The sequence below is a fragment of the Cornus florida genome, unplaced genomic scaffold, assembly GCF_030987335.1.
Source record: "Cornus florida cultivar Cherokee Brave unplaced genomic scaffold, ASM3098733v1 CherokeeBrave_3.0.0_Hap2_Chr04, whole genome shotgun sequence".
Taxonomy (NCBI): Eukaryota; Viridiplantae; Streptophyta; class Magnoliopsida; order Cornales; family Cornaceae; genus Cornus; species Cornus florida.
Window position 1 is genome coordinate 87925655 of NW_026775574.1, and position 72089 is coordinate 87997743.

Consider the following 72089-nt stretch of genomic DNA (forward strand, 5'->3'; position numbering starts at 1 on the left):
TAAATAGCATTTAATCTTACACATTGTCAAATAGAGCACAACAATCATGCTTCACAAACATCTATGCCTTAATAGCCATGAACAAAGCATACAATTTAACATGCTATGGTACAATTATTAAGAAGATAATTCACAAGAATCAAAGAAATCGAGCTTTAGAAACCCCTACATCAAGATTCAAGCAAAAGCCCCAAAATCCCCAAATTTTTGAAATTCCAAAGCTGTCCAATTGAAAATCGGCTCCGATCAAATCACAACTCTCGTCGTGATCGTCAACTTTGCCTTCAATGGCAAAGTTCAAATCCAACTAGAAATAGGAGATATCAAGCCTTGAATCTTGTAGATTTAAACAGAGACATAATTTTAGGGAGAGAGTGTATGGTTCAGCTATGGAGGAAGAAAGAATGGCCACAAATTGATTATATGATCCTTGTATATAATCCCATGGTCAAGTGGGATCCAAATTGACCACATAATGTCAATTTTGCCCTTTATATGTATAAATACGCCAAACATGTTACAATTAGTCTAATTTAAGCACATAACCACCTAGATATACACTAAATAATATATATGCAATGCAATGACCTCGAAAAATAATCCCGAGTGCGAAAAATCCAGGTGCGGACTCACACGGGACCTCCCGGATCAAAAATCCGAAAAATGCAAAACGACCCCAAATATATTTCTAAAAGTCCTAAACTGAAAGAAATGTCCCCAAACTACTCTCCAAACCTACGTGTCATGCTAATAGGTGTGTGGCACGCAAAACAAGACGAGAAAAATAAATAAATCCAAAAAATAAAAAAATACCTGAAAAAAATGGAAAATCGGAACACATTACAATCTCCCTAACTTAAAGAGATTTTGTCCCTGAAATCAAGCCAGGAAGAAAACAGCTCTGGGTACTTGGAATGAACTTCCTGCCCCCGTTCCCAAGTAGCCTCCTGAACTTCGGGATGTCTCTATAGAACCTCCACTAACGATATTGCCTTGTCTGTCAACACCTTCTACCGTATGTCAAGAATCTGAACTGGTCCCTCATTGTAAGAAACATCATTGTCAATATCCACATCAACCTAACTAAAAACATGAGATGGATCTGGCTCATACTTTCATATGATCGACACATAAAAAACATTATGGGCTCTGTCCATCTGTGGTGGCAACTCAAGTCTGTAGGTAACATCTCCTACACGCTCCAGAATCTCAAAAGGTCTAATAAATCATTGCGACAACTTACCATTCTTCCCAAACCTCATCAATCCCTTCCGTGTAGGGACCCTCAGAAAGATGTGGTCCCCCACCTCAAAGGATAAATGTCGTCTCCACTTATCCACATAACTTTTCTATCGACTTTGAGCTGTAATCAATCTCTATCTAATTAGCTTAATCTTCTCAGTAAAAAAATTCGATATATTCTCGACTCCTTCCCATTCTCACTTTACTTACATCCCCGGCCAAAATTGACAAAACTTGTTTGATTTTTTTACTTCAAAAAAAATATATTAGATGGTTATAGACCATTAACACTTGATGATAATTTTCCATCGATCAAAACAAGTAAATTCTCCCATATTTGTTGCAATAATTGAAATTTTCTATGAATAAAATTGTAGGGTCAATACTTTAACATCAACAATAATTCAATTTGGTCATTTTGTAGACTTAAATGTCACCACAAAATATATAAAAATACATACTAATTAAAAAAAATTAAAAATAATATTATAACCATAACAAAAGTCAATTCCTTGTGTGTGAGTATCAATTTAAAAATAATAATAATAATAATCATAACAAAAAATTTAATTTTCATTTAACTTTTTATTTATATATATATATATATATATATATGTTCATTCCAGAATCGTTTAGGATACATGTGAGAGCTTCGTCAAGTCAAGTCAAGTCAAAATTCAGATTAGTTTCGAAAATTCCATAAATATTAACTGAAAAGGAAGAAAATCGGAAGAACTGACGTTCTCATAAGCCAATCGTTCTACTTCCTCAAAGTTACTCAAAAAAAGAATATAATCTATTACTACCCTTTTCTATTATATTCTTAAATATTTTCATGCCATTTGATGACATGAGAAATTTTGAATAGCTTATGTTTTCAGGATATCGAAGACATTTGAAACTACATTAAGAAACTGCATTAAGTTGTTCCATTGTAACATGAATATCATGATTTTGGAATAAGGAACTATTATTTTTACATAGGAAGAAAAATTGCATACATCTTATACTTCCCAAATCCTGAAATAATGAGAATCTTGTACACTGAATTTGCTCTTTAAAAAAATTACTAGTGTATGAAATAATATAGCCTCTAACAAAACATGACTTGTCTCACAAAAGTTAAATTCAATCAAAACTCACTTGGAAAATGAAAAATACTAGAGCATGGATTAAAATAACATCCAATTCCATGCAACAAAATTGAGAGAATGCGATTTCTATGACATTTTTCACCAGTTATATTTTTTGTTATAATGTCCACATCATAAATTATAATATTAGTTGGAAATATCTTTTTTGTTTGATTAATTCATTTTGACATACTATTATATATTATAATTTAGCAAAATCCAAAACAACCAGCAGAGAGATTTTGTAGTCATTTGATGCATTCATATCCCACATGAACACAAAACTTCATTTTTAGCTGTTTGGTTCGGCCTAAAACTCAGTTTTCTAATTTAATTGGTTCGGCAGCTGCTAAAATCAACCAGTTGATGCCAATTTTTTTTAAAAATGAAATAAATAAATAATTGTGGAAACCATACCAATGAAAAGCTTATTTGGGTCTCATTGATGCCTTACTCATCTTGTTATTTACGTTGGGAGGTTATTTCCAGGTAGAAAAAAGACATGAATAACCTGACAAGAATTGCATCTCAACAATTAAAGCAATACCCTTTTAGGGTATGTTTGGAATGACTTGTTAACAAATCATGTGTGATATATATTCGCTATTAGTCATTGCACAACCCTGCCACTGTGATTTGCAGTCGCGATGTAACGAATTTAAGTGAATATTAATATAAATTAATTTATTCAACTGATTCATAAAGTGTGTAATAATTTTAGATATTTAAAAAAAATGTTACAAATTAAATAATACAGCCAACCATGCCTCCAACTCTGACTCATGTTCTGAAGTTGATTTTTACCAATTTGCTAACTCTTTTTGGCACAAGTTCCAATACATAATTTTATATTGATAATCAAATATAATCTAAGCAGCTACGGGTTCATTGAAGTGTTTTTTACTTTCCATAACAATGATGTTGAGCAGATAACAAAAAGATATACATTGAAATATATTATATATATATATATATATATATATATAATATTTAAATTAGGACATTTGTGGGTGGTGATGATATATATATGTATATATCTATCCTAATGTCCCTAACACAACTCTTTAAAAAAATACCTTTTGTCTAGTTCAATAATAAAGCTTATCATAGCAAAGTAGGATTAATCTCTGAATTTGAAACCAGAGCTTATATATATATGTGTGTGTGTGTGTGTTATTGGCCATAATTCATAAGAACATTTTCCATGGCTAACCACCACTACCATCGTAAAAACCATGACCAAAATGGTCTAAAACAAACCGAAGTTGTTGTAGTAATGGTCCCTCTTCAAGCACAGAGCCATCTCAACCAGCTCCTCCAACTCTCCCGACTTATCTCCTCCTATGACATACCGGTCCACTATGTCTGCACCACCACCCACATCCGCCAAGCCAAGCTTGGACCTCGGTGAAGAAGAAAGGAAAAATTGGCACGTTAGACAGCCACGTATAAGGAGTCGGTAAGTGTCGGGTGAACAGTGGCTGTGTAACGACCCAAACTCAGGGGTCCAGATCATTATTCGGGTTCTTAACCGAATCCGAGGTCATCTAAGAGCATTACGGTCATTTCTAATGTCAAGATAAAATTAATGCATCACACTAAGCTTTATTGTGCACCATGGTATCATCAAATGGGTCGGGATTAGACAAGAGGGGAGAAGAAATGAAAACTGGGAAGCAATAGGAACCGGTCGACATGTGTAGGGTACACGTCGACTGGTTCAGCTAAATCACGTTGACCGGATTGGCTCTGCGCTTTGTACCCCTTCTACCTAGATACCAATTGACGCTTAGACACCCACACATCGACTAATTTGTGCTCCATTGGCCTTTAAGGCCTGACTTTGATGGTTTAAGTTCCCAACATCCATTTTGGTCCATTTGCAACCTTAGAAATGGTCCAATTATGTCCCGAAACATAAATTTGATAGGTTACGACTACAAATAACATCCATGCATTTGATTAAACCAAAAACGATATTGATACATCACATGTGAGTAAAATGGTTCCGGTTACATTAAAATATGGCCATAAGGCCTTACAAGGATTCAAAAATACTAATAAGGCCGCAAAATAGATACATAACATAGCTTAGAACAAGCTCATAACAAAAGAATTACACAACCCTTTACAAATTCATCATTTACATCGAAATTATAGCTCAAAATAGACTAAAGGCCTAGTTTACAAAAGAAATTCATAGTCTATCATGAGAGATGCTGTGGGTCATACGTGTATTATCTCCTTTCCAATTCTTGAAAAATGGTAAGAAAGGGGTGATTATAATGGCTCAGTAAGAGTTGCCTAAAACGCACTCCTTAATGATCCCGTAAATCTAACATAAAGCATAAAATAAGAGAAAGAGGATCATGCTTAATTTAGGAAAACAAATAACCACCATATAATCCAAGTCCAGTAAATGCAATGTCAGTGCAATGCTAATGTTTCTCCCCATTTTTCAAAATCCTTTCCAACACCATAACCATCAAACCATTAATGTAACCCGGCCCAATGTGACTCCCTGGCATCACAAGAGGAGGATTGACTAACTATCTCTGACCTAAGGTAACTCCTTAGCGTCATTTGGGCCTTAGGTAACTCAACCACGTGTAGGGCAGTCACCCTACGTCCCCTCTAGGTGCCATTAACACTATGGACACAAGGAAATTCCTTGCCGTCTAGTTTTCGCAAACTTCTTTTCAAAAATCCTTCCCAAACCACTTGTTCATTAAAAAAAAAAAAAAAAAATCAATTTCCCATTTCAACCCCAATGTCAATGCTATGAATGTTACATATATTTCAATGTCATACTAATATGAAAATTCACACATTGAACCATAATCATACTTGCATGCTTTAAATATAAGTAACTCAATAATTTATCATTCAATAAACTTATCACTCATGGTATTTTAAACATGTAAAGCATGTAATAATATCATTCAAGTGTATATCTTCACCATATTATAAATACCATTTAATTTTACACAATCACTTATAGCACAACAATCTTGCTTTACACACATTTATGCCTTAATAGACATGAACAAAGCTTACAATTTAACATGCTATGGTAAAATTATTAAGAAAATAATTCACAAGAATCAAAGAAATCGAGCTTTAGAAACCCCTACATCAAGATCCAAGCCAAAGCCCCAAAATCCCCAAACTTTTTACATTCTAAAGTTGTCCAATTGAAAATCGTCTGCGATCAAATTGCAGCTTTCGTCGTGCTCATCAACTTTGCCTTCAATAGCAAAGTTCAAATCCAAGTAGAAATAGGTGAAATCAAGCCTTGAAGCTTGTAGATAAAAAGAGAGACATATTTTTAGGGAAAGAGTGTATGGTTCGGCTGTGGAAGAAGAAAGAATGGCCACAAATTTGATTATATGGTACTTATATATAATCCCATGGTCAAGTGGGGTCCACATTGACCCCATAATGTCAAATTTTCCCTTTATATATATAAACACACCAAACATGTTACAATTAGTCTAATTTAAGCACATAACCACCTAGATATACACCAAATAATATACATGCACTACAATGACCTCGAAAAATAATCCCGAGTGCGAAAAATTCGGGTGTAGACCCACACAGACCTCTTGGACAAAAAATTCAAAAATTGTCAAAATGACCCCAAATACATTTCTAAGAGTCACAAACTCAAAAAAAATGTCTCCAAACTATTCTCCAAAACTACATGTCACGCTAACAGGTACGTGGCACGCACAAACGAGGCAAGAAAAATAAATAAATCCAAAAAATCAAAAAATAACCAGAAAAATAGAAAATCGAAAAACATTGCAATCTCCCTAACTTAAAGAGATTTTGTCCCCAAAATCAAGCCAGGGGAAGAAAATAGCTCTGGGTACTTGGATGAACTTCTTGTTCCCGTTCCCAAGTAGCCTCCTCGACTCCGTGATGTCTCCATAGAACCTTCACTGGCGGTATCGTCTTATCCCTCAACACCTTCTGCCTTGTGTTAATGATCTAAACTAGTCCCTCCTCGTAAGAAATATCCTTATCAATATCCACATCAACCTAACTGAAAACGTGAGATGGATCCAGCTCATACTTACGTAAGATCGGCACATGAAAAACATTATAGATTCTATCCATCTATGGTGGCAACTCAAGTCTGTAGGCAACCTCTCTACACTATCTAGAATCTCAAAAGGCCTAATAAATTATGGCGATAACTTGCTAGTACTCTTCCCAAACCTCATCAATCCCTTCTTAGAACGACCCTCAGAAAGATATGGTCCCCCACCTCAAAGGATAAATGCCGTCTCAGCCTATTTGCATAACGCTTCTGTCAGCTCTGAGCTGTAATCAATTTCTGTCTAATCAGTTTAATCTTCTCAGCAAAAAAATTAGATATATTCTCAACTCCTTCCAATTCTCACTTTACTTACATCCCTGGCCAAAATTGACTAAAGTTGTTTGATATTTTTACTTCAAAAAAATATATATTATATGATTATAGACCATTAACACTTGATCATGATTTTCCATCAAAACAAGTAAATTCTCCTGTATTTGTTGCAATAGTTGAAAATTTCTATGAATAAAATTGTAGGGTCAACACTTTAACATCAACAATAATTCAATTTGGCCGTTTTGTAGTCTTAAATGTCACCACAAATTATATCCATAAATATTAATTCAAAAGCTAGGAAGAAAATCGACCTATTCACCAACAGGCCTGTGGCCTAGCGGTATAAGGCTCCTACTTCTCAAAGGGAGGTCAAGAGCTTGAACCTCAGTGGAGACAGTGTAGTTGAGTCCCAACTAAAGAGGAAAAGACAAAAAAAAAAAAAAAAAAAAAAAAAAAAAAAAAAATCGACCTACTCCCTCAAAGTTGCTCAGAAAAAGAAGTTATTCTATTACTACCCTTTTCTATTATATTTTGAAATATTTACATGCCATTTGATGGCATGAGAAAATTTGAATAGCTTATGTTTTTAGGATATAGAAGACATTTGAAACCAAGGGCGAAGCCAATGTATGCCCGGGGGCCACTTGCCCCACTATACATATAGAATTTTTTAAATATTTTATGTGTATATATGGAATTTTTTATATAATGCCCCCCCTAAAATTATTAGTTTTTAAAATTATCTCTTATTTTTCTAATTTTTTTCCTAATTTACTCTTCAAATTCCTTAAAAAAGTTAAAATTTTCCTTGTTAAATTAAATTTTAATGGTTTCCTTTTTAAGTTATCATTAGTCTTTTTCATTTTTTCCCCTTTTTCTTATTTTTTTTTTTCTTTTACTCCTTTAAATAATTTTATTTTTCTCTTAACATTGCACAACACTCCCCCCCCCCCCCAAAACTGCATTAAGTTGTTCCATTGTAACATGAATATCATGATTTTGGAATAAGGAAATATTATTTTTACATAGGAAGAAAAAATGCATACATCTTATACTTCCCAAATCCCGAAATAATGAGAATCTTGTACGCTGAATTTGCTCTTTACAAAAATTACTAGTGTGTGAAATAATATAGCCTCTAACAAAATATAACTTGCCTCACAAAAGTTAAATTCAATCAAAACTCATTTGGAAAATGAAAAATACTAGAGTATGGATTAAAATAACATCCAATTCCATGCAACAAAATTGAGAGAATGCGATTTCTATGACATTTTTCACCAGGTATACTTTTTGTTATAATGTCCACATCATAAATTATAATATTAGTTGGAAATATTTTTTTTGTTTGATTAATTCATTTTGACATAATATTATATATTATAACTTAGCAAAATCCAAAACAACCAGCAGAGAGATTTTGTGGTCATTTGATGCATTCATATTCCACATGAACTCAAAACTCCATTTTTAGCTGTTTGATTCGGCCTAAAACTCAATTTTCTAATTTAATTAAAACTCAATTTTCTAATTTAATTGGTTCGGCAGCTGCTGAAATCAACCAGTTGATGCCAATTTTTTTAAAAATAAATAAATAAACAATTGTAGAAACCATACCAATGAAAAGCTTATGTGGGTCTCATTGACGCCTTACTCTACTAGTTATTTACGTCAGGAGGTTATTTCTAGGCAGAAAAAGACGTGAATAAATTGATGAGAATTGAAGATACGTGGACAGCTAAGATTCCTTTTAGGCATCTCCACAATAAAAGCAATACCTTTAGGGGATGTTTGGAATGACTTGTTAATTAATCATGTGTGATATATATTCGCTATTCATTGCACAACCTTACAACCATGATTTATAATTCCGGTGTAATAAATTTAAGTAAATATCAATATAAATTAACCGATTTAAATAATTCATAAAAGTATGTAATAATATTAAACTCTTAAAGAAAAATTACAAATTAAACAATACAACCAACCATGCCTCCAACTCTGGCTCGTGCCCTGAAGTTGATTGCTACCAATTTACTAACTCTTTTTGGCACAAGTTCCAATACATAATTTTATATTTGACAATCAAATATAATCCAAATAACTGCACGTTCATTAAAGGTGTTCTTTTATTTTCCACAACAATGACGTTGAGTGGATAACAAAAAGATAGACATTGAAATTGAGATCATCACCACCAACAAAAGTCCTAAATTCAATATTATATATATATATATATATATATATATCCTAACGTCCCTAACACTACTCTTTAAAAAATTACCTTTTGTTTGGTTCAATAATAAAGCTTATCATAGCAAAGTTGGATTAATCTCTGAATTTGAAACCCGAGCTTATATATATATATATATATATATGTTATTGGCCATAATTCAGAATAACATTTTCTTGGTCTTAGAAAGAAAGAACTCTTCCATGGCTGACCACCACTACCATCATAAAAACCATGACCAAAATGGTCTAAAACAAACCGAAGTTGTTGTAGTAATGGTCCCTCTTCCAGCACAGAGCCATCTCAACCAGCTGCTCCAACTCTCCCGACTCATCTCCTCCTATGACATACCGGTCCACTATGTCTGCACCGCCACCCACATCCGCCAAGCCAAGCTTCGCGTCCATGGTTGGAACCCTCTCGACATCGCCAACATCCATTTCCATGAGTTGTCAACCCCTGCTTGTATCTCTCCTCCCAACCCCAATGCCTCCATTCAATTTCCCTCCCATCTCCAACCATTATTTGAAGCCTTAACACAGCTTCGCCAACCCACTGCGGCCATTTTTCGCGCGCTCTCATCCACTGCAAAACGAGTTATCATCATTCATGACTTCATGATGTCTTCTGTTGTTCAGGATGTCACTTGTATCCCAAACACTGAGTCCTACATGTTCCATAGTGTTTCGGCTTTCGCTACTTTCTCTACTTGTGGGAAATATTGGGAAAACCCTTCCCACTTGATGCCAAAATAGTCGAAGACCTTCCTTCCATGGAAGGATGTTTCACTCCAGAGTTCATAGAACTTGTTGACACGCAAACTAATTACTTAAACTTTAGTTCTGGTTATCTATTCAACACATGCAAGGCAATAGAAGGTGTATTTCTTGATTTTCTTGCAAGAGAAGAGATTACAGCCAAAAGCGTAAAGCAATGGGCAATTGGACCATTCAATCCAGTGGAAGTATCTGATGAAACTCAACGCCACAAATGCTTGGAATGGCTGGACAAACAGGCCCCAAACTCGGGGATATTTGTGTCTTTTGGGACGACAACTTCATTGAGAGACGAACAAATCAAAGAGCTCGCGCTTGGACTGGAACGAAGTGAGCAGAAGTTCATTTGGGTATTGAGAGATGCAGAAAAAGGAGATGTGTTTGTGGGAGAAACAAGAAGAGCTCAACTGCCAAAAGGGTTTGAAGAAAGAGTGGAAGGAAAGGGAATGGTGGTGAGAGATTGGGCACCTCAATTGCAAATTCTCGGACACGAATCAACAGGAGGGTTCATGAGTCACTGTGGTTGGAATTCATGCATGGAGAGCATTAGTATGGGAGTGCCAATTGAGGCATGGCCTGTGCATTCAGACCAGCCGAGGAACACTATGCTCATAACAAAGTTGCTCAAGGTTGGCCTAGTGGTCAAGGATTGGGCGCGTCGTGATGAGTTGGTAAGCTCATCACGGTTGAAACAGCTGTGAAAAAATTGATGGTGTCAAAGGAAGGAGATTACTTGAGGAAGAGAGTGGTGGAAATGAGTGGCGCTGTCAAGCAGTCGGTGGAGGAAGGCGGTGTGTCACGCATGGAGTTGGATTCTTTCGTTGCACATATCACCAGATCATAGATAGGTTGGTTAATTTGTCAAGAAATTTAGGAAAAAAAAAAAAAAAAAAAAAACTTAGTTGATGTTGGTGTAGTCCAAAGCTTTAAGCGTCAATAAAGTCATCATTTGTTCCTGTTTCATCATGTTAATTCATAAGACAAATACAATAAAAAAATAAATAAAAACTTAGTTGATGTTGGCGTAGTCCAAAGCTTTAAGTGTTAATAAAGTCATCATTTGTTCGGGTGTCATCATGTTAATTCATAAGACAAATACAATATTTTAAATATATTAAAACATAATATAGAAAGGAAAAAGGGAAAACAAAGGCTATTTTAGGTTGAACGAACTTCATTAAATTTGGTGACATAATTCAATCAATTTAAGACCAGTGTCTAAAAGCAAACTTAGATTTAAATTGAGTATTACTCAACTATTTGGCTTTGACCCATTCCTCATTCATTCTATTCATGGTCAAAAAAATTCGGCAACTCAAATCGACTACGACAACCAAAACCACATCAACAAACACAACTTCTGCAACATCAACAAACACAACTTCTGCAACATCAACAAACACAACTTCCGCATCCCTTTCGTCTGCAGCTGCCAGATCTGAGAGGGGATCCCATCATCCTCGCCCCCACCTGCTCCTACGACACCCTCCCCTTCCCTTTCTGTTACCTCTTTCTACTTTCTCTCATCTCTCTCTCTCCAACGTAACTCCAAGTACAGAAACGAAGGGAGATCCAGCAAGTAGCGTGCGAAAGGAGGGGACATCCGGCACTCCTTTCCTGCCAGCTTTGACTTAGCACTGGTCTAGTCTAGCCGTTTCTGGCCCGTATATATTGGCTACAGCTACCCAACAGTCGCTTCTTCTGCAAACACCGACGACTGCCCAATACCTCTCTGGGCTCACCGGTTGCACCCATCGGCCGTAGCTACCATTACCAAGCGACCACCCGTCGAGGCACTCACCATCGTCACCACCCCCTACCTCACCGGCGAACCCCACCACCATCAATGTTTTCTCTATATCATAAATGTGACCTTGAAAACCAAATCAGAACCCAGAAGACCCATCAACAATGTACCAAAAACCCCCCTCTCTCTCTACTCACTCTTTATCTACATAATAATATACACACACAACAAATCTCTATATTGATATACATATATATGTATATATATGCTTGTCTCATTGGGTTTGTTTTTGGTTGGTTTGTTGAGGAGGGTAACGAGCGTCTGAATCTGAGGTGAGATTGAAGTGGTGGCCATAGAAGGTGATGGATTGAACTCTTTGGATTTGTAGATGGAGATGGATCAACCCCAATTTCATTAAGAGTTTGAGAAACTAAATGGATCACCATATATATATATTTTTTGACAACGAAAATGGGTCCCTGTTTTAGGTAATGGTTTTTAGAGAGAGAGATTACTAAAGAGATAAAGATAATTTTAACGGAGAAGATGGATTCACCGGTGGTCGCGGAATGTTCGCCGGAAAAATGGATTCGTCGTCGATCTATTAGAGTGAAAAGGAGATGAGGGAGAGGGAAAGGGGATCCGATTCAACCAAGAAAAAAGGGGGGAAGATGAGGAAGCTGAGGATGATTTGGAGAGGGTCGGCAGCATAGACATCTGCATTGATTTGGAGAGGGTCGGCAACTTAGACATCTGCGTTGATTAGGAGAGGCTGGGCAGCTTGGACCTCGGTGAAGAAGAAAGCAAAAATTAGCACGTTAGACGGCCACGTATAAGGAGTTGGCAAGTGGCGGGTGAACAGTGGTTGGGCATTGTAGGCTTGTAGCACCACTCAAAAGTAAAATGTTAAAGTAACGAGTCAAACTCGAATAGTTAGATAATATCCAATTTAATTTTAACTATACTTTTGAACACTTTGTTTACATCCTATTTTTCCACTTTCCAGAATAAGATTGCTCTGGTCAATTCCAATGGAAAGGTACTACGATGTTCCAATGAAAAGTCTTGGGACACATGGTAGCCAAGGAAGTAAGCTATTACATGCAAAGTCATGGGACACATGGCAGCCTAGGAAGCTGGTCGATTCTAATGGAAAGGTACAATGATGTTCTAGTAGAAAGTCTTAGGACACTTAGCAGCCAAGGAAGTGAGCGATTATAAATAGTTATATGCAAAGTCATGGGACACATGGCAACCTAGGAAGCGAGCGGTTACAAGTGGTTACATGTAAAGTCATAAGACACATGGCATCCTAGGAAGCAAGCGGTTACATACAAAGTCATGGGACACATGGCAGCCTAGGAAGCAAGTCGATTTCAATGAAAAGTAGTACGACGTTCCAGTGGAAAGTTTTTGGACACATGGCAGCCAAGGAAATAAGCGGTTATATGCAAAATCATAGGACACATAGCAACCTAGGAAACAAGTGGTTACATGTAAAATTATGTGACACATGGTAACCTAGGAAACAAGCGGTTACATACAAGCTACCATTACTAAATTCTATAAATAAGGAATAATATTGTAACTTAGAAGGCCTGTTTAACGCCAAACACAACATTTCAATACAATATTACTTTTCACTGTAATGCACTTACAATATGATTAGTTTTAGTCATGCACTTTACTTTTCACTAGATAATTTTACAGTCAATTCCTTTACTTTCATAAGTAATGTAATTCTTCCTAGCCAATTAACTATCTCGAAGTCTTTTATCAAAGGAAAAAAGAACCCTGAGGTGTTCATTCCAGACCTCATCACAGTCACTTGGTCTCGCAATCTTCCTTCTGGAATATTGTTTAAATCTCTCTTCAGAACTACTGCAGTTCCTGGCACGCCCATCCAGTTCCAATCGGAACCGACCACTTTTACAGGCCAAACATAGTGGCACGCCTGGTGGGACAATTGGGAAAATATATTTCTTATGGCATATCTAAGCTTTGAACGTGAAGAGTACTATCGAATGAGGGACGAAGAATGTGACATGTACTACCTACGTAAAGCGTGCTACCAAAGATACCTAAGGGTAGCCGAAGAACGTGAACAATATTTTCGAGTTATGTCACAGGTGCAGACAGTGCAGGTGCCACTTGCACAATTGATGCCCATTCCAGTGATGCAGTATGTGCAGAATCCAGCCTTAGTGGTTATACCCCAACAGGTTTCCATGATGTTTTTACTAATAATGTGCATCATTTTAGGTCTTGTCAGGGTACGGCTCAGGCTGGTCAATCGGAAGTTAGCTGTACTTTTCACCTAATACTACTCAATAATCAGTCGTTCCGGTGAATAGGCCAAGTACGTTTATTAAGGGTAGTCATTTCCATCAATATGTGCATACCATACCACAGGTGCAGATAGTGCAGGTGCCACCTGCACAATTGATGCTTATTCCAGTGACACAGCATGTACAAAATCCAGCCTTGATGGTTATACCCTAATAGGTTTGCCATGATGTTTTTACTAATAATGTGCATTATTTTGGGTCTTATCAGGGTACGGCTCAGAATGGCCAATTAGGAAATCAGCCGTCCTTTCCACCTAATTTTACTCAACAGAATATGCAGCCACCTGTTGCCATTCCTCAAAGGCCACCTTAGGTTTTTCCTATGGCAGGCAGGGGACAACCTCTTCCAAAAAAATCTCCTGATCAAGGAGTAAATCCAATTCGCCAGAGGAGTATTCCTTTGATAGACCCAAACCCAATTCTAGTGGTGTTTGGAGGGCATCCAATGACCAACTTACCCAAAGGTTGGCCAGAAAATACAAACTCATTACCCCAACCTATGGTGTCAATTCCAACAGCAGTGAAGTCGATTCCACCAGCAGTTTAAGTTCCACTTCAAGTGGACTCTCAGGTGCAGAACCTTCCACCAGCAATAGCTCAACCATTTCCATTACAGGTGCAGGTTCCAACTGAGATACAGAACCCTCCATCAGCAGCAGTCCAGCAACTTCAATCTCAGGTCCAACAGAATGTTCCACTTTCGAACATTCAATAACCTACAAACATACCACCAAGGCCACTTATGGCCTTTCCAATGGCATTCGAAACGCAACGCCCTCTAAGGAAACCTCCTGATCAAGGAGTAAATCCAATCCGCCGGAGGAGTATTCCTTTGGCAAACCCAACCCCAATTCCAGTGATGTTTGGGGGGCATCCAATGGCCAACCTACCCAAAGGTTGGCCAAAAAATACAAGCCAACTTACTAACTTCTCCTAGCAAGACTATGGCTTGGCCATGAGGAAGGTCGACAAACCTTTCCATAGGAAGCCGTTACCACTTCTTCCATTTGAAGAAGATTTTTCACAGTCAGTTTTTCCTTCGGAAACGGCATAAGCTTCTCAATCGTTGTATATTCTTCCACATGAAGAATATAAAGGTCATAGTATTTTTCTTCCAATTTCGAAAAAAAAATGCTAGTACTTTATTTGTCTTAAATTCACATCTTGTGATTTTTTGGGGGCAAAACTTAACCAATTAACTATGTATTTGGCCTAAGGATGTACAAATTCGTCATCCTCGTAAACCTCCAGACCCTAGGGGGCAACAAAATTAGATGTGAGGCTTCAAATCTTCGTCTTAGTTAAATAAGCCGTTTAAAGTTTTCGGCCCAATGGTATATTCCGGCTAAAAAGTTTTAGTTATTCAATTCCTTAACAATAGGAATATCACATAGCAAATTCTCACTCACATCTAAAATTTGATATGCCTTACAATTCTTCAAAGAATATCAGGCACATCAAATTTGGGAGGCAATGTTTACACCCTATTTTTCCACTTTCTAGAGGAAGATTGCTCTGATCAATTCCAATGGAAAGGTACTGCGATATTCCAGTGGAAAGTCTTGGGACACATGGTAGCCAAGGAAGTAAGCGGTTATATGTAAAGTCATAAGACATATGGCAGCCTAAGAAGGTGGTTGATTCTAATGGAAAGGTACTATGATGTTCCAGTAGAAAGTCTTGGGACACTTGGCAGTCAAGGAAGTGAGCGGTTATATGCAAAGTCATGGGACACATGGCAGCCTAGGAAGCGAGCGGTTACAAGCGGTTACATGCAAAGTTATGGGACACATGGCAGCCTAGGAAGCGAGTCGATTCCAATGGAAAGGTACTATAATGTTCCAGTGAAAAATCTTGGGACACATGACAGCCAAGGAAGTAAGCGGTTACAAGTGGTTACATTCAAAATCATGGGACACATGGTATCCTAGGAAACAAGCGGTTACATGTAAAATTATGGGACACATGGTAGCCTAGAAAACAAGCAGTTACATGCAAGCTACCATTACTAAATTCTATAAATAGGGCATGATATTATAACTTAGAAGGCCTGCTGAATGCCAAAACAGCATTTCAATACAATATTACTTTTTATTGCAATGCACTTTCAATATGATTAGTTTTAATCCTGCACTTTACTTTTCATTAGATAATTTTACAATCAATTGCTTTACTTTCATAAGTAACGTAGTTCTTCCTAGCCAGTTAACTATCACGAAGTCCTTTATCAAAGGCAAAAAGAACCATGAGGTGTTCATTTCAGACCTCATCACAGTCGCCTGGTCTCGCAATCTTCCTTCTGGAATATTGTTTGGATCTCTCTTCGGAACTATTGCAGTTCTTGGCACGCCCATCCAGTTCCATCGGAACCGACCACTTTTATAGGCCAAACACACTTATCTTAAATTGATTGGGCAACACCACCGGGTTGGATGAAGTTCATCCAACCTGAATTGAACAGAAAGATTCTCTATTCAAAAAAGCTAAAGTTATATGTAAGCAAGAACATGCACTTGATCTCCCAAAGTTACGACAAATTTACTGACATATCATATATATATATATATATATATCGTTTAAAGATAAAGTTTACATGACAACGAAATATAGGGATAAAGTTTCCATAACCAAAAAAAAAACGTGGATATTTATATGGAGACTAGATTCTTCAAGAATTAGGATTAGAGCAGCAATGGCATCATCATTTGGAAATATTAACGTGTCTAGGGTATAGAAGATGGAATAGCTCCAAATTGGCGGTCTTAAAGTAAAGTTGCAATTGATTTGATTCAACCTAGCCGAGTACTGACAATTCAAGTTCAAGCTCAACTTGAATCCAAATACTATTATTATTCAATAACTTGCCAAATTTGAGCTCATATTTTTTTTGGACCAAACTTTAAGCCTAGATCACGTGTTGAAAAGGATTTGATAGTGATGATTTCTGAAAAATAATGTTGCATTTGGCGCCATGAAATAGACACTTTGAAATTGAAGAATAATTTAGTTTAAACTTAAACCTAAAGAGTAAGATATCCTCATTGCGAGTAAGCGTCATTAGTTGTGTTGATAAATAGAACTTATCCATGAGACCTCACCTAACTTCTAAAATGGATTAGGTAGGGGTCCTAGCGAAAGGGAATAAATGACTCACAGCTTTCAGTACCATGATTTGTATCACCCTCCTCATATACAACTCACGTTTTAGTCATGTATTTGATTCTTTTTACTTCATATATTCTACAATATCCAACAGGATGAAGAAAAGCAATACCTGGTAGTCCCTGCTTATATACCTGTTATTGGCCTTAATTCACAATACTACTCTCTAGTCTTAGCAAGAACTCTTCCTTGGATGACCAAAATGGCCTAAAAGAAGCCCAAGTTGTTATAGTAATAGTCCCCCTTCCAGCACAAGGCCATCTCAACCAGTTCCTCCAACTCTCCCGACTCATCTCCTCCTATAACATACCGGTCCACTATGTCTCCACCACCACCCACATCTGCCAAGTCAAGCTTCGCGTCCATGGTTGGAACCCTCTCGACATCCCAACATCCATTTCCATGAGTTGTCAAACCTTTCTTTTATCTCTCTTCCTCCCAACCCCAATGCCTCCATTCAATTTCCCTCCCATCTTCAACCATTATTTGAAGCCTTAACACAGTTTCGCCAACCCACAGCCGCCATTTTTTGCGTGCTCTCCTCCACTACAAAACGAGTTATCATCATTCATGACTCCATGATGTCTTCTGTTGTTCAGAATGTCACTTGTATCCCAAACACTGAGTCCTACATGTTCCATAGTGTCTCAGCTTTCGCTACTTTCTTCTACTTCCGGGAAATAATGGGAAAACCTTTCCCACTTGATGTCAAAATACTCCAAGACCTCCTTCCCAGGAAGGTTGTTTAACTCATGGTTATCAAAATCACGATTCTGAGTTATAAAATAACACGATTCTACGATTCAAAATACAAAATCGATCCAAATTGTAACAAAATCGTTCAATTAGTAGAATCAGGGTAGAATCGGTCCACATACTATACGATTTAATCGATTCTACAAATTTCATAATACACTTTCAAAGACTAACCCCAATTTCATAATACACGTACGCCAAAGATTGTTATTCAATCATGAATCGTAAAGGTTTCATCACTCCGACTATACAATAGGTGAAGAGAAGAGGGAAATTCACTGGACAGTCACAGAAGTCATATTAAAATCACATAAATAGGTAAAACATGATACCTTCGTCCTTACTCGCTCGCTGGTAGAATTGGTTGCTGGTCTTCATCGTTAATCGCCGGTCGCTGGTCTTCGTCGGTCGTTGCTTCATCGGTCGCTGCTCGCAGGTCGCTAGTCTTCGTCGGTCACTGATCGCTCCCCTCTAGTCGCTCTTCGTGTCACTGATCCCCTCTTCTTTGTCACTGCTCCCCTCTTCTTTATCGCTCCTCTTCGTTTGTGGAGGCAGATTAAGCATAAGACTCTATTCAAAATAAAAGACAGCCCAAAGGCCATAATTGGAAGTGACAACTGATGCCCTAAAGGGAAAGCTCTAGTGTAGTAGTTCGTGATCTCAGTTAGAAAAGGGGATTCCGCCTCTCGGGCTTGCCGTCCATATTTTTCCAAATAAAAAAGAAATTATTGGGCCTTTAGCTGATAGGGTGTAAGAAGTAAATGTCTGTGTAACTGTGTTTGAGGTTTTTTATTTTTTATTTATCTATATATTTTTTGCTCCCCTAATAATGAAATGCTTCATAATAGAAATGTGAATGAGGTTTTCTATTTTTTATTTATCTATAGAATTTTTTTTAAGTATAATATTAATTGTGCACAATTTGGGGGAGGGTAAAAAAATTTGGGGGAAGTCATTTTACTTATTTACGAGGCAAAAAATATCTCTTAAATGTCAAATTTTATTCCTTGATGGGCTATGTTGAGGTTAGATATATTTGGTGGTGTGTTTTGGCCTTATTTTTATTATATTTTACAGATCTTATTGTTTTAGAAGTTAGTTTCAATTGTTTTTTCACAATTTGGTAGAATCTTACGATTCACGATCCGATTCTACGATTCCGATTCTACGGAGACCAAAACAATTCTGTGTAGAATCCTGATTTTAACAACCTTGGTTTAGTTCCAGAGTTTGTGGAATTTCTTCACATCCAAATTAATTGCTGGAACTTCAGCTCTGGTTATCTATACAACTCATGCAAGGCAATAGAAGGAGAAGGGGTATTTATTGATTTACTTGCAAGAGAAGAGAATACCCAAAACATGAAGCAATGGGCTATTGGACCATTCAATCCGGTGGAAGTATCTGATGAAAAGAAGCCAAATGATCAACGCCACAAATGCTTGGAATGGCTGGACAAACAGGTCCCAAACTCGGTGATATTTGTGTCTTTTGGGACGACAACTTCATTGAGTGATGAACAAATCAAAGAGCTCGCGATTGAACTGGAACGAAGCGAGCAGAAGTTTTTTTGGATATTGAGGGATGCGGACAAAGGCGATGTGTTTGCGGGAGAAACAAGAAGAGCTCAGCTGCCAAAAGGATTTGAAGAAAGAGTGGAAGGAAAGGGATTGGTGGTGAGAGATTGGGCACCTCAATTGCAAATTCTCGGACACGAATCCACAGGAGGCATGAGTCACTGTGGTTGGAATTCATGCATGGAGAGCATCAGTATGGGGGTGCCAATAGCGGCATGGCCTATGCATTCAGACCAGCCGATGAACACTATGCTCGTAACAAAGTTACTCGAGGTTGGCCTAGTGGTCAAGGTTAGGGCACGTCGCGAGGAGTTGGTAAGCTCATCAACGGTTGAAACAGCTGTGACAAGATTGATGGCATCGAAGGAAGGAGATGATATGAGGAAGAGAGTGGTGGAAATGAGTGGCGCTGTCAAGCGGTCGGTGGGGGAAGGCGGTGTGTCACGCATGGAGTTGGATTTTTTCATTGTTCATATCACCAGATCATAGCTAAGTTTGATAATTTGTCAAGAAAATCATGATTGCAGAACTTAGTTGACGAATGAAACAATTGTTGTAGTAGTTGTAGTTTATAGTGGAGACACTAGCAAATTGTAGTGGTCTACAGCTTAAGCGTTCATCAAAGTTACTAAGTTCTGTTTTTTTTTTTTTTATTCGGCAAGTCTCTTTTTTCTTCGTGTTCCATCATGTTAATGAACACATTATTTTATATATATTACAGCATAACAAGGAATGGAAAAAAAACAAAACACAAAACAGCTTTTCAATATGCACATGCACTTGATTTCCCAAAGTTGGGACAAATTTATTGACATATCATGTCTATCATTTGTAAAAGATAAAGTTCCCATGACAACCAAAAAAATGAATAAATAAATAAAATATATATATATAAACTTGAAAGGAAAGAAATATGGAATAAACATTTTTTCTATATTAGCTCACAATTCATAAGTTTACACAAAATTTATTTATAAGAGAGAATACACACATAAAATCAAAAAACTGGTTACAATAACTAGCTGGCCTAATTTATAATTTCTTAATTTACAGCATTTGACCAATATTCTATTTACAGCTAATAATATTTGGTAGTATTACTACCGAATCTTTCCTTTTGAACACTGCTCCTCAAGCTGGTTTAAAGATATTTTCTATAACCAGCTTACCAATTAGTTTGTTGAACTGTCTTATAGGAAGTCCCTTTGTAAGCACATCTGTAACTTGCTCTATAGTCGGAATGTACGACATACAGATCAATCCATTTTTGAGTTATTCCTTGATGAAGTGTTTATCTACCTCCACGTGCGTTATTCTGTCATGAAGCACTGGATTGTGAGTGATTGAGATAGCAACTTTATTGTCACAGTACAATTTCATAGGTAACGGATTCGAGACCTTTAATTCTTCCAATAGTCTCTTAATTCATAACACCTCACAATTCCATGAGCAACTGATCTAAACTCGGCCTCTGCGCTACTTCTTTCTACCACATTATGTTTTTTACTCTGTCAAGTGACAAGGTTACCTCCAACAAAGGTGCAGTAGTCAGAAGTTGACCGTCAGTCTTTCCAACAAGTCTTTGATACTGCTTTCTATTCAGAACTTCTTCATCTTTAGAAGGTTTGACTCAATCGGTGTCTCGGCTGGTTTACATGTTAACAGACCTGTCTCACTAAGTAAATCAAGGACATATTTATGTTAATTCACAAATATACTTTCTTTGGATCTAGAAAACTCCATTTAAAGAAAGTATTTTAATGTATCCAAATCTTGGATCTCAAAGTCAGTTGCAAGTCTCTTTTGTAGTCTTTCCAATTCTTCATTGTCATTACCTGTCAAGACTATATCATCCACATAGACAAGTAAGATTGCAACCTTGCCTTTTCTACTATCTTTGTAGAACATGGTATGGTCAGCTTGGCTCTGACAGTAGCCACAATTCTTCACAACTCTCCTAAATCTCTCAAACTAAGCTTTAGGGGACTGTTTGAGACCATATAAAGATTTTTTCAGTCTACAGACTTTATTAGGTCTCAATTTTCCTTCAAACCCAGGTGGTAGATTCATAAAGACTTCCTTCCCAAGATCTCCATTTAAAAAGACATTTTTTACATCTAACTAGTGTAATGGCGAGCTGAAATTCACAGCCAAAGATAACAAAATTCTAATTGAGTTTATCTTGGCTATAGCAGCAAAAGTTTCCTGATAATCAATTCCATAGGTCTGGGTGAACCCTTTTGCTACTAGTCTTGCCTTGTACCTCTCTGTGCTACCATCAGTTTTACATTTCATAGTAAAGACCTACTTGCAGCCTACTATTCTTTTCTCCTTAGGTAAATCAACTATCTCCCAAGTATCACCTTTTCTAAGAGCATTCATCTCTTCCATTACTGCTAACTTCCAATTCGGATCATCAAGAGCTTCCTGAATGTTTCTCGGGATAAACAAGTGAGATTTTTGAGGTAAAAGCCCTATGAGTGTGAGAGAGTTTTTCATAAGAAAGGTATTTAACAATGTGATATTTTGGATTTAGATATTTGATTCGAATACCTTTCCTAATAGCTTTATGAATATCGAGGTCTGATGGTTCTTGGTTAGGAGAAGTAACAGGAACTGAAGATGAGTTAGGAACATAATTACCTGTGATATCTGGAGGTCCAGTTCCTGGAGGTCGAGATTGATCATTTCCAAGAGGAATAGGATGACTTTGACTCTTTTGATGAGGTATTCTCCGAGTATAAACCAAAGGCTCAATAATGGGAACTTTTGTGCCCGGTTGTAGTGATTCTTCCCTTATTTCAGATACAGTAATGTTTGGCACTATATAACTAGGATTCCCTTCATTGTTTTAATTGGTTTTATCACATTGTTGTTGACTTTGACTTTCGGAAATAATAGTAGAATGAGGTAAAGTAGTCAAAATCACATTTGGTAAAGAAGTAAAAGATAAATCCCAAAAATTTTCTTCCATTACCTCATTCTCCCCCTGAAGAGAATTTTTGTAAAAGTAGGATTTATATATTTTCAAAGAAAGAGACATCCATACTCACATAAAATTTTCTTGTTTGGGGATTATAACACTTATATCCCTTTTGATTAGAAGCATACCCTATGAAAACACATTTTTTAGCTCGAGGATCAAGTTTGGACTAAGTATTATTGGGTATATAAACAAAAGCGATGTAGCCAAAAACCTTTAGAGGTAAATCCGAGTATATCCTTGATAATGGAAAAATTCTTTTGAAACATTCTAATGGCGTGCTATATTTTAAAACACATGTAGGCATTCTGCTAATCAAATATGAAGCTATTAAAACAGCTTTCCCCCAAAGATATTTTGGAACATTGATTGAAAACATTATGGCACGAGCCAGTTCAAGTAAATGTTTATTTTTTCTTTCAGCAATTCCGTTTTTTTGAGGGGTATCCACACAAGTAGACTGATGATGGATATCATTTTCTTTTAAAAAAACTCCCCAAAATTTCATTAAAATACTCGGGTCCAGTATCGGTGTGAAAAATGCTAATTTTTGCTTGAAACTGAGTTTCAACCATTGTGTAAAAATTCTTTAAAAAAAAAATTCAACCTCAGACTTTTCATTCATCAAATAAACCCAACATAAACGGGTATGATCATTTATAAAAGTAACAAACCATTTTTTCCTATAGATAGTAGTGACTCTTCAAGGTCGTTAAATATCACTATGTATTAAATAAAATGATTCTGAAGAAGTATAAGGTTTTGGCAAAAAAGTAATACTATGACTCTTAGATAAGAAAAAACTTTCATAATATAATGATGAATAATCCAAACCTTTAAATAAATTAGGAAACAAATGTTTAAGATATGAAAAGTTAAGATGTCCAAATCTTAAATGCCAAAACATTATTTGTTCTTAAACAAAGTAAGAACTAACACTATTAAGACCCTGAGCCTTTTTACTACTAGAGAAGTCCCCATCAAAGTAGTAAAGTCCATCTATTATCTTAGCACTGCCAATCTTCTTCCCTGAGCTCTAGTCCAGAAATTCACAGTACGAATTACAGATTATTACACGACAATTAGATTCTTTGGTTAGTTTACTCATAGACAAAAGGTTACAGGTTAGTTTAGGGACATGGAGAATAGATAAAAGATCTATATTCTCAGATAATTTTACTAAACCTTTTCCTAAAATAGATGAGAAATGATAAGTGCTCAAATGTGATACATTTTAACACTTAAGCTAGGGTATTTTAGTCCATTCATATATCTTACTTTCATGTTTTACTAATTATTTGTGTTTTCACCTATTTCAGGTTAATAAAGTTCAAACAGGCTAAAAAGAGCCATTTAGCTCAATTTTGAATCTAAGAAGCAAATCCGGAAAGAAGTCAGAAAATTGCACCAGAGGAACTTCAATCGATCGAAGGAAATCCCGATCAATTGAAGCTGGCTATAATCGATCGAAATGAGGCGGTGCCAGCTCAGCATTGTGGATAAGGCCGAAAAGATATTTTTGTGGACACATCAACTTCGATCGATTGAAGCTAAGTGTTCGATCAATCGAACATCATTCGATCGATCGAACTGACTGCTGATAAAATGTTGTCTAATTCCTGAGCGCACCGGACTTTACCTAACTTGAGTAGTTGTGAATTTCCTCCATTCATAGGCTGTATTTCTAACTTGGTGCTTACTTAAAGAGGCTTGTAATAGATATATTAAACAATTATTGTAAAAATATCATAGAGAGTTGTTCTTACCAAATATAGAAATAGTTTCTCTTTCTAGAACTAGGGTTTTGGGAAGAAAACAAGGATGAAGATGATGATGTCAACCTCTAAGGTAGCCCTTGAGGGTTCCATGACCACTATAATAAGTGGCTAAATCCTTCTCTTGGGGCTAGAGATAGCCCCTAGGCTTGCTTCCAAAACCTAGCTTTTGTGTATTTTTGGGAATTTTAGTTGTAATTGATGTTTTGACCATGAATAAATGTAGATATTGCGATTTTTACATGATTTGTATGGATTAATGCTTTCAATTGATCATTTAGTTCTATGCATATGTTTATGTATGCTAGAATGAATGTTCATATATTTTCCTTTAGATTTAATAAAATTGATGCATGTCTACATGCGTTGATGTTGTTAATCTAGTGATGGTCAAGGCATGGTGCTTAATTGATTACTCTTGTGGTTTATTTGATGGTTCATACTTATTTCTTGATGGATTATACCACACCCTTAGTTTAATTATCTTAATTTTCATGTCACTAGTTTAGATGTAGTGTAATTGCTCTAATTTCTTAGATAGGTGGACAATCTATTCTTACTGTTTGATGTTCCATACTTATGAGTGCAAGAAGTACATTTCTCTAGATTATTGTGTGTGCACTAATTGTGGTTTAATTGAATGGTTTTTGGTCTTATTTGATAGGTTGTGTTATTCACTAGATTGATTAAACAATATATACTTATTTGCCATCCATTATGCTTTGTTTTCAATTGGTGTCACACACACACATTTTACAACTTGAATTTCCCCATTAATTTACAATTGCTAGTGTTTGTTGAAGTAAAGCTTAGTGGTGAACTCTAAGCCCAAGACCTTTCTCTCATATTACTTTTTCTAAATTCTAGATTTTCATTTAATTGCTTGCTTTTATTGAACTATTAGCTTAATCAAATCAAACCTTCTTTTGATCGTTCAACCTACTAATCCAACATTGATTCCAAAGTACCGTTCATTTCTCTTGGGATGATTCCTATTCACTCTTGTTTCTTTAATAGTTAGTAGTGCTAGTGACATTCTATAAATTCAAACTTGGCCACATTTCACATCACATTGCAATTTGGTTGTCATCATAGACGACAAGAGAAGTGGCACGCCAAGTTTTGGCGCCGTTGCCGGGGATTTGGTAATGCCGTATTTTTTTATTTAATTAGGAATTAGTACTCCTTTGATCTTGTTTTTATTTCATTTTATTTTGTTTATTTATTGTGTTTGTTCTTGATTGGCTAGGTACATTGAGCCAAGGGAAGTGAAGCAAAATGATTCTAAAGTAAGGAAGCAAGCAAAGCTAAGCAAAAGCAAAAGCCTAAAAAGCTAAAAAAATAAAAAATAAAAAATAAAAAAAATTACAAAGCAAAACAAGGCAAAATTTGAACATAAATTGAAGTTGCTTAATGACCCTTTGTGAGCTTTTTTAACTCTTTTACTTTGATAAACCGTTGGCCTGTGAGGAGGCAATTTTTTTTCTTGCATATTGTTGAAAGCATGGGAGTATGGAATCAATGTATGTGGAGGTTTGTTGATTGATTTATTGCGGAGGAGAAATGTTTGTTACTTGCTTGTTGTTGTTGTTTTGATTGTGCATGCATGGTTGTAGGTCGTTGAATCCAACCTTGTCCCATGAAATTTGAATCTTGAATCAATTGTTTGTAATTCAAGAGGAAGGGGTAATTCTAATGACTCCATTTCATCAATGGAGGAACATAATAAGGACTATGTTGAAGACCCTGGTCACATCGACCAACAAGCAGGCATTCTTCATCCTAATGTGCATCAACATCATGATAACATTCAAGTACCATTAGGCATGCCTAGACCCTTTATTCCACAACAACAAGGCCAAGTTCAAATAGGAATGCCTCGGCCATTTTTTGTTCTACCTCCACCTCTAATTGTTCAAGCAAATCATAGTGCTCGTGTAGAGCCACCAGTTGTGAATCCTCCCTTTGCTTTAAGAGATCATTATGTGTCAAATGAGTATAATGCACCAACATGCATTCAATTACCTCCATTTAGAGTACATCATTATGAGATTAAACTATAAACAATTCAAATGCTTCCCAATTACCATGGGCTACCAAGTGAAGAACCTTACAAGCATTTGGATAAGTTTCTTGAAGTGTGATCCACCGTGAAATACACGGACATGCCAGAAGAAGTTTTGAGGTTAAAACTTTTCCCTTTCACCCTTAAAGATAAAGCAAAATACTGGTTTAACAATTTGAGGCCTTTTTCTATAACTTCTTGGGCAGAGATGTAATAAGAGTTCTTAAAAAAGTATTATCCGATGTCAAAGACCAATTTAATGAGAACTTCAATTCGTTAATTCTCACAAGGGAATGGGGAATTGTTTCATGAGGCATGGGAACGATTGAACGATTTGCTTAGGAAATGTCCACACCATGACATCCCTAACTGGCAATTAGTTCAATTCTTCTTTGAAAGTTTGTTGGACAACTATAAAGGTATGGTTGATGCTTCTATTGGTGGTTCTTATCTTGATAGGCATGAAGATAATATATGGCGCTTATATGAAAGTATGAGTGAAAATTCAATGCATAGATCTTTATCATCTAAAAATGGTACAAATGTAGGTCGAAGAAAGAATGTCGGCCTATATTAAGTTGACCATTCTAATGATATAGTCGCCGAAGTGAAGTTCTTATCCCAAAAGTTTGATCAATTTTTGATCAACCAAAATTCGGCCAACCAAGTATCTTCCTCCCCTAATCATACTCATCATCCTTCCAATGAATCATGCATGACTTGTTCTAGTGTTTTACATTCTACTTCCAATTGTCCTCATGAACATGTGCAAAGTGAAGATCATGAACAAGTGAATGCCACTTTTGTTAATCAAGGGAATAATCCCTACGGCACTCATTATAATGCCGGTTGGAGGAATCATCCAAACTTTTCTTGAAAAAGCCAAGGGGAAGGCTCAAAGCCTCCCCAAAGTGGTTTCCAAAGCAAGTATGTTTCTTCCCAAATGCAATGCCAAGGTTCCCAAGGTTATTATTCATCTTACCAAGCATCCCATTGAAACCAATTTTCAAACTCACATTTTCTAAACCAATTATCATATTCTCAAGGAAATTCAAGGAGTCTCCACTACAAGAAAAAGAGTTTTTTACCACGATGGAAAACACTTACTACCACGGTTTTGAACCGTGGTAGTAAGGCATAACTTTCTACCACGGTTTTGTACTGTGGTAGAAAGTGCCCTTTCTACCACGGTGCATAACCGTGGTAGAAAGTCTTCTTTCAACCGTGAAGTCGTTCTTTCAACCATGGTTCTACACTGTGGTAGAAAGTGGTATATAGTTTTTTTTTTTTTTTAAATTAGTGCAACCCCCATGAGGCCTTTTTTTCCCCTGCTACTAGCCTTTCAAGGACTCCAGAAGCAAACACTAAATAAATAAAAAATAACATCATAACCAAAATAACTTACAACTAACCAACAACATCATATATATATATAACAAATTTCAAATCATTGTTTTATACAAAAATTAACCATATACAAATTTCTTGCTTCTTATACCATATACCAAAATAAAACAAAAATTCTTACATCTTCTTGCTCTGTTTCAGTCTCTCTCTTCCATTACATATATGCAACTTCCTTATGAGCCATACAAAAAATATAACGGCAACAAAAAAAGTAACGGCAACCGCAATCCTAGCTTTGACCTACAAAGATGAAATAGTTGAAGTCAGATAATGTAAAGCAAGTTGTAAAGTTGTCAAAATTAAACCAAACAAAACAAGTATTACAATAGACTCTTCGTATTAACTATATCTTGAGTTATTGACATCCCGTCACCAAAAGAAATCATTTTAGTAATGCATGACTATAATAGTCCTCCTTCAAATCTTCAATGTAATATATATCATAATCAAATAGAGATGAACCAAAGAAACATTGAGACTAATTAGAATTCTAGTTACATGCACTTAGCTTTGTAATTATATAAGCTAGCTGAAATATCATTAGCTTTTACTATATAATAGTACTTCAAGTTTTCAAATAATATCCCACAATAACAAGATTTGTTATAATTCAAATTAATTTACCTTTAGCCCCATTCCCTACCCCACCCCCACCACACACACATACACCCCCACCACACACACATACACACAAAAGAACATTCATGATAGATAGAGACAATGAAAATAACAACACAATTAATATGCTTGGGGACAAAAACTGAAGTTCACTTTCTTTCTTTTTATTTTACTTTATTTCAAAGGAACTTGCTAGAGATAGGCTTTTGATGGAATTGGCGCGAGAACATGCAGTAACTACAGTAGATGCAAATCAAGATTCTCAAGCCAAGGTAACCTCTTTGTCTGCTGTAGCTGTGGGTGCTGGTCTTGGCTGTTGTCATGGGTGTGGCATTTGCCTTAAGGAAACCATAAGCACCTTACAGTTTTGGTCACATCTTGTCGGCTGCATATGTTCCAGATGTATATGAGTTAGGTAAAAAAGTATATATCCTTGTTCTGTTATTTTATATAGATATTTATGTTATTAAATTAAATTATTTTAATCAGTACCAAATGACCTTCTGTTTTTTCATTTTATTAATGGGAAATTTTTCTGGGTAAATGAACATTGGTCTTCTTTTAGAACTTTCTAAATTTTGTTTGAAGATGCAGTTTTCTGAAGATAGGAATTTCAGAGGGAAATAAAATGAATGTGATGCATATAGTCTCTTATGGATGGTTTGGTGAAGTCCCTAAAGGAAGTTCCTTCGTGTTTACCTAAGTTTGGATTTGTCCGAGTGTGGAAGATAATTTCATATTGCAAATGGTTTTATTCAGCAACTGGAAAATAGAAAAGTTACATCTATGCTATGTTTGGTGTGGGAATTTGTTTTTCTTTTTTGGAAAAAGGAAGAGGAAGAGGAGTGGGGAGAAGCAAGTGGATGAAAAGGAGGGAAAGGAAAAGAATAGGTAGGAGGTCTCCCTTTGAGACCATCATATACTTCCGCCTTAAAGTGGGCAGAAGCCGAGAGGGAAGCATCTCTACTCCTCCTTTTGCATTTTTGCCCTTGTAGATAAACATCTTCTTTAACCATTCAATGGTATAACAGTTAAATTATGCATTACCCATTTCCTTCACACCCAACTAAACAAAATGAATAAAAGTCCTTCATTTTCCTTGAATACCTCATCCATCCTTCCTTCTTCACTTTCCTTCCTTTCAATTTTCATCACACCAATTGTTGTGAGCACGATACCTATTTATTTTATTTTCTATTCATTTACGAATTTTGAAGGAAAATCACATGCAATGAAGTAGCAAAACTCTGTCCATATCTGAGAAGAAAGCATGAAGGAAACAGCCCAAGCCCAAGACGAATCCGAATCCAGAATTACCTTTAAAAAGTAAATGGGTGTTTTAAGATGGATTGTTTCTCGCGTGACTAAAAGTTGATAATTTCTGCGTAAGTGCATGTATGGTTGAAATGATTCTATGCAACAAAAAGATAGAAATCATAGAAGAAAGATATAATTTCCATGCACATATATGCACGTGTATAGTTGATAAAAAAAGTCTCTAATTAAATACTAATAAATTTTAATCATAGGTACAATCAGGCCATTGTCAATAATTAAATATATGTTTCATGTCATGAGAAGAAAATGTTTGATTATTTATAACTTCTTTTCATTATAGGGTTACTCTTCATCAAAATTAGAACACTTTAAATGGCCAACAAAGAATCATAATGATTGGTAGTGCGAATATATGCTTTATTTTTCAAAGTGGTAGTTTCACACCCCACTAGAATTGGTTGAAGGGAAACAAAGTTCCCTAGGTAGCGTATATCCTATGTACCATTAGTTATTTCTTTTAAGTTCAAATGCACATAAAATAAGCACCTTTTTTTCTAAAAGTATAGAAGAATAGTTGATGTTTCACCTTAATTTAACCAAATAAAGTTCAAAAAAAATGAAAGGGATTCATCAGCATTAGCCAATCATAAAAGTGTTGTCGGCTAGAATGACTGAGAAAATTTCCCTTAAAACTCTATTCCTAGGAAAAATATTTCACTGCTCTTGAACTAGATATGATAGTTGACAATAAATGGGCATCCTAGTTAGTAAAGTTATGGAAAAAGCAGCTATATTATTTTGCATGATTAGTAGCCAATTCCCTGGAGTTTACCTGGTTGTGTTTCTATCATCATCCTTTAAAGTGCACAAATTAGGTACTTTAGGATTGAATTTTTATATTTATGAGTTTTATCTATTTTTGTTGGCACTTTTATCTATTTTTTTTTTTAAATTTTATTTAAATAGCTCCAATTGTTGATCTTTGTGGCATAAATCCAAATTGATTGTTGAAACTATAATTTCACACCTTAGTTTTTTTGGTTACCAAAAGAAGGGGTGAATGTTAGGTGTTGCAAGGTCATACAAGCATTGAAAATCTAGGGGCAAACCTATCTCTACTTTCAGATGCAACTAATTGGTTATATCAAACCTGTCTTTTTTTCTTTCTTTTTCCCCTTGGACATCCATGGAATTTCTAGATTTGTGATTTAGGTACTTTTGTAAACCTAATTTGATTCTTATTAGGTCTTCTAGTTCATGGCTTTTTCAGTTTTTTGTTGTTTGGAATCCATATTGTTCACAAGTATTGGCAAGGGACTTGAGGACTTGGGACTGGTTTGGACCTTGCAATTCAGCAAAATCAATGATGGGCAACTTGAGATTAAGCTGAGACTGGTACGGTTTTCCTTTGAATGAAAACCTCCACCTCCAGCTCCATATAAGAGGACACAACCTACCTTGGAAGCTAAAGCAGAAAACTACAAAAGAAGTGAAGAGGAAGGTGTATCTGTGAGAAGTGGACACAATCAAGAAGCACTACTCCAAAAAGCATGGTGAGAAGAAGTACAAGTGTGAGAAGTGTTCAAAGAGATATGCGGTTCAATTTGACTGGAAAGCCCATTCTAAAACATATGGTACTAGAGAATACAGATGTGACTATAGCACTCTTTTTTAAAGGTAATTAATCCACCCCATTTTTTCTTACATCAATCATATGCATATAATATGAATAACAACTAATACATAAAAAAAATTTAAGTTGTCAACTTGCATTAACTCCTTAAACAACATATCAACAACTTCTCCTCCACAACAATCAATCAAAACCTCCACATACGTTGATCCCATACTTCCATGCTTTCAACATTTTAAAACAAGAAATAAAAATGGCCTCCACAAGGGCCGATGTACGAGTAAGGTAATAAAGTTCAAGATACACCACAAAATTGGTCACTTAAAGGCAAGTGACCCCCCTGAGTATAAGTATAAGAAGCATTAAAAATGTGCAATCATAAAAGAATTTTATCAAACATAAAGACCATATAACTTACAAATTTTGATGTACTTGATTGGCCATGTAATCCACGCTCCCGTTGTTGTCTTTTCCCAGCCCCTTTGGAAGACTACATTTCAAGTACATGAAAATCAATTAAAGAAAATATAACACTAAAATACACCCTAAGTGGAGATAGTTAAATGAAAAAACTCAAAAATAAGGGGCATTATAAACAAATACACACAAATTCAAGATCACAAAACATCATTAAAACTTCTTTGCATGATCATATGAGAAGTCCACAGAGAATCCATGGAATGGGAAGCCATTTCAACACCACTGGTTTGGATTGAATTGTAATTGGGAAAGCTTTGAGCTGAAAGGGTTTCAACACCACTAGGGCGGATCATATATTAATGAATAATTATGCTTTAATGCTTAGTGTTTTACACTTTTTAGTTTTTATATTACCTATCATCTAATTTTTATTTTTATATCCATGAAATAAGGGAAAGGGGTGGGCCTCCATCAGAAAAGATATATATATATATATATATATATATATATATATATATATATATTTGCTTATAAATATATGAACAAACCACTTTTTTATTGGGCACTGGAATTAAATCGATCTATCTTGTTATTAGCTGAAATGGGATAACACAAGTGGAAAAAAAAACAAAAAAATGGGATAACGCTAGTAAACCAAGATTATTGCTCCTTTTACTATTGTTTTTTTTTTTTTTTTTTTTTTAATTGATTGGAGTATCTGAAGCACCAAAAATTAGAAGGAAACCCAAAAATCTGTTTGAAATAGGTTTTCCAAAAAAAACGTACTTCCCTTTGAAAATTCATAAAAGAATAAATTCTCAAACAATTTGCATGAATCCAAAGTCCATTGGAAGCTTAAACATTATATTTTTCTTCTATCAATTTAAATCAATAAATTTTCTTACCGATTAAATCAGGTTTGAAGGAAAAGATAGGAAAAATTCTGCTCACAAAACAGTTTTGACAGCATGTTAACATCAACTTCGAAAATCCATAGTAATTTCAAAATGCAATCAATTTGAGCCAAAAAAAAAAAAAGCCTGTAAACTCATTAATAATTGTACTATCATATCCAAATTTAATTTAAAATATAACAATTCTAAGTATAGATATTTCAGTTCTAAAATTAGTATGTGTGGTTCCATTTTCCAACACAACTCTTCACTTAAATTCTAACAATTCTTCAGCTAATTGAATTAAGATAATGTAAAGCAAGTTGTAAAGTTGCTAGAATTAAACCAAGCAAAGCAAGCATCATTATAATAAAGGTGCATTGAAAAATGAATCAGAATAGAAGTGGTTGTGGATTAAATATTTTACCTTCGAGTGTCATGGCGTTGTTCTGCTCCTAAGTTCCTAACAAATTGTTGGTCATGGATCCTGTCAGAAAAATATTTCAAAAATGTAATGCTAACAAATATAAAATATTCACATTGTATGTTAATATTGACTGCTTTGCCAAAAAAAAAAATTAAAACAAAACCCATACAACAAGTTAGCAGTTGCAGAGAAAGGGGCTTGAGAGTTGAGAGACAGAGGGCCAGCAGCTAAAGCTTATGAATGGCAAACCCGAAGTGGAACGGCGAACTCGAACTGGAACAGCCGGCAACGGAAACTGAAGGATATGTTTTAATTTTTTAAACAATCTGAAATGATATGCCGATATGGCTTTTGATATAGGTAATAGGTTTTGAAATTTTGATTCTTGCAAATAGATAGATAAACGGAATTATATGGGTTTTCAACGTCTAATTCTTGTAAATTTTGTGGTTTGCAGTTGCGCAGAGAGAGAAAGAGGGCAAGTTCAGAATCGAGAACGAGAATAGAGATGGAGGCGATTGGGGAGGCTGAAATGATTTGCCCTAAAAATATTTATATTGAATAATTGAAGAAATAACTTACCTAAATAAGGGCCTTCAGCTTGTTTCAACCCAAATTTACCAGTTAATCTTTCAAATCCTGCAAAAAATTTCACTAAATAGGATTTAGTTTGCAAAACAAGAATTACAGACACATGATTAATTGATTTAGAAAAGAAAAAAATTAAAACAAAACCCATACATACAAGTTAGCAGTTGCAGAGAGAGGGGTTTGAGAGTTGAGAGAAAGAGGGCCAGCGGTTGAAGCTTGCGAACGGTGAACCTGAACTGGAATAGCGGGCGATGGAAATTGAAGGATATGGGTTTTGATTTTTTGAACAATCTGAAATGATATGCCGATATAGGTTCTGATTCTTATAGATTTTGTAGTTTGCAGTTGCAGAGACAGAGAGAGGGCAAGTTCAGAGTTGGGAACGAGAATAGATATAGAGGTGATTTGGGAGGCTGATCTGATTCTTATAGATTTTGTAGTTTGCAGTTATAGAGGCAGAGAGAGGGCAAGTCCAGAGTTGAGAACGAGAATAAAGATAGAGGCAATTTGGGAGGCTGATCTGATTCTTGTAAATTTTGTAATTTGCAGTCGCAGAGACAGAGAGAGGGCAAGTTTAGAGTTGAGAACGAGAATAGAGATGGAGGCGATTTAGGAGGCTGAAATGATTTGCCCGTATGTGGTCTGTCCGTGTGTGTGTGGGGTCTGAAATGATTTGCCCTAAAATTTTAAGGTAAGTAGCGGGAATAAGACCCGCGTAAAGCCTTGCACTAAATTCACTTTCTACCATGGTGCCTGAACCGTGGTAGAATAACTTACTACCTCGGTTTTCCATTAATCGTGGTATAAATAGCAGGTCTAAATTTGTGTTAAATTAATTCACTTTTTTTACCAATAAATTCACTTTCTACCGCGGTTCTTTTATAACCGTGCTAGAAAATACAATTACTACCACGGTTTTCCCTTAACCATGGTAGAAGGTGTCTTTTACCACGGTTATTTTAAAACTGCGGTAAAAGGGCGTTCTAAAAAACTATTTTTCTTTTAGTGCCCGCATTTGAAGAGAAAGTTTTATCCGCTTTGGGTACTTTGTAGGCAAATACCCAATTGCTTTATTCTCATTCCCAATCGATTGCAAAGCTAGAAACCCAAGTTGGGCAAATAGCTAGTACATTGAATGCTAGAGAAAAAGGGAAAATGCCTTTGAATCCACCACCAAAACAACAATTTGTTGTAGAGACTAATTCCTCTTCGGAAGGTCATACACTTGAACATGTGAATGTGGTGACCTCTTTGAGAAGTAGAAGAGTTTTTGACAATCAAGGTGGTGTTCCCAATAAAGAGAGTGAACCGGTGCAACCCAAAGTTGACACCCATCCCATCTCACATCATATTCCTCCTTCATTGCATGTGAATGAATCTAATGTTGAAAATGTTGCAAATAATGATTTTGAAAAAGTTTTCGAGCCTAAAGCTCCGTTTCTGGAAGCTTCAAAAGCATCCATCTCTCTTGAAAAGCAACAAAACAAGGCTAATGAAATCATTGATGTGTTTAGGCAAGTTAAAATCAATCTTCCTCTCTTATATTCAATTCGACAAATTCCGATTTATGCCAAAATTTTGAAAGATCTTTGTACTCTTAAGAGGAAAAACAAGAGCCAAGCACCTAGAAAAGTTGTTTTAACCAAGCAAGTAAGCTCAATCTTACAACACAACACCCTCTTAAAATTCAAAGACCCCGGTTCATCGACTACTTCATGCACTATTGGTGATCATCTTATTAATTGGGCTCTTTTTGATTTAGGAGCGAGTGTGAATCTTCTCTCTTACTCGGTTTATGTTCAATTAGGCTTAGGTGATTTAAAACCGATATCAATAGTTTTGTAACTAGCCGACCGATCCATTAAGAAGCCCCAGGGTATCATTGAAGATGTATTGATTAAAATTGACAAGTTCTTCTTACCGATTGATTTCGTTGTCATTGACACAGAATCGATCCCAAATTCTAAAAGCCAAATTCCTGTTATCCTTGGCCGTCCCTTATTGGCTACCGGTAATGCCAACATCAACTGTAAGATGGGGATAATGAAGATTTCATTTAGTCACATGAAAGTGAAGTTGAATATTTTTAATCCAACCCTTAATTCTATGGACAAACATGAAGAGATATGTGTTGTTGAAAAATGTTTTGAGAATGAACTTGACAAAAATGAGTCTTTGCTTGGTGTTAAAACTTCAAATGATTTCTTTTCCAAAAAAGTTTCAAATGAAAGAGTTTTTAAGTCTAATTTTGCACGAGCATGGAAGCCAAAATGTTTTATTGATCAAGGGCCATCAATTTCACTTAAACCAAATCCAACAAGTTCCTTAGGGAATAGTTTGTTGGGTGGGATTCAAAGTTCCATTCACCCCGTTAAGGAGGGGATGCATACTAAGATTTTTGATCCGGGCTAAAAGAGCCCAACGTCTTGCTAGAGACGTTAAAGACTAGTGCTTTGTAGGGTTTGCTAACGTATTCCTCCCTCATTTCTTGTTTTGATATTTTCTGCGTCGTCTAGATATGAGTCGAATTGAAAAATCTAGTTGCTGAGCAGTTCCTTGTATTTTCTACACTTCCAGTGAAGCTTCGATTGATCGAAGTCAAGTTCAATTGATCGAAATTCCACTTCGATCGATCAAAGTCCTTGAATCTGTGACTTTTCACCTTCCATCTCAATCGATCGAAATACATTTGGATCGATCAAAGCTCATCTAAATCGATCAAAATACATTTGGATCGATCGAAGAAAGTGTTCAATCGATCGAAAATCCTTCGATCGATCGAAATTGCGTCTTTTGAATTTTCGAAAAATGCTTTGGCCGTTCAATTTCCACCCTAAGCCCTAATTTTTATTTTATTTTCCTTTTCCCTTTTCTTTTTCTTTTTCTTTTTCTTTTCTTTCTTTCTTTCTCTCTCTTCCTCCATCTCTCTCTCTCTTTATTTTCTCCCTCTCTCGGCAAACTCTCTCTCTTTCCCCGATTTCTCTATCTCTCCCTTCCTCTCAAACTCAATCTCTCTATCTCCCACCGGTGAAACCACCACCACTCCAACCTCCTTCTTATTTCTTCCATCCGACAAACCCAAGGAAGCACAAACCTCGCCGCCATTTTTTTCATCATTTTTGGCGAGATTCTTGGCCAAGGGGCTGAGTTCTCCCATCTTTTTCACTCAATCTCTCTCGGGTAACCTTATTTTCATCATCTTCGGCCGATTTAGGCCAAGGAGAGTTTGTCTTTAGCTCCGGCAAGCTTCTGAAATTTCCGGCGAGACTTCTGCGAGTCTCTGGTCATGTTCTCTGGAACACCTCCGTTTTGATCTGAATCCTTCGTTTCAATCTCCTCTTCTCTCTCTTGGATCGGGTAACTTCAATTTCATTATCTTTTATTTTAATTTTTTTGTTTTCTTTTTTTTTTTTTTTTGTTTTGTATTTTCCATTGTTATTGTCATTTGTATATATGCTTGTAATTAAAAAAAAAAAAATTGAAAAACAAATAAAAATTGAAAAATCAAAAAAAAATATATATATATATAAATAATGAAGAAGTGTTAAAAAAAAAAAAAAAAATGGAACAAGGACATATGGATTGTGACTATTGAATATAGTGAATTTGGTTGAATGGAGGATGGGCAAAATCTGAAGTATGGTTATGAATTGTAGTTTAGAAGGAGAATAGGCATTTTTATCATGGATATATGTGCTTGTGGGTAGTGTCCCTTATTGAATTATTTGAATGAAGTTGTTTTGAATTCCATATGCTTATTGATTTTGATTGAATGATGAAATACATATGTGTTTCTTGTGTTTGAAAATTGTGGAAATGACCATTTTTAAAGGAAAATCATGCTGAACTTTTTAAAAATTGGATTTGAGTTTTGATATTTCATTCCAAAAGGCATGTGGGTTATTTTTGAAATTTGAAATGCAATTTGGAAAGAGTTTAGAGGTTAAGATATTGATTTGAGTTGAAAGAAGGAAAATTTTCAAATCTTTGGAAAATTATTTTGAAATTTTAAGTTGAGATAAAATGCGAAGTTCTTGGTTCTTGGATTGTCATGACTTTATCAAAGTGGTATGTTGATTTTAATTTGAATTGAAAATGGACACTTTTTGAACTTGAAATTTTTTTGAAAATTTTAAAGTTGCAATGGCTTTATAGTTTGAATACTTGTGAGCATGATTCCTGACTTGTTTCATTTTGTTTGTATTGAGTATGCAATGCATGGATATGGTTTGATTCTAAATTGTTCTAAATGCATGACTTGATTTGAAATTTGTGCTTTTGAACTTGAAAATGCGAAGTCATGTTTAAATTGCATAAATGAGTTTCAAATGGAACTTTCTTGAAAGTTTTGATCTTAAATTGACTTATACTCATGATTCAAGTGCATTGTTTTGGTAAAATGACTCTTGAATGTTTCAAATGCTTTGTGATCACACTTGTTAGGTTTTAAATGATTAAAAAGGAAATTTTTGAACTTTGTTTTAAAAATGAGAAATTGAGTTGCATGATTCTTGTCATAAGCTTTTATATAATGCAATTGAATGTTTTGATTCCAAAGTCTTCAAAAATTCTAATTTTGCCCCAAAAGTGTCGAGGAATTCCAAAGTTGACCAAAATGCCCTTGTTTGAGTTGAACCTTGTTCCATTTGATTTCTTTCCATCCAATTGCATGTGCTAAGTGCCTTTAAACTTGTTTGTGATAAAAATCTTAATTCTTGCCATGCTAGGGCATAAGTTTGATATTTTCTGACCTTCTTTATCATGATTTTGATCTTCTCTTGCAAAATGAGATACTTTGTCATTCCAACCCAACTTTTTGAAGTTAAATGATTTCACTGTTACTTATTGACCTTGAAACTTGTCAAATGTGTTCCTATTTGAATAATTGTGTGCACTTTGGAATAAATGCACATTGTTGCTTGTATATACACCATTTTGCACATAATTTTGTCACATTGATGGTTTTGAGAGTTTATGTACATATTTTGAACATGTCTTTTTGGAATTAATCTTTGAATAAGTTTGGGGGTAGGAAATGGGTGTTTGTAGTTCAAAATACATGTTTGGGATGTCATTTATGTTCTTTGGCCTTAGTATCACTTTTTGAGCTTAAATTGAATTCTGAAATGCAATTTGACATGAGTTTGAGGATATGTTTGCTCTGTCATGGAAATTATCTGTTAAAATGCCATTTGCTTGATATCATCCACTTGTGATCCATTTCTTGAAAGCCAAGTAAGGGCTTATGATCGAGGTTCTTTCCGGCTCTGATTTTGATCCCACAATGGTAAGCTTCTTGTATTTTCAGTTTTTGACCATTCTATGCTTCATTTAAGCTTTAAAGGGGGTCGCGAGCCATAAACGATCATTTTTTTGTTTATCTATTGCTTAGAGGGGGTCACATGTTATGAGTGATCATAGGATGTTGATTTTGTTGCATTGGAATACGGGATATTTCTCTATCTAGAGTTTGTTGATATATGTGCATCATTTAAATATGTGCCATCTAGTTGTATGCCATGTCTAGGATTCATTCTTTAACTTGTCTGTCATAACATACTTTAGATTGAAGTGTTTTGCAACTATGCATTCCACTTAGTCTTTATTACATGATATGCATGCTTCTTAAGTCCTAGGTTGACATTTGCTATGATTATATGCTCTATGTTATCTTGTTTGCTCCATTTGATCTTCACTATTGCACTTGTAGACATTCTTGCTTAGGAACTGATACGATGTCATCATATGGTCTACTTGTCTTATCATTGCAGCATCTATTTATGTTTAGGTTTGTGAATGCACGTTGCATCATTTATGCATAGTACAGCCTATGCTTACCCTATTGATCACATTGTTACTCAGAATGTTCCAAATGTGACTGTTCTACCCTCTATATCCTTATTGCATATCTGAGATTGCTTATTGTGCTTTGATCTATTCTGTCTAGCTGAGGCATGTTGAATGATAATTTTGAAGCCTTCTTAATCATTTCTTACACAAGCATGATCCTATTTATTTATTCTCTGTTATTAGTTGATTTAGGCATGCTTTGTGTTTTCTTATCAATTGTTTACCTGATCCTATACTTGTGCATTGATTTATTCTTGTTGCTTTTGCAAATGCAGCGTAGATAAAAGACTCTTGCTACACAGAGCTCCATAACCTCCACCACCTCCTCCTTTAGAGGCAAAGTCTTCTTCTTCGTCTTCCTCTTCTGCATCTACAGCATCCCATTCCGAGCCATCTTCTATGGAGGCCGAGCATCCTATTGTCAGAGAGGTACCAACTATTTCCTACTCTAGTTGAAAACTAGAGCCAGAGTATAGATTCGACCGTGATTTATTTTCACACTTGGATCAGACCATGTGGTCCTATGATGAGCTTGTTCAGAGGGGCATTGACGCCATCATAACACCGGTAGACACAGTCGTCTATCCCCGGTTGGTTGCACTGTTCTACCAGTACCTCCGGATGGATACGGATGACAGACTTCTGTTGCATACCACCATTAACGGTCAAGAGATCGATATTTCACTCCTGACCATAGTTGTCACCTGTCGATGCCCCCATTCATCTCCACTACCTACTGATTCTCAGGATCCATTATATCATAGTGCACCACCTTTTCCCTCTGAGCTGACTATGGTAGCTACTCTATCTCCACATGTTCCCTTTGAGGGCAACACCTTTGCAGACCGGGTTGACATTGATCCCCAGTATTGGTTCATGGATTCGGTGTTGTACCTCAATGCCTTTCCATCAGGCCATGGTACTCAGAGGAGAGAGGGGATTTTTCAGGCTCTATACTGTTTAAGCCATGGTTATTGGATTTCTGTTCCTACACTTATTTGGGAGCTCTTTCACAAGTTCTAGAAGAATCTGCATCATACATGCAATTCTAGAGCTGCAGCTTAGCCTTTACCTTATGGCCACTTGATTACTCAGTTACTCAATGACCAGGATTATCAATTTGACCCGAATAAGATCCCAGAGACTGATGCAGAGAGAGATAAGAGAGTCTATGACTAGGCCAGATGGACAAAGACCTATAATTCTTGTGTTAAAAATAGAAAGAACAGGGGTATAAAAGGACAGAATACGCAGCAGAGAGTGGCAGATGAGGCAGCTATAGAGGATACAGCTGATAGATCTCCTCCTAGACAAAGGCGTCGCACTACCACTGTAGCCACTACCTCATAGCCAGATGTACCTACTACATCTCAGCTGGATGACCCCTCTCTTGTCCCTCCCACCGAGCCGATAGCATAGACCAACATTCGATCCCGATATGTCAGCACTGATTCTAGCTACAAATCCGACGTCCTTCAGCTGCACACAAACTTCATTTCATTCAGAGCTGATATGATCGAGCATCATAAGGATATCATGAGCCAGCATGATGACCTGGTGAGGAGACATAATGATTTATTGAGGCGGCACAATGACTTGAGGGCAGATGTAGCTGAGGTGAGGCATGAGCTTGAAGCATTGCGGGCTAACCTTACCACTTCTCTCACTCGACACAGTCATGAGATGTTTGATATGCTACAGCACATTGCTGATATGATGGCATTGGATGCTGCTCCCTGATTCCACCATTTTCTCTCTCTATTATTCATTATCTGCTCTGATTCACTAACTTTTTGATACTCTGATATTATTGGGATATTTTTGCACTCTCTTGACACTTACACTGGTTTTGGATATTATTTTTGCGTTTCATTGATATACATTGATATTTGGATTTACTTGCTATATATGGATTTTTGAGACCTTGATTTCAGTTTTGGATATTCTGAGCTTTACATTGCTAGATGCCATGATTTTTGCCCAGTTTTCAGTTTCACCTCTCATTTATATCATTGATACATGTGCTTTGATAGTTGTTAGTGTGATCATTTCAAACAGGTTTTCAAAATTTAAGTTTAGAGGTATGCCTTCCAAAGCTAAACTTCTTTGTCGGCTCCCTTTTGTTTCACCCTATTAATATATTCTTTCTATTATCTATTGCTGCTTTGCACATTGAGGATAATGCACAGATTAAGTTTAGGGGTGTGTTAGCATATTTTACATGTCGCAATTAGTTTCTATGCATATGATATGATTTGAGAGTCTTGAGCCATGATTTTGATCTTTTGAGGACCATGATACTTAGAATTTAAAAATTGCTTGACTTGAGAGTCCAATACTTCTTGTATACTTTGTGAATGCCATTTAGGAGTAAATTTTTTGAAAGATTGATATCTTACTTGTATTTGTGGTCCACATCATCCTGATATTATGATTATTTTGAGATTCACTCTAGGATTCTACACTAGCACAGGCGCACATTAGTATTCATTTGTGGGGTACATGCTTTATTGACTATTGATTTAGTTATATCCCAATTGAACTAGTAGTGCATTGAAAGCTTTCATTCCTGATAAAGATAGATAACAAACCCTTTTTACTAAGTAGCCGGGATTCTAGCCTTATCAAGCACTGAATATCTCACGCCGAAAGGTGGTAGGCCCAAACTGTAGGTTAAAAAAAAAAAAAAAATTACAAAAGCAAATAAAAAAAAGTGAGGACTTCTTCCAAAAGGTGAGAAGTGGGAAATGATTAGATGGAGGTCATTTTGATTTGTAGCCTAGTTGATTTGAGTTTCTAAGTCTTTAGGGGTGTTTAAACACCTAATGCCCTAAAGCCGTCTAGTTTGGGAGTCATTGACCTAACGTTCGACTTCATAGATTGCTAAAAAGCTTAATAGATTAACACATTACACCATGCTTCCATCTTTGATCCTCTAAGATAGTTAAAAAAAATTCTAGTGAAAAGAATAAGTGCACCTAGATGAATAAAGCTTTAATAAAAGGTCAATTCTTTGTCTTGATGATCGGTACTAGATTTGTATGCTAGTTTGAGGCCAGATGTGATTATTTCTTTGGTTGGCTTAGATTGCAACATATTTGATGCCAATTCACTTAAAAAGGATTCTAGAGTTGTTTTTATTTGCATGATTATTGTCTTGACGTGTGGAGGACCATATTTGCTTGCTTGATGTTGAGATTTTGGGAGATTACTTGGAAAGGGTTGAAAAATTGCATATTTGAGGTAGTTTTCTCCTAATGCTTGTTTTGTATATTGGTGCCTCTTTAGTGAGAAATAGCTCAATATTTGTGGGTATCATTTCTGGAAACCTTCACGGGACTTCACTCGTCCACTAGGGGTAACCTAGGGGTTTAAAAGGCTTATTGCATACGTTAAATGCATCGTGTTCCTTACGAAAGTGGCGCTATCATTTTATTGATTTCTAGTTCATAGTTGTATAGATGTTTATTTCTTTCTTTTCTTTGTAGTTCATTGCTAAGGACTAGCAATATCTAAGTTTGGGGGTGCGATAAGTGCTCAAATGTGATGCATTTTAACACCTAAGCTAGGGTATTTTAGTTCATTCATCTATCTTACTTTCATGTTTTAGTATTTATTTGTGTTTTTGCCTATTTCAGGTTTATAAAGTTCAAACAGGCTAAAAAGAGCCATTTAGCTCAATTTTGGAGCTAAGGAGCAAATCCAGAAAGAAGTCAGAAAATTACACCAGAGGAACTTCGATCAATCGAAGGAAATCCCGATCGATCGAAGCTGGCTATAATCAATCAAAATGAGGCGGTGCCAGCTCAGCATTGTAGATAAAGCCCGGAAGATATTTTTGAGGACACGTCAGCTTCGATCGATCGAAGATAAGTGTTTGATCGATCGAACTGACTGCTGGCAGTGTGCTGTCTAATTCCCGAGCATGCAGGACTCTATCTAACTTGAGTAGCTGCGAATTTCCTCCAATCATAGGCTATATTTCTGACTTGGTGCCTACTCAAAGAGGCTTGTAATAGATATATTGAATAATTATTGTAAAAATATCATAGAGAGTTGTTCTTACCAAATATAGAAATAGTTTAGCTCTCTAGAACTAGGGTTTTGGGAAGAAAGTAAGGATGAAGATGATGATCCCAACCTCCAAGCTATCCCTTAAAGGTTCCACGACCAGTATAATGAGTGGCTAAATCCTTCCCTTGGGGCTAGAGATAGCCCTTAGGCTTGCTTCTTAAACCTAGCTTTTGTGTATTTTGGCGGATTTTAGTTGTAATTGATGTTTTGACCATGAATAAATATAGATCTTGTGATTTTTACATAATTTGCATGGATTAATGCTTTCAATTGATCATTTACTTCTATCTATATGTCTATGCATGCGAGAATGAATGTTCATATATTTTCCTCTAGATTAATGAAATTGATGCATGTCTATGTGTGTTGATGTTGTTAATCTAGTGATGGTCAAGGCATGGTGATTAATTGATTACTCTTGTGGTTTATTTGATAGTTCATACTTATTTCTTGATGGATTGTACCACTCCCTTGGTTTAATTAGCTTAATTTTCATGTCACTAGTTTAGATGTAGTGTAATTGCTCTAATTTCTTAGATAGGTGGGCAATCTATTCTTGTTGTTTAATGTTCCATACTTATGAGTGCAAGAAGTACATTTCTTTAGATTATTGTGTGTGCACTAATTGTGGTTTAATTGAATGGTTTTTAGTCTCATTTGATAGGTTGTGTTATTCACTAGATTGACTAGACAATTTATACTTATTTGCCATCCATTATGCTTTGTTTTCAATTAGTGTCACACACACACATTTTACAACTTGAATTTTTCCATTAATTTAGAATTGCTAGTGTTTGGTGAAGCAAAGCTTAATGGTGAACTCTAAGCCCCAAGACCTTTCTCCCATATTACTTTCTCAAAATTCTAGATTGTCATTTAATTGTTTGCTTTAATTGAACCATTAACTTAATCAAATCAAACCCTCTTTTGATCATTCGACCTACTAATCCAACATTGATTCCAAAGTACCGTTCATTTTCCTTGGGACGATCTCTACTCACTCTTGCTTATTTAATAGTTAGTAGTGGTAGTAACATTCTATAAATTCAAATTTGACCATATTTCACATCACATTGTAATTTGGTTATCATCATAGACGACAAGAGAGGTGGCACACCAAGAAACTACCATCTGCAATTTTAATTTTTTCAAGGCTAGAACATGGTAAGTAAATGCTAAAAAGATTAGAAAGGCTGGTCATATTTTTAGAGGCTCCAGAATTGACGATCCATTGAGTAAAATTTTAAAAAAAGAAAGGGCATTAAGTGCACTACCTGTTTGTGCAAGAAAAACATTAGGAATACCGGATGAGGAATTAAATTTAAGCAGCTTCAGAAGGTGATCCATCTGCTCCTTGCGTAAGTGACTTGTCTCAGCTTCATTAGCAGCTGGAACTGGCGTGCGCGTCGCGATGCAACCAAATTTGTGCAAAATAGTGTTGCCAAGTTTTAAATTTATAAAGGCCACTACTACCTCTAACTAAAAATATAGCTAGTGTGAGTAGGGATCGTCCCAAGGGATTAGAGGCAATGTGGTAAGGAAACAAAGTTAGGTTAGTAGGTCGAGTGATCAAAAGTGGATTATTTGGTTGATTAAACTAGAATGCAATTGAAATTAAAGCAAGTGAAATACAATAACTTTAGAAGATAAGGAAAAAGATATAGAGGAGAGGACTTAGGGTACTAGATCTCATCACTAAGCTTGACTTCACTAGACATTAGCAATTGTATATCAATGGGGAAATTGAATTGTAATTTGTGTGTGTGTGTAACATTAATTGAAACTAGGCATCAATGGTAAATAAGTATAGATTATCTAGCCAATTCAAATGGAAAGCACAACCTATTAAATGAGACCAAAATTCATTCAATGAAACCACAATTTATGCACATACAACTATCTAGAAACATACACCCTTTACATTCAAAGTATGGAATACCAAGGAACAAGAATAGATTATCCACCTATCTATGAATTTAAAGCAACTACACTACATCCACACTAAAGACATGGAAATTAAACTAAGTAAGCTAAAGGTGTGGCACAATCCATCAATAAACAAGTGTGAACAGTCAAATAAATTACAAGAGTGTTCAATTAGGCACTATGTTTTGATCGTCTCTAGATTAACTTCATCCATACATATAGACATGCATAAATTCCACTAAATCTAGATAAAAGCACATGAATCATCCATTCTAGCATACATAGACATATGATTAGAAATAGATAATCAATTGAAAGCATTAATCCATACACATCACGTAGAAACCACAAGATATATATATAAATCTAAGATCAAAACAATTATTACAAGTAAATCCCCAAAAATATACAAAGCACTAGGTCTAGGAAGCAAACTAAGGGGCTATTCTAGCCCCAAGTAGATGTCTAGCCACTCATTGAAGTAGTCATCCAACCCTCAAGGGCTATCTCCATGGTAGGAATGGCCTCATTCTTGATAGAAACCCTAGAAGAATGGAAGAACTCCCAAAAATGTGTAAAGCTCTCTATGCTTTAGCCTCCTCTCAAAGATAGATGATATGTTGAGATATCAAGATATGAAAAGTGAATGAATCCGCTCGAAAAGTGGCTAAAAATCCTTATATAGGAGGCTCAAGTGTCACACCCAATGGTTTGGACTTGTGCATTAAGGCTCTCTCAATGATTGCACCGTGAGCTATCTTTTAATGAGTTGGACTTTATTTTAATTTGGGCTTGAGGAGGTTCAATCGATCGAACTGTGGTGAGATCGATCAAACTAAGGTGAGATCCATCGAATGCTGCAGAGATCAATCATCCTTGGCGGTGCCTTTTTGAATAAAGATAAATCTCTAAGATATTTAAGATATTTTGGGAAAGAGACAAAAGTGATAGATGGGGTGGTATGTGAGGAAATGATCAAACAATTTCGATTAATCGAAGAAAAGATGGATCGATCGAAGATGGTGAAATCTTTTGGATAAGGACAAAGGCTTGGATCCATCTTGAAATGTCTAAATTGATCATTTCTAGATCAATCGAAGAATTGTTGAGATCGATCTAACTTGTTGCTTTTCCACAACTTTGCTTCCACTTTGCTCCTTTCTTCCATCCAGCTTGAGTTAGCTTTTTTTATGCTCTAATTTGGCTGAATTAACTTATTTTGGGAATAAGCGCCTGAAAAAGGGCAATAACATGAAATTAGTCTAAGACGGGAAAACAAGACAGATAAAGATCTTAGAATAACAAAGCTTAAGGAGTTTAAATGCGAACTTTTCAGCGCTCATCACACCCCCAAACTTAAATGTTAATAGTCCTTAGCAATGAAATTTAAAGAAAAGGAATGAAATGAACAACTATACAACTATGTGATGAGCACCAAAAAGTGCGCATTTAAACCCGTTAAGCTTAAGCATTCTAGTACCTTTATCTATCTTACTTTGCCGTTTTAGACTTATTACGTGTTATTTATATTTTCAGGCACTAATCCCAAAATTGAGCTAACTCAGCCAAATAAGAGCTTAATTGAAGCAATCCTGAGATAAACCAAAGGAGGGAGCAAAGTGGAGAAAGAAAGGAGCAAAAAGGAATTAAGTTGTGCAGCTGAAAAGTTCGATCGATCCAACTTAGAGTTCGATCGATCGAACATCTATGATCGATCACAGTACTTTTCGATAGATCCAACCTTTGCCTTTGCTGAAATTCCAGGTTCGATCGATCGATCATCACCTTTAATCGATCGAACCCTATTTTATCCTATTCAAATGATTGATCTTATCCACAGCTGTACGCCTACCAACCACTTTTGTCCTTTTCCCCATAAATATCTTCGAAATATCTCAGCCTTGTCCTTATCCGGAGGAGTCAGACCACTTCGATCGATCCAAGATGCAGTTCGATCGATCGAACCCAACTTCGATCGATCTAAGTTAAGGTTCGATCGATCGAACTTCCTCCAGCGAGAAAAAGTTAAAGTCCAGCTCATTTATTCCGTCCTTCATCCAATCATTGGAGAATATGCCTTGCACGAACATAGCTCATCATAGGGTGCATTTGACCTACCTATATAAGGAATATGATACATTTTTTTGGAGGGGGGCTCTAGAGTTTCTTGTCACACATTAAAAATCATCTTGGAGGCTATTCTTAGAGAGGAAGAAGGGAGGAAGCTAGAGCAACCATTGGAGGAGATCTTCACCCACAAGGAGCAGCCATGGAGTTAGCCCTTGAGGGTTGGATCATCACTACCATTAGTGGCTAGACATCTTCTTGGGGCTAGAGTTAGCCCCAAGCATGCTTTCTATACTCTAATCTTGTGTATTATTGAGGGATTAGTGTTGTATGATACATCTTGATATTCATGTATATATAAATCTTGATTATTTCATGGTTTGTATGGTTTAATGCTTCCAATTGACTATTCTATTCTATCCATATGTCTATGTATGCTAGAGTAGGATATTCTTGTGCTTATCTCTAGATTTAGTGTTTTTGATGCATGTCTATGTGTATTGATGCTATAGATCTAGAGATTATCAAGATGATATGCTTAATGAATGCTATTTTGGTTCATTTGATGGTTTATGCCTAATCTTGATGATTTGTGCCTCTCCCCTAGTCTAGATAGCTTTATTTTCATGCTAGTAGTGTATATTTAGTGTAGTGGTAGTGTAATGTTAGATGGGAGGACAATCTACTCTTGATGTTTGATGTTCCATGCTTGTGAGTCCAAATGGCATATTCCTCTAACATTGTGTTGCATGTGGATTGTTAGCTTAATGAAGGATTAATGACTTGTTTTGATCTATTGTGCTATCCCCATGTTGTCTAGACAATATATGCTCTATTGTTTAGATATATTGTGCTCTTCACATGATGTTTAGACAATACTTGCTTGATTTGTCATCCTTGCCAATTGAATCAACCTAATGTACACACACCATTATCATATTGCAACACATCCATTACCCTCAATTTTCACTTGTTAGTAGTATAGAAAAGTATTGCTTGGTGGTGATCTCTACACCCCAAGGCCTCTCTCTCTCTTGTTTACCTCATATTATTTTATTTAGTTGAATTCAATTTAGCTTAATCAACCAACCAACCAATTGTGTGATCACTCGACCTACTAACCCTAATTACCATAGTTTCACAATTCGATACACCATCAAATCCCTTGGGACGATCCCTACTCGCCCTATCTATATTTTATAGAGAAAGGTAGTAGTGGCCTTCTATAAATGTAAAACTTGGCCACCTCCTAAATTCACACACAACTTTCAAGCTTTGTTGGTTGTGGCGACTCCATCAAGGAAACCAACAACACTATGAATCGAGAAAGCAATAAACGGATAATGCCACTTTCATAGGGAACATGATTGCATTTAGCATATGCAACAAGCCTTTTATACCCCTAGGTTACCCCTAGTGGATGAGTGAAGTCTCGTGAGGGTTTCCAGAAATGATACTCACAAACATTAAGCTCTTTCTCACTAAAAAGGCACCAATATTGCAAATAAGCATTGGGAGAAAACTACCTCAAGTATGCAATTTTTCAATCATTTCCAAGCAATCGCCCAAAATCTCAACACCAACCAAATAAATATGGTCCTCTACACATCAAGAAGATGATCATGGATATCAAAACAACACTAGAATCCTTTTTAAGTGGACTGACATCAAATATGTTGTTATCTAAGCCAACTAAAGAAATTATCACATCCTTACCCTTAAACTAGCACACAAATCTAGTCCCGATCATCAAAACAAAGAGTGGACCTTTTATTAAAGCTTTATTGGTCTAGGTGCACTTATTCTTTTCACTCAAATTTTTTTTTCTACTACCCTAAGGATCAAAGATGGAAGTATGGAGCAATGTGTTGATCTATTAAGCTTTCTAGCTATCCCTGAGGTCGAACGTTAGGTCAATGACTCCTAAACCGGACGGCTTAAGGGCATTAGTTGTTTAAACAGCCTTAAGGACTTATAAGCTCAAATCAACTAGGCTACAAATCAAAACAACCTCCATCTAATAATTTTTCACTTCTCACCTTTTACGAGAAGTCTTCACTTGTTTATTGCTTTTGCAACTTTTTCTCTCTTTTTCTTTTATTTTATTTTTATTAAGTTATTAACCTAGAGTTTGGGCCCTCCACCTTTCGGCGCAAGAAATTTAGTGCTTGATGAGGCTAGAATCCCGGTTACTTAGTAAAAAGGAGTTGTTATCCATCTTTATCAAGAATGAAAGTTTTCAATGCACTACTAACTCAATTGGGATATAACCAATTCAATAATCAACAAAGCATGTACACCATAAATGAATGCTAGTGTGTGTTTGTGCTAGTTTAGAATCCCAGAGTGAATCTCAAAACAATCACAAAATCAGGATGATGTGGACCACAAATGCAAACAAGATATCAATCTTTCAAAAAATTTACCCCAAAATGGCATCCATAAGGCATACAAAGACTATTGGACTCTCAAGTCAAGCAATTTTTAAATTTTAAGCAATATAGTCCTCAAAAGATCAAAATCATTGCTATTTATGAACTAATCATAGAAAATCCCCCAAATATACAAGTCATGCTTAAAATTTTGAATTGAAAGCAAATGACGCCCATTACCCCCAAACTTAAATGGTACAATGTCCTCAATGTGCAAAGAAAACAAAGGAAAGAGTATACCAGTGCAACTAAGGCAAAGAATGGCCGAGACACAAGTATCTAAAGTAGGTGGTATAACCCCCCCAAACTTGGGATTGATTGCGGTCCTAAAAAGATGGCACTGGGATAAAATCTCATCTAATAACAAAGGGATAATAACAATGCACAGTGGACATACAAGTGTAAATGGGATAAATAAATGAAATAAAGAGAGAGGAATAAGGGTGGTCTTGAAAATTTTTGAGCAGTACTCTCTTTCACTGAAGTCACTCGGATGTACCTGATAATGGAGTCAATAACAGATAGATTTATCAATATAAGATCTGACATCCAAAAATAACATGCATAAAATAATAAAAATAATGTTTAGGACATCACAGTATCAGGGCCAACAAACAGGCCGCAAAAATATCATAACAGTATCAAAGAGCAGTCAAGTATCACAAATATATAAAAATAGGAAAGACAAGTATAGAGAATAGGCAGAAAAAGTAGGGCGCACGGGGCATGATCCCCGGTTATCTCTAGAAATGCTCTGTCGTGCAGCCATGATATCTGAGCGGAGAGATGCCACATCAGTGCTGAGGGAGGCCACATCTGACGGAAGAGAGACAACTACATCCTCTAAGGTCTGAATACGCTTTCCTAAGCCAGGTGTCTGAGCAGGAGCCTTAGGTATGACTAGGTCGGGAAACTGATGTACGTCCTGAGTCTGCTCTTGAGAATGAATGGGCGACCCTGCTTGAGGGTGATGTGGTGACTCTGGTGCTGGCACACGTTCTAGATCTATATCCATAGGCACGTCCGTAGTCGCCTGTGGGTCTACTGGAACGTACTCTACTCTGCTGCCTCTATCTCTACTAACTCCGCCTCCTCAGTTGCCAAGACAATATCCTCCTATAAGCTCTTGATAAGAGCGTTGTAGCTCTTGTTCCAATCCTTCTTGACCAAGCTGCAAGCCCCGGTCTCTGGATGCTTATCGGGATTGAACAGATAGTGCTGATCTCAGAGGATTTGAGTGATAATGTGCGCAAATGGAAGGTACTTAGCCCGTTTTGGCTTCGCCTTATTGATGTAATCTGTATAAAGCTTCATCATGACACTCTAGTAGAGTACTGGAATAGATAATTGGTGGCCTGTGTAGAATGCATAGAGGGCAACCAAAAAGTTTAAACACCGCTGGATTTTATGACCCGCTAAAAATATGCTTTGGTACAAGACGAAATCGAAGAACCAAAGATCATCAGGCAAATAAGTCCGTATGGCGAATGTCTCACCTGCTGCATAGTAGCCAGTCAATGCAACGGCCATGTCTACATCAGAAAGCTTCCTCAAGATAGGATAATGAAGGTTGGGAGGGTAAACATGAGGGCACCGAGAAAATTTGGCTAATGTGTTAACTGTGATCCGGATAGGGTGGCCATCAATAGTAGTACGCAGCTCCGCCAGATTACTCGAGGCCGAACAGAGGTTCTGGAAGAACAACCGAACAAGCCGCGGGTAAACTGGGTATGTAACGGGGGCCAAAATAGCTGAGATGCCCCTCTGGTCAATGTCATCATAAGTTACCTGGGTCAGGATATACCGGGAAAAGAAGGTAATGTCAAACACCTACTTATGCGCCACCTGAAGGCGTGAGTATCTCGGGATAGGTTTATCACGGACCTGGCCATGCTGTGCCAGTAATGGTGAAAGAAAAGGTACATGCTCAGCCTCATCTGAAGATGAGGAAGATGTAGTAGCTGAAGACTGTAGTCTGGTGTTCGCTGAGGACGACTGAGCTGGAGCTGGCTCTGCATACCCCTCTAACTGCTCAGGCTGGTTAGTCTGATCAACCTACTCTAGAGCTGGATCCCGAGCATGAGAAGGTCCTGCGAGCTCTTCTACTCTCTGTCGTACTCTCCTCTCATACTGTCAATGGGCAACTGTCTTAACCCGTGCCTTGGCTAGCAAAACAGAAGGGAAACACTTGTACTAGAGGTCAGTAACGAATAATAAAGAATTGAAGTGCTGCATATAGAAATATGTATGTCAACTAAGATAGACAATGCAGAATAATAATCATGAATCTACGCAAGTGATGACGTAGCCAAATAAACAGTGACTAAGTGAAACATGCTAAACAGTATAAGTATGGAATGCATCCAATGTGGAAAACACAGGCATTGGGCATGACTAAGATAGCATAGAACATAAGCGATGGTGTGTGAAGTGTATATGCAAATCTGTGATGTTCGATTGATCAAGAAAATATAAGATCGATCTAAGCTTCAAAATGACAGAATTTTTGATGTTTTTGAGTTTTTGAAAATTAAAATTAAAATTGTTTTTGGGTTTTTGGGAATAAAGTAAAAGAAAATAAAATGCAATAAAAGAAAAATATTTTTGAATTTTGAAAATTTTAAAATAAAATAAAAGTAAAACTAAATATAAAATCTTTTTGGAAATATCTTTTTTTTTTTTTTTTTTTTTTTTTTGAAAAAATCTTTTTGAAAATTTTAATTAGTTTTGAAATTTAAAAATCAAAATGCAGTCAAAGTCAACAATGAACAATGGGCATAGATCGATCAAACCAAGATTGATCGAGAATGAACTCCGATCAATCGACAAGTTCGAACGATTAGACAGAGAGCTGTTTTATGCAGGGTTCAAAAATTTTCTAAGTGTTGGAACTGAAGATCGATCCAATAAGAAGTTGGATCGATCTTAGAATTTCAGATCGATCAAAAAAAACTTCGAACGATGGGACAGAGAGGTGATTGGATGCAAGTATGATGCAGGTATGAAGTTTGATCGATCGAACCTCTTTTGCGATTAATCGAACAGGCATAAAGTGCCTATTTCAGAACTGAAAGTGCAGGCATTCCCAATCAAAATCCCTAACCATGTGTATGAACCCAAAAATATATCTAGACGTTGCAAGAAATGAAAGTTAAAATAGAAATGAGGGAGGAATAGGGTTGTAAACCCTACGAAGCATTGCTAGTCTTTAACATCTCTAGCAAGACATTGGGCTCTTTTAGCCCGAATCAAATATCTTGTTATGCATCCCCTCCTTGACGGGGTGAATGGATTTTTGAATCTCACCTAACAAATGGTTCTTTAAAGAACTTGTTGGATTTGGATCAAAAGAAATTAACGGTCTTTCAACAAGGCAACTCTTGGGCATTCATACCCTTTCAACACAAGGTTTTGAAACAATTTTCTTTGAATCCTTTTTGGTAAGCACACCATGGGAATGTTCAATATCGAGTAGAGACCCAACTTCATCAAATTCTTTGGCAAGACACTTTTCCACAACACACACTTCTTCATGTTTGTCCATTGAATTCGGGATTAGATTAAAAAGTTCAACTTCACTTTCATATGCCCAAATGAGATTTTTATTATCCCCGTCCTACAATTGATGTTGGTATTTGCAGTTGCCAAGAAAGGACGGCCAAAGATAACAGGAATTTGGCTCTTGGGGTTCGGAACCGGTTCTGTGTCTATGACAATGAAATCAACGGGGAAGAACTTATCAATCTTAATCAAGACATCCTCTATAATACCCCGGGCCTTTTTAATGGATTGGTCGGCTAGTTACAAAACCACCGACATCGGTTTTAAGTCTCCTAAGCCCAATTTAACATATACCAAGTAGGGATGAAGGTTGACACTTGCTCCTAAGTCAAGAAGTGCCCAATTAATGATATGGTCACCGATAATGCAAGAAGTAGTAGGTGAACTGGGGTTTGTAAACTTTAGGAGGTGTTATGTTGTAAAATGGAGCTCACTTGCTCGGTTAAGACCAATTTCTTTGGTGCTAGGCTTTTTTTTTTTTTTTTTTTTTCCTCTTTTGGGTGCAAAGATCTTTCAAGGACTTGGCATAAGCTTGAATTTGCTTGATTGCATCCAACAGCGAAAGATTGATCTTCACTTGCCTAAACATTTCAATGATTTCATTGGTTTTGCTCTTTTGTTTTTCAAGAGAAATTGACCCTTTCAAGGCGTCCAGAAATGGAGCTCTTAGCTCAAAAACTTTTTCAAAATCTTTCTGTGAAGCATTTTTAACACAAGAATTTTTAAAATTAATTTTCAAATCATTGCTCAATTCATCTTTCAAATCATTGTTGATAATTTTATCAACAAAATGATCATGCACGTGCAATGAAGGAGGAATAAAATAAGAAACGGGACGGGTGTCAACTTTTGGTTACACCAGTTCACTTTCTTCATTGGAAATACCTATTTGATTATCAATAACCTTCCCACTTCTCAAGGTTGTCACTGTATTGACATGTTCAATTGTGTGACCTTTCGATGAGGAATGAGTTTCCACAACACATTGTTGCTTTGGTGGAGCATTTAAAGGCACCTTCCCTTTCTCTCTAGCAATGTGAGTACTATCTATTTGCCTGACTTGGGCTTCTAACTTAGCAATGGACTGAGAATGGGAATGAAACAATTAAGTATTCACCTCTAGAATGCCTAGAGCGGTCAACACTTTCTCCTCAAAAGAGAGAATGAACAAAGGGGAAAAGGAACAATAGTACCAAGTTGAGAGGATTGGAGTGGTGGTGCAAATATAGGCCAGCTCGTGAATTCCAGGAGTATGCCCCCAAACTTGGTTTCAAAACCTATCAAAAGATATCTATACAAGGCAAGAATCATATGAATCCAAATTCAATGAAAATAACTGCAATTTATTCAACTAAAAACTATAAGTCATGCAAAGTAGCAAAAATGATGCAGTTATAAGTGCAAAAGAAAAACTGAAAAGCAAATGCTAAACGTGGCCCAAAATAAGTCTAAAAAGTACTACTGAAAAAGGAAATAAGACGAAAAATATGAAATCACTCCACCATTGGAGTAGAGGAAGAAGCACCAGGTGGGCCAGGTGCACGGTCAATCAATGACTAGAGCATAGCCTGCAGAATCTCTTAATTCTCCTAAGTCTTCTGAACGGCACCCTCTATAGCATCAAAGCGCAAGGAAAAGGCATCAAAACGAGTATCCGAGGTGAGATAGTCGGCGTGAGTCATGACATCCGACGGTGGGATAAAAGGGGCAGCTGGGGAAACGGGGGCATCAGGAGGAGCAGGAGCAGGAGCCACAGGGGGGGCCGGAGCACCCCAATCCAACTTGTCACCAATGCGGGCCTAACGGGATGTCTGAAGCTGAGCTGTGCTGGACTTCCATACCCCAAGGTTGAAGTGCAACACATCTTTCTCTTTCTGCTCACCACAAGGAGCTCGGAACCCCGCATTTTTTAGCAACCTTCCAATAAGGTACGGAAATAAGAATGCCCAGGTGGTGGTGGTGCGCGACCGAATCAAGATTAATTCATTGTAGATATTTAGCAATTGGTCCCAGACAAGCTGTGGGACACAAAACCAACACTCCTTTTCAGCATAGTAGAGGATTTTCAGAAATCCCCCTTACGCTCGGAATGGCCTGGCACGGGTAGGACGTTCTTGGCCAGGACCTAATCGAGAAACCATAGCCGGCATGGTAAGAAAGATTTATTGGTGCATGTGGTTCTGTTGCCGGTGAATTGACCATGACAAATTTCTCCCACAATATCCACTAAGGTAAGCTAATCGGGACCTTCAATATAAAGGGCGAGCCCCGCCTCATCCACTGGTGAAACCAAGGGGCAATCCATAGCCATAGAAAAGTCATCCAAGTCGAATTCATAATCATAGCCATCAATAGTGGTTTTGAGTTTGTCCGGTTCCTCATATGAGTGGAACATGTTGGCATAGAACAGACGGACCACACGCGAGTAGTAAGAATAAACGCGCGGTTTGAAAAGAGAGGCGAGGCCATGGGCTCTCAATTCACGGACGGACCATGCGGTCTGTAAATTGTTCTCGAAAGTATTTACAATGTCGAATCGGGCTTCGGTTTCAATTGGCCATTCAGCCCAATTTGGGGTCGGAGGAACATTAGAAGGGCCCTCGGATGAACGAGCGCACTTGGAAATAACCCTAGGAGCCATTGAAATGAAGAAAGCTGGTCGGGAATTTCTACGAACACCCAAAGTGAAGGACTTAATCCCTTCAAGCTTGAATGATGGATGATGAGGATGGAGATTGGAAGATGATGATGGGTGAGATGAATAAATGAGAGGATTAGGGAGGAATTGGGAGAGAGAGTGGGATAGGTTAAGGGGTTGAAAAGGATGGGGGCGAGAATAGAGAGGGAGAAGGGTTAAAGGGAGAATAAAAGAAGGAAAAATGAGCTTGAAAGCCCATTTGAAACCCTACCAGCGAAGGCAGTGGGCACCGGCGGACGAGCGGCGGGTGCCCGCGGAACGCATGGCGGGTGGCTACGCGGCTTGGCGGGGCCCCGCGGAAGCTGTCTTGGTACTGCCTCATTTGGCGAGCGCCCACAGTGGCAAGGCGGGAGCCCGCGGGGCCTCTCTACAGTTGCCTTGTACAGCTTAAGATGGTCTTACAAGGGCCGGGCCAGGGTCGAAGAATACCGGATTTGAGAATTTAAGTGTCTAAGGACCCGTGACACCTCGTAGAACCTGGGGAACAGGAATTGAAGCGCATTTTCAAAAACACTAGACTTGAGGTCCGAATCTCCCGTTATCTTTGGATTCATCGAGAAAATTACCGGAATGACCTTGCAAAAGTCCAAAAATTGCACCGATACCTTCAAATGACTAAGAAAACCGCATGTGACTTTTGGAATGCAATTCGAGACAATTCTGTAAGAAGTCACATTTTGGCTAAACTTAGCGAATTCCCGGAATATTTGTGGAACGAGACACTTGGAAGAAAAGGCCTTGGAAAATGGAAGAATTCTTTCCATGAATGCTAAATTTATTATCGATAGCTAGATGAACCAGGCATTGCATGGCGCACTAATCCTCGTAGATTGGATCCGTCAATAGGACTTTCTCAACTTTTCGAAAAGGGATTATGCCATCGATGTACGGCTTAAGCCGTTGGCCATTAACCTTAAAGAGAAATCCATTGATAGGATCTTGAAGTTCGACTACACCATGAGGAAAGACGGCGGTAATGACATATGGACCATCCCACCGTGAATGGAGTTTACCGGGAAAGAGTCTCAATCTAGAATTGAAAAGCCAAACTTTTTGTCCAGGGGCAAAAGACTTTTTGACAATGTACTTGTCATGAAAAGCTTTAGTCTTTGCCTTATAGATTTTGGCATTTTCATACGCATCATTTCGAAGTTCCTCAAGTTCATTGAGTTGCAATTTACGAGTAGAGCCGGCTTGTTTGAGATCAAAGTTGAGCCTTTTTATGCCCCAATAAGCACAGTGTTCTAGTTCAACGGGGAGATGACACGTCTTGCCAAAGACAAGTCGATATGGCGACATGCTAATGGGTGTCTTATAAGCTGTCCGGTAAGCCCAGAGCGCATCATTTAGTCTTAATGACCAATCTTTGCGGTCCGGTCGAACCATTTTTTCCAAGATGTGCTTAATCTCCCGATTAGATACTTCCACTTGAGCACTCGTTTGAGGATGGTAAAGTGTGGCAACTTTGTGAAGACGGAGTACTTGGAGAGGACGGATTTAAGGTAACGATTTCGGAAATGAGTTCCACCGTCACTAATGATTGCTCGGGGCGTACCAAAATGACTAAAAATGTTGGATTGAATGAAGTTGATCACTACTTTATGATCACTTGTTTTGGTAGCTTCTGCTTCAACCCACTTGGAAACATAATCCACCACAACAAGGATGTCCTCATAGCCATAAGAAGATGGAAATGGTCCCATGAAGTCGATCCCCTACACATCAAAAATTTCTATGATTAAGATGGGAGTGAGGGGCATCATGTCCCTCCGGAACATGGATCTGAGCTGTTGACATTGCTCACAAGATTTACAGAAATTGTATGCATCCCGAAACAAGGATGGCCAATAAAATCCGCTTTGAAGGACTTTGTTAGTGGTCTTTTTGGCACTGAAGTGTCCCCCACAAGCAAGAGTGTGGCAAAAATTTAGGACACTTGTGGTTTCATTGTCAGGAATGCATCTCCGGATGATTTGATCCGGGCAATATTTGAACAACTCTGGATTTTCCCAAAAGAAATGCTTAACTTGGGAGAAGAACCGGTCTTTTTCTTGTTTGGACCAATTGGATGGAATTTTGCCTATCGCTAGATAGTTGACAATATCTGCATACCAAGGGAGACTAGAATGGGAAATCTAAAAAAGTTGCTCATCTGGAAAGGAATCACGGACTGCAGTAAATTCAGAAGATTTTTCAATGAGTAAACGAGAGAGATGGTCTGCGACAACATTGTCGGTCCCTTTTTTGTCCCGGATTTCAATGTCAAACTCTTGAAGTAAGAGTATCCATCGAATTAGGCGGGGTTTGGTCTCTTTTTTAGCAAGCAAATGCCGAAGAGCGGCATAATCTGAGAAGACAATAACCTTGGATCCAAGAAGATAGGAACGAAATTTATCCAAGGCATACACCACAGCTAACAATTCCTTCTCAATGGTGGTGTAATTTAACTGAGTATCGGAGAGAGTCTTGCTAGCATAATAGATGACGTATGGAAGTTTTTCCACACGTTGGCCCAAAACCGCACCTAATGCATAATCGGATGCATCACACATGATCTCAAATGGAAGAGACCAATTAGGCGGTTTCATGATTAGGGCGGATAAGAGAAGAGTGCGTAGTTTCACGAAGGCTTCCACACAAGCTTCATCAAAATTGAATGGAACGTCCTTGGCAAAAAGATTACACAAGGGCCCAGAGATTTTGCTAAAATCTTTAATGAAGTAACGATAGAAACCGGCATGTCCAAGGAAGGAACGGATTTGACGGACCGAATTTGGAGGAGGGAGATTAGAGATTAACTCCACTTTGGCTTTGTCAACCTCAATTCCCCTTTTCGAAACGACATGTCCTAAAACAATGCCTTCTTGGACCATAAAGTGACTTTTCTCCAAACTTAGAATGAGATTTGTTTCCTTACACCTTTGAAGTACAAGAGATAGATTTTGGAGACACAAGTCAAAGGAAGATCCAAAGACGGAGAAATCGTCCATGAATACCTCTAAGAATTTTTCAACCATATCCAAAAATATGGACATCATGCATCTTTGGAACATGGCCGGTGCATTGTATAGCCCAAAAGGCATGCGTCTATAAGCAAAGGTTCCGAAGGGGCATGTGAATGTGGTCTTCTCTTGATCTTGAGGATCAATTGCCACTTGGTTATAGCCAGAATAACCATCAAGGAAACAATAGAAGCTTTGGCCAGCTAACCTCTCTAGGATTTGATTAATGAATGGGAGTGAAAAATGATCCTTCCTAGTGGTAGAGTTAAGTTTTCGGTAGTCGATACACACACGCCACCCGATGGTGGTGCGTTGTGGCACGAGCTCTTCCGCGGAATTTTCAACGACGGTGAGGTCGGATTTCTTAGGAACAACTTGAGTGGGACTTACCCATTTGCTATCGGAGATAGGGTAGATGATTCCTGCATCCAATAGCTTGATCACTTCTTTCATGACCACTTCCTTCATGTTGGGATTCAACCGGCGCTACACCTCTCTAGAAGGTTTAGCGTTCTCCTCCATATGGATGCGATGCATGCAAATAGAAGGGTCGATTCCTTTCAAATCAGCCACTGCCCAGCCAATATCTTCTTTGTGCTCTTGTAGCACCGCTAAAAGGCTAGTTTCTTGATCCTTTAAAAGGTCAGAAGCAATGATGACTAGAAGAGTTTGATTTGCACCAAGAAACACATACTTGAGGTGAGCCGGGAGCGGCTTTAGTTCAAGTTGTGGAGGAGACTCCAAGGAAGGGACCGGAGGAGTAGAAGAAAGTTAAAGAAGTGGTTCTTTTGGAATTTTCTAAGGAGGAGTATCCATGACAGCATTAATGTCAAGCAAGGAATTTACTTCTTGGATTGATTAGTCAATGTCAAAGTTTGAGAAGCTAAAATGAGATATGCAAGTTTCCAAAGGATCTTTGCTTAGAATGAAGGGGAGAGATTCTTCGACCACTTCATCTACCACATCGATAAGGAAACAATCATCCTCATCGGAAGGATGTTGAGTTGCATAGAAGATGTGGAGTTTGACTTGCATATTTCTAAAGGCGATATCCATCACCCCAGTTCGGCAATTAATTGAAGCGTTAGCCGTAGCTAAAAATGGCCTACCGAGGATCACAGGATTATGCTTCTTTGGGTCATGGACCGGTTCCGTGTCAAGAACCACGAAGTCTACCGAAAAGTAGAATTTGTCCACTTTGATAATGACATCCTCAAGAATGCCTCATGGGTGCTTGACCGATCTATCAGCAAGCTGCAAGACCACGGAGGTTGGCTTTAGATCTCCCAACCCAAGCTGTAAGTAAACTGAATATGGAATCAAGTTTACACTAGCTCCTAAGTCAAGGAGGGTCCTTTTTATCTTGTTGTCGCCAATGACACACGAGATAGTTGGAATGCCCGAAACCTTATACTTTGGAAGAACACTGTGTTGAATGATTGCACTCACAGTTTCAGTTAATCTCACCTTCTTTGGTAAATGATTTTTGGAAGTGCGCTTTTGAGTGCACAAATCCTTGAGAAATTTTGCATAAAGAGGGATTTGTTTTATAGCATCCAAGAGAGGCAAGTTTATCTTCACTTGCTTGAAAACGTCCCACATGTCTTGAATTTTGTAATTCTTGTTCCCAATATGTGTCGACTCTTGGAGACGTTAAGAAAACGAAGCTTTAGGCTCATAAGAAGTTTCCACATTTGGGGTGACAAGCTTGAGATTTTCATGAGTAGGATTTGGATTAGAAGAGCTGAGACTTGGATTTGGATTTTTCGAAGGAGAATTTTTCTCATCCTTGTTTCCATCAACATTGTTGTCAACAACACAACCACTCTTAAGGGTGGTGATTGCTTGGACTTGTTCATGAATTGGCCCACTCGGATGAGGGGTTTCGTCAATCACATGCATCCCTCTAGGATTTTCAAATGGTTGAGCGGGAAGCTTACCCTTGTCTTTTTGGAGCAATTGATTCATGGAGTTAGCTATTTGGCCCACTTGATTCTCAAGCTTAGCTATGGACTGAGTATGAGAATGAACCATTTGGAAAGTGGGTTGCAAAGATGTCAAGAGTTATTTGTTGGAATCCATCATTTGCTTATTCAGTGATTCCATCATTTGCTTGTTTGCAACCACGATCTCATCAGTTGGGAACACATGGGGTTGATTGGAAACATTTGAATTGTATGGAGGACGGTAGCTTGAGGAGGCCTGAAATTGCCTATTTTGAAATTGAGAAGAGGGCTGATTTTGTTGCCCTTGATTTTGAAATTTTGAATTTTGTGGGGCTTTGTAATACCCCTAATTTCAAAAGGATAGTCCTGATATTTTATAAATTGTTTAAATTGCATTTATATTTGTTTAATGATTTATTTGTTAATTTAATGAAGTTATGAGATTTATTTGTTTATTTTTATTTTTTATTTTTTAATTTTATTTAACTAACATTTGTTTAGTTAGTACTGGTTTAATTATGTGCTTATGTGGCTATTTAAATATACAGTTTTTAATTTAACTGTGGTCCGTGTTTTGGTTTCCATGTATATTAGTATTAGGGTTTAGTCTTTTAGGTTTCACGTTGAGCCGACTTGTAGTTGCTTTAGGATTTAATTTAAGGTTTTAAATAAAACCTATAAACACATAAGTATTCGTCTGCCAAGGGTTTTGTAAAACCCTATTCACGTAATAGAGAGAATACAGAGAGTTGTGAGGGCAGAGAAATAGAGAGGGAGCTTGAGTAATTTATAGAGAGGTTCAAGGAGAAAGGAATGGGGTTGCTTCTGGGTTGAACAAAGAGCGCCAGAGGGGTGGAACGACAATGTAGGACGTGAACGGGAAACTTTAGAGACGTTAGTTTAGAGTTTCAAATCTGAAACTCAAGGCAAGTTTCTGTTCTATTCTTTCCCTTTAATCTGTGTTTTGTGCATGCCTAGCTAGACTCTAGGGGATTAATACATGCTAAAATTGATTAGTCATGCATGCTTAACTGGATTAAAACAGAGAGTATATGTTTTTAGTTTCAATTTCTTATTTTGAATGATTCTAAAATTCTTGATGTATAAGTTATGTTTAAGTTTAAATCTTTGCATGTAAAAACATCTAAAATAACTTAGTATGGATATATGGGGCTTAAGTTGAAGCTTAGAGGCCATAACAATGGAGTTTTAAGGTTTACAAAGGCTGAACAGACGAAGAAGACGATGTCAGCACAAACTCAACCGACTGAGTTGGCAGTTCAGCCGGCTTCGTTGGACCGCCACCTGGATCCTCGTTTTAATTACCCAGAATTGTTTTGGAACCTAGTTTAAGTAATCTAAATGGGTTAAATGGACTTTGGATGGTTCTAAAATGCATAATACACTTCTTATGCTTTGGAAATTTGACAATACGGATATGTAAATAATTTTTATAAATTATTTAAATGATGAATCAGTATAAAAGCATACAACTTAGCATACTGATAATGGATGGAAAGAACCAAATTGCTTAGTTAAATTTTGGGTAACATAATGGATTATAATAAGATTATAAATTTTATATTAGATGCATGATAGATCATTTTATGTTTAAGATTTGAACTATGCATGCTTTGGATGTTAATTGTTGGAATATCAAATTCTTTAGTGCAATTACATGAATTAATGCTGGGATTTATATTGCTGAAATTTTAAATACCTTTCTGCAATGATATGGATAATGGTTTAGATTGTAAATTACTAGCTTATTATTATGTTTTGTAATTTACATGGATATGGAGGATTGTATGCATCGGCATGGGATGGTGACATACTAGGGACGGTTTAGCTCAAAACGCTTAAACCTACCCTAATGGATTAAAGGATGGATTGAAAAATATTGAATCCAAATTGTGATTGAGTTAGATCAACAGCGACTAAGTTGAATGGATTCCTGGATTAATGGATGGTAGTTAAGTCATATCAACTGAATAAGTTGAGTGACTAACTAGTTTGTATATTGTATGTCATCTCAATAAGTATTGAATGACATACCCTGGTTTTGGACAGATTTTATATATATGTTTATGGTACTACGAGATGAGCTTGAGTCTCAAACTCATTGGTTAGGGTGCGTATATGCAGTGGATGTGTAGCTGGTTAAAGTAGGTTGAGGTGTACCTTGTTAGGTCTAGGTACTCATGCCCACCTTTGGGTGCATTTTCGCATGTTGCCTTCTATTCAGGTTGAGACCCCTACTTTAGTCCAGTGAATGTCCCTTAGTGTGGATATATATATGTATAGACTAGATAGATATTGTTGAGCTATCTAGGATGTATCTGCGTATCAGATTACTACTTGGATCGTAGTAGAATAGGACTTGCATGTGGGCCTGACCCACTCTTTATTTTTCAAGTGTCTGTCAGTTCCAGGGTTAGAGCTTGGACGTGCAGAGCAGATACAGATATTCATTCCTCCGACTACGTAGGAATCTTTTCTATGTTTAACTTTAGATTCTATTTCAGATATTTTAGTTTCTATTGGGTTTTAATAAGGGGTCCACTGGATGGATTCCCGAGTTGTAAACTTATGGAGTTTTGGATTAACGGATTTAAATAATTATGTTTTGAGGATTTTTATTCTAGTTTCTTTCAGCTTATTATTTTCATTTCTTTAATTCAATTTGTAATTCCGTGTTCGTTAAAATATTAATTGTTTGATATTCCCTCGGGTTTGGGCCTGGGCCTAATCAACCCGTGTCTCGAATCCGAGGAGTATCACAGTTGGTATCAGAGCACTCCAGGTTCAAGTGTCTCTAGGGTGTTTCATATTAAGTCTTCCGCATAGCGTTTTCTTTTTATTAGAGCTTAAGTTTAGGATTCGTTGAATTCCTTTACGGTACGTACGTTTAGAAAGTACTGATGTCAATCTTATTCTGTAATTTCAGAATGTTTGGCACTAGGAGAAGGTTATGGTCCGCGATGAAAGCAAAGAGGGACCAGAAGAGGAGGAAGGTTACTCCGACGATTCCTCTGTGACGGCCGACCAAGAAGGCAAAGTTGGAGACTAAGGACTTGTATCTAGTCAATGTAGTCTCGGAGTATAAGGCAAGGAAGGTTTCTTATGTGCGGGATTGGCCACCATACTGTGGACTGAACATAACTTCGGTGGTGCTCGAAGCTGAGCCAAGCAGAGAGGAAGACCCCAAAGAAACTCAGGATGGAAGAGATACCGGAACGTCCAAGATGGAGGTTACCGGAGTGCAAGAATGAATGTTCTTCTAGGAGTGATATGAATTTCATTACTAGTAGGAATGGAAGTGTTATTTAAAGAGTAGTACTATTTACATGGCATACACTAGTTTTGTTAAAGAATATTTTATGGTTATTCTTTTGAAAGTTTATGGTTTGGAAAAGTTTTAATAAAGTAAACTAGCGGTTTTGGCTATCTCTTTTGTAGTTTATGATGGTATTGTTGGATTTATACACATATGGTTTTATTAGACTATATTAGAATGTGTATGTTGTGATAATAAATGACTGTCACAGTGGAGTGGTTGGTTTGGACAGGCAAACAAGTATTTGCGTACATGTACATTGTGTTGAGACGGGACGATTTTCCAGAAGCTTATACAAGAGCTTGTGTAAGTCAATATGGTAGGTTTGGTTTAGAAGGAGGAATTCCCAGGATAGAACGATAATCTAAAAATGGGAAGATTATGGAGCATTTTATTTTTACCTTATGTGTTTTACTCTACGGAGTATTCAGAAACATAGGATTTTCATAGATTGGGTGGTGACACACATATGCAATAGACCTCAGGATATTTTTACACTGTTAGGCAATACTGCCATTTTTCATGAGAGTGATGGGCCTGTGACACTAGATATTGGTAGACTCAGATTTCTAGTAAATCTACTGGTCCTGGACATGCACACTTATGATGTGATACTTGGATGGATTGGTTATCACTGCTATGCTCAAGCTATTTGTTTTGGAGGGGTTTATTGTGTTCACCATAACTGGTTAGGATATGTATGTTGTAGCTATGCCGCATTCTAGCGGAGTCACTAGCACCTATTTGTTCTATGTGGAGGAGGAAACGGAGGAGGGGACTACTGTATCATTGGATAACATACCGATTGTACAGGATTTTCTGGATGTATTTCAGGAGATTCCAGGATTGCCACCTAGTCGTGAGATTGATTTTGTGATAAACTTAGCTCCAGGCACTACGTTTATTACTAGGGCACCTTATAGGATAGCACCGGTGGAGATGCATAAGCTAAGGGATCAGATTCAGCAACTACTCAGCAAGGGTTTCATTCATAAGAGTACTTCACCCTGGGGAGCACGAGTGTTATTTGTGAAGAAGAATGATGGTTCGCTCCGCTTGTGTATAGATTACAGGGAGTTAAACAAGGTTACGATTCGTAACAAGTATTTTTTGCCTAGGATTGATGACTTGTTTGATCAGTTAAGAGGAGCCACATACTTCTTCAAGATTGATCTGCGTTCTGGGTATCATCAGCTGAGGGTTAGGGAGCAGAATGTTCCTAAGATAGCATTTATCATGAGATATGGTTCTTATGAGTTTCGTGTTATGCCGTTTGGGATGACTAACGCACCAACAGTGTTCATGGACTTAATGAACAAAGTCTCCGGGCTTATTTGGATCAGTTTGTTATTGTCTTTATTGATGACATCTTGATCTATTATCGGTCGGAGGACGATCATGCTAGGCATCTACAGATAGTGTTGCAGAAGCTTCGTGAGCACCAGCTGTATGCCAAGTTCGAGAAGTGTGAATTTTGGCAGCGGGAAGTGAAGTTTCTGGGTCACGTGGTGTTAGAAGGGGGGATAGCGGTTAATCCAGCCAAGGTTTCAGCTGTGGTAGAGTGGGGACATCCTACTTCACCTACCGAGATTCGGCGTTTTCTCGGTTTGGCAGGATATTATCGTCGGTTCATCCAGGGGTTCTCCAAGATGGCAGGACCACTCACTCATCTGACCAAGAAGGGTGTACAGTTTCGTGTGGGATGAGCACTGTCAGCGAGCTTTTGATGAGCTCAAAAGGAAGTTGACTTCTGCACCGGTTCTGGCTACTCCTCAAAGCGGGATCGAATATCTTGTTTACACGGATGCTTCGTTACAGGGTCTTGGATGTGTTTTGATGCAGGAGGAGCGACCGATTTCTTATGGATCTCGGAAGCTTAAGCCTCATGAGCTTAATTATCCAACACATGATTTGGAGTTGGCAGCAGTAGTCTTTGCCTTACGTATTTGGAGGCATTATCTGTTGGGTGAATCCTTCATATTATTTAGTGATCACAAGAGTCTGCAGTACTTTTTCACTCAGCGGGAGCTGAATATGAGACAGTGCATATAATTGGAGTTTGTGAAAGACTATCACTTTTTTATACAGTATCATCCAGGGAAAGCGAATGTGGTGGCGGATGCACTCAGTCGCCAACCTGTTGGTAGTCTTTCTGCTTTATTCACCACCGAGTGGAATGCTTTGAAGAGTGTGGATGAGTTATCGAATGCTTTTATAGCTTGCATGGTAGTTACACCTACTATCATTCACAAGGTTTTGAAGGCACAACTCACAGATCAGCAGTGTATTGACAAAGTTACAGAGATAGCTTCTGAGGAGGTTCCATTTTACTATGTTGGGATTGAAAGAGGCTTAAGGTACAAGGGACGCTTCGTGGTACCTTCTACTGACAATTTGAGGAAGGACGTGATAACTGAGACTCACCACTCTGAGTTCTTTGTTTATCCAGGAGGCGATAAGATGTATCAGGACATAAAGTGGCAGTTTTGGTGGGCAGGTATGAAGAGGGACATTGCTCTTTTTATCTCACGATGTAGTACTTGTCAGATGGTTAAGATTGATCATCAGAGGCCGCCAGGAGCTCTACAGCTACTACCAATTCCGGAGTGGAAATAGGAGAGCATATCTATGGATTTTATGGAATGATTGCCAAATTCTTTCAATGGGCATAATTCTATATGGGTCATTGTGGATAGGTTGACCAAGTCAGCTCATTTCTTGCCTATTTGCACTAATTTCACTTCGGAGCAGTTGGCAAGGCTTTACATCTCAGAGATTGTGAAGTTGCACGGCGTTCCATTGTTTATTATATCGGACAGGGATTCGAGCTTTGTGTCTGGCTTTTGGAAGAGTTTTCAGCAGGCATTGGGTACGGAATTGCACCTTAGCACTGCTTATCATCCTCAGACTAACGGGCAGACTGAGAGGGTGAATCAGATTATAGAGGATATGCTTCGGTCGTGTGTTCTTGATTTCAAGGGCCACTGGGACGATTACCTACCGCTTGTGGAGTTTGCTTATAATAATAGCTTCCAGAAGACTATTGGGATGGCACCATTTGAGGCATTATACGGCCGACCGTGTCGATCGCCTGTTTGCTGGATGGAGGTTGGAGAGAGCAGATTCTTGGGTCCTGAGTTCATTTAGGATACTTCTGAAAAAATTGCTCTTATTAGGGATCGCATGTGTACTACTCAGAGTAAGCAGAAGAGTTATGCTGATCTGCGTACTCGTGCTTTGGAGTTTAGGGTTGGAAATCAGGCTCTACTCAAAGTGTCACCTATGAAAGGTGTTATGCGCTTTGGGAAGAAAGGGAAGTTGGCACCGCGGTTTGTCGGTCCATTTATGATCACGGATCACGTTGGAGCTGTTGCTTATAGGTTGGCACTTCCAGATAATTTGGATCGCGTGCACAACGTGTTTCATGTTTCTACGTTATAGAAATTCCTGCGAGATGAGGATCGGTATCAACATATCGATGTGGGGGAGATTGAGTTGCAGCCGGATGCAACGTATTTAGAGCCACCATGTCGTATTGTCGACCGTAGGGATCAAAGCCTTCGTAATAAAGTTATCCCTTTAGTTCGTGTGCAGTGGAGTCATCACAATGAGGCTGAGTCCACTTGGGAACAGGAGGATGTCATTCGCTCGCAGTTTCCTGAATTATGGGAAGAAAGTAAGAGTGAATTTCGAGGACGGAATTCCTTTTGTTAGGGGGGAAGAATGTAATACCCCTAATTTCAAAAAGATAGCCCTGATATTTTATAAATTGTTTAAATTGCATTTATATTTGTTTAATGGTTTATTTGTTAATTTAATGGAGTTATGTGATTTTTTTTTTTTTTTGTTTTTTTTTAATTTTATTTAACGGACATTTGTTTAGTTAGTACTGGTTTAATTATGTGCTTATGTGGCTATTTAAATATATAGTTTTTAATTTAACTGTGGTCCGTGTTTTGGTTTCCATGTGTATTAGTATTAGGGTTTAGTCTTTTAGGTTTCACGTTGTGCCGACTTGTAGTTAGTTTAGGATTTAATTTAGAGTTTCAAATAAAACCTATAAATACATAAGTATTCGTCTGCCAAGGGTTTTGTAAAACCCTATTCACGTAATAGAGAGAATACAGAGAGTTGTGAGGGCAGAGAAACAGAGAAGGAGCTTGAGTAATTTATAGAGAGGTTCAATGAGAAAGGAACGGGGTTGCTTCTGGGTTGAACCAAGAGCGCCAGAGGGGTGGAACAACAGTGTAGGATGTGAACGGGAAACTTCAGAGACGTTGGTTTAGAGTTTCAAATCTGAAACTCAAGGCAAGTTTCTGTTCTATTCTTTCCCTTTAATCTATGCTTTGTGCATGCCTAGCTAGACTCCAAGGGATTAATACATGCTAAAATTGATTAGTCATGCATGTTTAACTGGATTAAAACAAAGAGTATATGTTTTTAGTTTCAATTTCTTATTTTGAATGATTCTGAAATTCTTGATGCATAAGTTATGTTTAAGTTTAAATCTTTGCATGTAAAAACATCTAAAATAACTTAGTATGGACGTATGGGGCTTAGGTTGAAGCTTAGAGGCCGTAACAATGGAGTTTTAGGGTTTATAGAGGCTGAACAGACGGAGAACAGACGGAGAAGACGATGTCAGCACAAACTCAGCCGACTGAGTTGGGGACTCAGCCAACTAAGTAGGGAACTCAGCCGACTGAGTTGGCAGTTCAGCCGGCTCAATTGGACTACGACCTGGATCCTCGTTTTAATTGCCCAGAATTGTTTTGGGACCTATTTTAAGTAATCTAAATGGGTTAAATGGACTTTGGATGGTTCTAAAATGCATAATACACTTCTTATGCTTAGGAAATTTGACAATACGGACATGTAAATAATTTTTATAAATTATTTAAATGATGAATCAGTATAAAAGCATACAACTTAGCATACTGATAATGGATGGAAAGAACCAAATTGCTTAGTTAAATTTTGGGTAACATAATGGATTATAATAAGATTATAAATCTTATATTAGATGCATGATAGATCATTTTATGTTTAAGATTTGAACTATGCATGCTCTGGATGTTAATTGTTGGAATATCAAATTCTTTAGTGCAATTACATGAATTAATGCTGGGATTTATATTGCTGAAATTTAAAATACCTTTCTGCAATGATATGGATAATGGTTTGGATTGTACATTACTAGCTTATTATTATGTTTTGTAATTTACATGGATATGGAGGATTGTATGCACCAGTATGGGACGATGACATACTAGGGACGGTTTAGCTCAAAACGCTTAAACCTACCCTAATGGATTAAAGGATGGATTAAAAAATATTGAATTCAAATTGTGATTGAGTCAGATCAATTGCAACTAAGTTGAATGGATTCCTGGATTAATGGATGGTAGTTAAGTCATATCAACTGAATAAGTTGAGTGACTAACTAGTTTGTATATTGTATGTCATCTCAATAAGTATTTGAATGACATACCCTGGTTTTGAACGGACTTTATATATATGGTTATGGTACTACGAGATGAGCTTGAGTCTCAGACTCTTTGGTTAGGGTGCGTATATGCAGTGGATGCGTAGCTGGTTAAAGTTGGTTGAGGTGTACCCTGTTAGGTCTAGGTACTCATGCCCACCTTTGGGTGCATTTTTGCATGTTGCCTTCTATTCAGGTTCAGACCCTTACTGTAGTCCAGTGAATGTCCCTTAGTGTGGATATATATATGTATGGATTAGATAGATATTATTGAGCTATCTAGGATGTATCTGCGTATTGGATTATTGTTTGGATCGTAGTAGAATAGGACTTGCATGTGGGCCTGACCCACTCTTTATTTTTCAGGTGTCCGTCAGTTCCAAGGTTAGAGCTTGGACGTGCAGAGCAGATACAGATATTCATTCCTCCGACTACGTAGGAATCTTTTCTATGTTTAGCTTTAAATTCTATTTCAAATGTTTTAGTTTCTATTGGGTTTTAATAAGGGGTCCATTGGATGGATTCCCGAGTTGTAAACTTATGGAGTTTTGGATTAACGGATTTAAATAATTATGTTTTGAGGATTTTTATTCTAGTTTCTTTCAGCTTATTAATTGTTTGATATTCCCTCGTGTTTTGGCCTGGCCTGATCAACCCGTGTCTCGGATCCGAGGGGTATCACAGGCTTGTTGCCTCCTTGAGAAATTTGGATGATCTCTCCATCCGAGATTGTAAGTATTGGAATATGGATTATTTCCAGGCCTTGAGAATATTGCATTTACTTGCTCTTGATTGGAATTAGGAAATTGTTTCGGTGTGGGAAAATCTTCTGAAAGATGGAATGGACTAGTACATGATGCACAAACCGCACTTGCCGAATTTTGAGACAAAAAGGGGGAGAGATGTGGTGCCATCAATTGATAGAATTTATGAGCTATGGCATCCACCTGAGAGGATTCCTCCCTCAGTGTTTTTGGTTGGCAAGGGTTGGTGTTCTTTGTATTGGTTGAGGTTGGACCACTACGAGAGTTATACTGCAATGAGTTTTCACTCAAATTTTCAAGTAAGGACCATGCCTCATCCGTACTTTTAGACATGAACATCCCTCCACAAGATGAGTCAACCAGGAACCTATGTGGGTTGGTTAACCCAGCATAGAAGGCTGGCACTAATTGCCATTTTGAAATTAAATGGTGCGGACATTTCCTTAAGAGGTCTTGAAATCGCTCCCAAGTCTCATGGAGTTGTTCCCCCTCGCTTTGTGAAAAGCTAAGAATGGAACGCCTCATTAAATTGATTTTACTCACTGGATAATATTTCTTTAAGAATTCTTGCTGCAGTTGAGCCCATGTGGTGATGGAATTTGCAGCAAGGGAGTTCAACCAATATTTTGCTCGTTCTTTTAATGAGAATAGGAAGAGATGCAATTGGAGAACATTATCAGGAAAACCACTCAGCTTGATGGTAGAGCATATTTCAAGGAATTCATCAAGGTGCTTATAACGGTCCTCATTTTCAAAGCCATGAAAAGATGGAAGCATTTGGATGATGCTAGATTTGATTTCATATTGAGCGGCCTCAATATTTGGCATCACTATGCAGGAGGGAGAAGCATAAGTGGGAGGGATGAAGTGGTCCCTAAGAGTCATGGGAACCACATTTGGAATTTCGACCCTATCATTATTAATCCCCTCATTTCTGACATTTCCTACATTTTCATCCATTGTGTTAAATTCAGTTTCAAGCTCTCTTAGATGAGAAGATTCCCTAAGGGTTCGTCTAATAGTTCTTTCAAGAGAATTTATATCAACTGGCGATTCTAGAGTTGGTAGGGAGAGTGATCTACGGCCAAACATTAATAACACACCCCACAATCAATACAATAAATCATCACCATCAACTCCACATACGATGTTCCCTTTCTCCTCAATTATCAAGACAGAAATTAAATGGCCACAACAAGGACCTATGCTTTGCAATTGAAAATAAACAAGAAAATAGCCTCAACAAGGGCTTCACAACTTAACCATCACCAAATTTACACATACACAATATTAACAATTTCGAAACTAAAAGGCCAAGAGACTTACCTGGAGTCCTCTAGACTTACAAATTTGCTAGCGTTCCCTCGATAAGCATTAAGTCCCTAGAATCTCACAAACAACTTTCAACACCAAGATGGTCAAAACTGCATAAGAAATATTCACAAATCACAATATTGACAATCAAACCAAAATCAACCATAGAACTTCGGTTGCTAAAC

The 72089-nt window shown here is 37.3% G+C and overlaps 2 long non-coding RNA genes and 3 pseudogenes across 3 annotated transcripts; 3 read left to right on the forward strand and 2 right to left on the reverse strand.

Moving 5' to 3' along the window:
• Window positions 1–9157: 9157 nt before the first annotated feature.
• LOC132303815 (zeatin O-glucosyltransferase-like) lies at window positions 9158–11140 on the forward strand (annotated as a pseudogene).
• A 4369-nt stretch (window positions 11141–15509) lies between these two features.
• Window positions 15510–20241, forward strand: LOC132305288 (zeatin O-glucosyltransferase-like; annotated as a pseudogene).
• A 6204-nt stretch (window positions 20242–26445) lies between these two features.
• On the reverse strand, window positions 26446–26544 carry LOC132305762 (small nucleolar RNA R71; annotated as a pseudogene).
• A 1112-nt stretch (window positions 26545–27656) lies between these two features.
• LOC132303816 (uncharacterized) lies at window positions 27657–34084 on the reverse strand. Its single transcript, XR_009481344.1, has 5 exons — window positions 33603–34084; window positions 33440–33511; window positions 32858–32917; window positions 31536–31607; window positions 27657–27828 (listed from the first exon to the last, which is right to left on the reverse strand). It is a non-coding gene; the product is annotated as an uncharacterized LOC132303816 (long non-coding RNA).
• Window positions 34085–36119: 2035 nt separating this feature from the next.
• On the forward strand, window positions 36120–43619 carry LOC132303817 (uncharacterized). 2 transcript variants are annotated; one of them, XR_009481346.1, is made up of 3 exons: window positions 36120–36805; window positions 39574–40915; window positions 42937–43619. It is a non-coding gene; the product is annotated as an uncharacterized LOC132303817 (long non-coding RNA). The 2 variants fall into 2 exon arrangements; XR_009481345.1 differs by having other exon boundaries at window positions 36271–36805; window positions 39574–39727.
• The last annotated feature ends 28470 nt before the right edge of the window (window positions 43620–72089 follow it).